A 72,089-nucleotide genomic window follows, 5' to 3' on the forward strand; every position below is an offset into this window, starting at 1 on the left:
CTTTTTGTTGGGCCGCTACCTTAAACGTAAAAAGAGGATTGTGAATTTGTCTAATTCGGGTCGATAAAAAATTTAAAAAACTGATTCAAAAATAATTATTTTTAAATTATATTTTTATTCAAATTAGAATGAAATAGAAGAGTGAGGGATTGGTACTATTCATAGCACGGATTGGTCGATACTGTTGATCAATATCTTTATATTTAAATCTAAACAGTCGATTTAAACCGTTCAATATGATTTTCATATGAACATGTACCTGTAAATCAAATATTATTTTTTCAAATAGGTAGAAAATTACTTGAATGATTCATATCATTTTTTATAAAAATTCTAGACTATTCAGGAGTTGTGATTTTTTACCGATCTACAAAAATAGTAAAAGAATATAAAAAATATAAAATTTACCCACGGTATGCATGGTACCACAATACTTTGTTTGGATGGAGAGTAGAGGAAGGGAAGAGAAGAGAGGTGATTAATAGAAGGGAATGGAATAGAAAAGAAAGGAAGATTAATATATTTAATCTTTCCATTTTATTTTTTGTTTGGTTGATTAAAATTTAGAAGGTTAATGAGAAATTTGGTGGTTGTTGTAGGTTTATGACAAAAAAATTGAATAAGAATTATATATGTAAAATATCGGATTGGACATTTGTATCATTTTTTCTAAAAATATTTGTAACAAAATGTTTTTCCATACGTTACATTCCAAATTGAGATGGAAATTAATTATATTGATAATAATCATGCAAGGTTAAACATTTCACCTCTTGTACTTTTCACTTCCGACATAATTTTGTCAACCAAACACAATTTGAGAAAAAAAAAAAAAAAATCTTTCCATTCCCTCCCTCTACTCTCCATCCAAACAAGGTGTAAGTCTCACGTAAAATATAATACTATTTGTAGAATTAATTCTCTAAGTGATCAATCAAATCGACACTAAGTAAGTTGATAATACAATTAGTTAAGAACTTTAAGTTTCCGAAAAAATATATAAATTTCGCATTGAATTTAACTTGTAAATAATTATGCAACCTAACTCGGTAAAAAAAAAAATCTTTTCTTTTTCCAAAATAGTGGCAACAGTGCCAGAGGCCAGCCGCATGTGAAATACACAAAATACAGAATTTTTTTTTTAAAATAGTATCAAATCTAAATATTTCAACGAAACAAGCACGTTGGATTTGATTTTTATGAAAAACAACTTTACCAATCATGTGGATCGGTGGAGGCAGAATTTTTTTTGCCCCATCGCACTTGCTACTGGTATATTAAATTGAATCAGTAAAGCTATTTTTCATAAAAATCAAATTTAGTATACTTATTTCATTGAAATATTTAAATTTGATTATATTCATGAAAACAAAAATCCAAAATATCATGAGATAAGCTAGCTTATCCCTTTCCCAACCCAACCCAACCCCAAGAAGGCCTAGATTCAAAACCCAATTGAGAAATAGCTAATCAATGCCCAGAACGGTACTAAATCCCCATCCATCTCTGGGAAACTTTACTGACAAAAAGAATTTGCAATTTCTACTTCAGCAACACTTTTCCAATGGAGTGTTCCAATAATTGGTACCAAGCAACAAAAAAAAAAAAAAAAAGTTGCATTGTTGCATGCAAACAAGTAAACATGTTACAAGACAGGTTGGTTCTGTGTATCTTTGGATCAACCCATTATACCTTTCTTCTTGGACATTTTTATACGATCAAACGTTCCTATAAATTTTACACCCTTGGAAGGAAGTGACCTGTTGCCCATGTTTTTCTACTTTCCTTTGCTTCTTTTTTCTCCATTAGGTATTGATACATCTTACCACAAGCAATCTATACCATATTTCTATTGTACTGAGAATCACACCCCTTGTTAAGGCAGGGAACTGAATACTGAGAATCACAAGTTCAAATTTACTTTTGAAAGTGAATGGATTTAAACCACATAAACAGAATTGAACCATATAGCACGTCTAACATGCTAACAAAATAATAGATCAGAAGCATAACAAGACAAGGAAATACATCAGATGCTGATGGAAGCACTAAAATTTTACATACAAAACATCAGAGACTACAATCAAACAAAAAGCACAAATTGTTAAGATTGCCAATCGCAATCAGTTTACAAGAGATAAAAATGATAGGTTAACTACTGCTAGTTAGTCATCTATCCCTCTATTACATGTCAAAACTACCTTCAATCAATAATCTGAAATATTAATAAACATACCTCACTAATTTAAATTATACAGCAAACTAGTTATAATGTACATGCACACTAGCAATCTTCAATCAACATCATATACTCCCTAAACTTGAGCAGAGTAATGTTATCCTGTCAATACGAAAAAGGTTTAAACTTGTCTTCACAAAAGATATATTTGTTATTGAGGAAAATATTTTTTTTCAAATGAAAAAAAATGATATGCGGAGGTACATACTATCAAGCATCATCATAGCATTAGATTACGTTGCAATGGGGATTCAGGTTCCGACCCACTAACCGAAGTAAAAGTCGAAACTGAATCATCCTTGGATATGGCAACAAAGTTCAAAGGGGCTGTTGACAGCCTTCTCATCTCCTTGTTGAAGCTGTTGTACCGGCCAGAGTGGGATCGAGGTGTCATCAACTCAGGTGTGGCCCCACCATAGAAGGATTGCCGCCGAGGGCTTGGGGTCATGAACCCGTTACCATTACCCTGATGGGGCCCACTAGCACGCCTGTTGAAGCTATTGCTCCTTTTGGGGTTCGGTTTGGAGCCAAACATGAGCTCCTTCTCTGTTTGCAGCATGCTTTGCAATTTCTTTTGATCCTGAAATGGTAAAGAATTAGCTTTATTTTACAAAGGCATAATTTTGTTGAATGAGAAGGGACAGTTAAAGTGCTGAGCTACTGGTTAGAAAAGGGATTTAGTACCCTGAAGCGGCGCTTTTCCTCCTCTTTTTCTTGTCGGCCAAGTTTGTATTCCTCCAAAAGACACACCAGTCGCACCTGGGAAATTGTTTATATGAAGTCTCAGTTAACTTTTCACATATTGTGTGAATAAAGATAACAGAAAGGCATACTGGCATAACAGAAAGGTGCACATACCCCATCATACATGAATGGCGTGTTCTTCTCATCCTCCCATGCAAATGTCCTGCCTATAAGGTTGTCCACCATGCCTGCTCAAATGTCATCAGATTCGTCATTACATTGATGAGACTTGGATAGCATATACCAGTACTGAAACCATACTGGTATGAAATTGGCAGTTTCAGCTGATATTTAAGGTAATTTAAAGGAATGTCCAGGTTGACCAGTGCTGTTGCGTAATTAGCAAGGGAGGCAGCATATAATGTGAATTTTATACCTGGAATTTTGGTGACGAGTATGCGTGCTTTCTCTGCCCGTCTTAGATTGAGGTGAGATCCTCTGCCTGCACTATATCGGTTGTCGTCCTAGAAGTAAAGAACATACGTTGAATCTTTCAATAGAAGCATAGTATTGAATTCAGACTTACATAGACTTTATATCAGGTTTCTGTTTTAGGTTACAGATCAGGTCGACTTTGATGTGTTCATGTCATCGGATCTGAAAGCCCAATTTAAGTAGTCTGTTTTAGTTTGTCAGGTCAAAGAGTTAAGTTACATAGTCAACTTATTATATTTCAAGCCAGGTGAGATTTTGGCAGGTTATTTGGGGCCGGATAGATGATATTTTGGCAGCTCCCCCAGTCCACTCTCCAGTATTTCATAGCAAGTGTTTCTAGGTCAATGGACCAGGTTTGAATTTTGATTTCTTAACCCACCTCTCAGGTCAGAGCAACAGAACAACATCCAGTTCTTGATTTATAGTTCTTTTCTTAAGAAAAGGCTTACAGATAATTGCCATATCTTTCTTAATATGTAAAATCAATAAAACAATAATGTAATGCTCATCCATTAAAGAGATGACCCGCCCCGATCCAAATATATAGGTTATCATGTTCAACGCAAATCCACTTCCCTTCCTTAGAAGACCAAAAAAAAAAAAAGTTGTTTACCTTGTTATACTCATCAAGCCAGGTTTCTTCGTCACAAGCCGCTAGCCATTTGTTGATCCGGTCCATTATATCTTTTCGGCTCATTGATTCCTCTTTTGCTTTCATTATATGTGCCTCAAGATTTGCTAACAGCTCTGATGGATCTACAAGGCCTGTTGCATGTCAACCAATAGTATTATCAATAACTAAACCAGAACAATTTGATATATCTGATATCCCCTGAAAAGGAGAAGATAAATTTTCCCAGCCTCAAAAGCAGTTGTGAGATTTCCTACATTAAATTATCAACCAAAATATCAAAATCACCACATTATGTTCTGTACTATTAGAACTCGGGTAGATTTTTAAAGACATTCTTTGCTGGTATACCCAGGCCCGGCATCTTCATAAAGTACTTCATATTATTTTCACTAGTATATTCCAAAATGCATCAGGTATTTGCTGATAACTTTTGCAGCTACTACTTAAAATATTCTTTTGAGAAGAATTCACTAAGTACCCTTTTTATTACTAAATTAATACCAATATACAACCCAAAAAGTCAAGGACTTGAATAGTAAAATTAAATTTGTAGGTATAACTGCATAACTACAGAAATACAAAAATAGTGCCCTTAAATTCAAAATCTGTCGTATACCTTAGACAACAGCCAAACATTGGAAACAACTAGCTGCTTTAGATCAAATTAGAACATATAAATCTGAAATAAATGGGTTGGAATCCACTGGCAATTCGGGTAACACTTTATCAAATTAAGGCAAAAAAATTCAAATATCGAAAATATTTATCAACATATTGTTAGCCTTATAGATTGGGTGTGTATCAACTTTCATGCAAGTTGAATGTCATTTGATATTATAAAATGCATTAAATATGAATTGTTGCAAGTTTCAAGTCATTTGATGAATGGTGAAACTTGCTTCAAAGTCATTATTTTTCATGTATATGATGTGAATAATGTATAGATTTCATTGCAGTGAATTTCAAAATTATAAATTATTTTTTTTACAGTCGTGGAGATTGCCAGGTTAATACATAGTCAATGGATCCTAACCCTAAAATGGGGCATGCTGATACAGTTCTACAACCGCAAATGCAAAATATTAAGTTCTCACAATGGCATGTTAATTGCCCTAAAGAAAAGGTGCTCAAAAGTCAAAACTAGAATTAAGATTACCAGAATCTATCAAGGCATTGGTTTTCTCAGGGGCTGTGCTGGAGTCAGGCTCTATATGCGCTGCCTTACAAATATCTTCCAATTCTACCCTTCGCTTCATCACAAGCTCTTTCATTCGACTTGCTTTTAGTTTTGTCAGCCTCTCCACCTCCACCTCAGCCTAAGTCCAAATTAACAGAACATCCATGTATACATTAATACTGGACCTACCAATGAGTAATTTTACCAGACATTCCTCCGATCTTTTCAGATCTTCTCATCTAGGTCCCCCATTGTTTCTTGCTGCTGTATAGCATTTCAATACTTGTCCCATGGTCCCAAAAACAAGAATGGGAAAGTATAGCATTCAATATTTTAATGAATTACGCTCATAATAAATTGCTTTTATAGTGGCACATATGACACGTTGAGATCTGTACCATTTACAAGGACAACAATCAAATTGCTCCTGCATAAAAGAAACCATTAAAGAAGGAAACCTGATCAAGTGTCTCCTGGGAAAGAGCCCCGCTGAAAGTTATAGCATCCTCTGACGACTGTGCAATGCTTGTTAGTTTTGCGTAACGGCCCCTCTCTTCTTGGGAGGTATCCATAAGCTTCCATAGTTTAAATAGCGCTTCTACCATTTCTCTCAGCTGCGCAAAGAAGATGCAATTTAAAATAATTATAGATTTGCAAACCAGAAAGCTCCACAGAAAAAGGTACATGCAGGATTCATTGCCTTTTAAATGATAAAGTTCAGGACATAGAAAACATCAAGGAGTGCAGATTGAATTGGTATCCCATAACAGTTTCCTTGATAACAACATAAATAACTAAAAATGGCATATACTCGGTCGTGCTTTTAGGAAAATCAAGTGTGCCCCTGTCATCTGACATGAATGCCGAGCAAAATGAAATAAAATGTTGTGCATCTTATACACAGTGAGAACTTCTACAAATAAATCCCTCCAGAACCTCCTTTCTGCAAAACTTGTATAAAGAAAGGCAGAAAGTGATCTGAACATCTCTCCAACAACAATTTGAGAAATAGCAACATAAAAAATATTGTTCATATTTTATGGTCGCACAAGTGAGGCTTCCAATTTTCAACAAGGTGTATGATAAGTTCAGGTTTGTAAAGGAAAACCCAAAAATTTCCAAAATAAAACAGTAATAAAATCAAGATAACCTTTTGAATTCTTTGTTTTCTTTCTTCTTTGAGCCTCAAAACCACATGAGAGAGGCCCTCAATAGTGCTATTGCTAATGTTTGTTGATTGGTTGGGACCACCACTTCGGTGTAAACTTGGGTGCACCTGATGCACCGTCTCCGTGAAGTCTACACTTAGAACTCCACAAAGGCAATGCACTTGGTTCACATACTCCAGCACCTTTTGAAGTCTATCTGACTGATTATACAAACAAAAAGTATGTAAGAAGCTGATGCTATATAGTAATAGCATATGATAATTTAGTTAAATAATGTTTCTGTACACGTGTGTACAGGCCAAAATTCCAGTCTGTAGTGGTGAAATATTGGTATATACCATGACACATATGATAACTATTTTTCCAATCCAAAAAATAAAGATACTAACAGGAAGCCAAGGAGTCAGAAAACCACAATGAACAAACGAAAATTCTAAAATCACTTTAACAGGCTGGTGCAATAGTAGGTGGGTAAGAGAAACATTACCTTCAAAGCCCACAAACCAATGGAAATACAGTAAGAAATACCAGACAAAAGGTACAATATATGAACAATGAAAGTATATCTCACTACCTTCTCCTTTTGAAGCGCCTTGAGCTCTGCTTGGTATTCATTAAGCCTCCGTACCGAGAAATCCTGTTCATCATTTACGGTGCTTCCACTTACTGTGACTTGCTGGGAATCCAAAAGCTCAGATCTGATAGTCTCAATCTGAGAGCGAATTTCAGAGAATTGTCGGACTCTCTCCTCCCGCCTCAGCCTTAGTGTCTCCAAAAGAGGTGTCACATTAGCAATTTGATCCCTTAGCGGCTTTGCCATGTTCTTCTCTTTCTAAAAATGAAAATGAAGGGGCAGTCTGAACTTTAATGCATTCTACAAGATTTGTTGTGAAGATTGGACATGTTGTAATTGTGATAGAGGGGATTTTTAAGGTCAACATGGTTGTGGTAGGCAAGTATGAAATGATAATCTTCTGATTTCCTTGCATATTTTATATTTACTTGCTTTTGCTTGTTTATTTGTGAATAACCTAATAAGACCTGGTCATTGCACCAACCAGATACTGCTGGTTATCATCTCTGCCAGAACATTTATTCTTCCCAACCTCAGAGTCATTACATTTCACATTCTCTTAAAGCTTTAAAATATATATAAGAATCCCTCTATTTTACCAAAATTAAAATGTGGTACCTTATAGAGGACTATGCAAACGATCTCTTCAACAAAAAATTACTTTCAACACTGTCTGGAGTAATAGGATCAGATGCCAGGAAAAAAAAAAATCCCAGCATAAATTTACAATAGATATTTTAACCTGACCAAATTTTGCCCCTCAAACACATGTGCAAACAATTAAAATCCATAAATTTCACCAAAAATATAATCAGACATTAGGAACGAGAACCATATCTACACAGGCCACTCCATAATTTTTACCAAAGTTTACCTTCAAGATCTTCCAAAGAAGAACTCAAATTTAATAAGAAAGTGAATTTGAGTTTGTCAGGAAGTGATATAATCAGTGAAAGCCTCAAGTTTACTAATATTAGCTGCGATCAATAGTAACAAAAATGTAACATTCAGATTGGCAAGAGGGAACTTGATTGCATGAATTGAAACAATAATACCTCCAGCGGCGTGTGTATGATTTAATTTTCTTCTTTTTTATTATGCCCTAAAGTTATTATATTCAGCTGCTAGAATTTGATATGCGCTATCGATACTTACTTTCATGGAGTAAAGTTGACTATCATTGACCAAAAACAATCAGTATTTCTGGGTGGCATTCATTGCAAAAAAATTGCCATTCTGGTTTAGAAAATTACCATAGAGTGAAGACTGAGTTCCCCCAGAGAGGCCATTATGGATGCTATCTCAGCCTCTTTGGCCACTAACGATTGATGCAATTGTGTTCTTGTTCGGCTCGCCTCATCAACCTTTCGCCGATACACCTCAAGACATTCTCTCTCTATCTCTGTTAGTTTACTCTCTCTCTCTGCATCACTCTCCCCTATATCAGCCCATATTTGCTGTTCAAATAAAACAAATTGCAAGTGTTAGATTAAAAAATTGAGGCAGTTGCAGGATCGCTACATGTCTTAGTAGGTATATAACAATTCCACACCCCCTCCAAAAAAAAAAAAAAAAGAATCCAAGCAAGCACAAAAATTAATGCAGATAACCCAAATTAAGGTCTAAAAACTCAATGAAAGCATAAACCAAACAAATAGCAAATAAAAGAGGTTTAATTACTAGTACAGGCTAAAGACCAAAATGATACTGTAACATAACTGAATGTATAGTACCCAATATGGAAATTAATATTCACAATTTCTCAAAAAAATGTGAACTAATTAAATATTAGTTCCAATTTTAGTAATATTTAATTAGTTCACGTGTAAATACAGAAATTCTTCTCACTATATATTTATTCCTTCAAAATTGAAAAAAAAAAAAAAAATCAAGTACTACAGAAGTAATGAATAGTATTTATTTGTTAAATAGCTAAGTTTAAATAACAATAAAGGCACATAGCTTGCTATCTGAAAAAAATTAGCATCCAATAGAACTTCCCTTGTACCTTTACCAAACAAATAACCTAATTAATACACCAATTAAATGTATCCTTAAATTGGTGAGAATAGAAAGAAAAGTGAGAACCATTGAAAATATCGAACAGTAAAGTTACTTTATCGAAGCCTTCTTAATTTTTTGTTGAAATTTTTTATTCAATTTTTAAAGCTGCTACGCTGCTAAGTCAGAAACCCTTTTCAGAAAATTCGAGAAAGTTATACGAGAGAAACCTCTTCTTCTCCGTTGAACTAGTAAAGAAATCTACTTATTTTAATCAACTAAGATAGAGAAAGAGAAAGAGAAAGACCTGAAGCTCTTTAAGCAAAGCACCACATCTAGCCTCCATTGCCACACAGTTTATTCCTCCAAACTCAACACCGACACTAACCATTCCAAACCAGAAAACCCAATAGAGAAATCAATCAAAGATGAGGAGTATTGGAGAGGAAGAGGAACAGAAGCAAGGAATCAGGTTTTATTCCTTTAGTACCAGCCACCAAAAACACGGTAAAATAGCCCGTGAAAGAGAGAAAGAAAGAGAATCAGGAGGTTATACAGCGGACAAGACGAAGAGAGAGAAAGGGGAAACGAAAAGCATTTCGCTTTTTTTTGGATTGAAGCGCAAAATTGCGAGATTTTAGAGAGATTTGGCGATATTGAAGGCTGTAATGTATTATTAGTACCAAAAAAGTACTGTTTTCCGAGTACAAGAGAGAAGAGAGGCAGAGAAAGAGCAGACGATGTCAGTGTATAGTAAGAGCAGAGAGAAATCTGCGATTTGGGGGACCGGAATAGATGGATTTAGAAAAACAACTAAATAAAAAAATTGATGGAATAATAATAACTGCTCCTTTATTTATGCGATATAGATTATAGACTATGTAACTACAGTATAGGGGCTAGGCAAAGTTTGGGTGGGCTGACTAAGAAAATTCGGTGAACACAACTCCAAAAGTATATCGGATCGGTTTCAAATGATAAATTCAAATTATTGAAAGTCATGTATTTCATTAGTTATGCATATACATGTAAAATTTAGAAAGTTTTGAATTCAATTGTTACAAGATCAAGCGGTCAAATAAATGAATCTTTTATAAAAGTTATTTTATAAGTTGTTTTATATATTCATTTTTTATCATTTATTTGACCACTTAACCTTGTATCAAATGAATTAGAAACTTTCTAAATTTTGTACGTACATGCATCACTCATGAAGTACATAGATTTTAACAGTTTGAATTCGTCATTTAAAGCCGATTCGATATACTTTTGAAGTTGTACTTATCAAATTTTTTTAGTGATTACATCACACCATAGCTTAGCTCAATGAATCCTTCAATTTTTTGCGAGCACTTTGAGTCGTCTATTGACTTTTTCATTTTTCTAATGCATTGATGAATCCTTGCAATCCAGAGTTGAGAAGCCGAGTGTGGATGTTAATATGTTATGGTATTATCTGTTTGCGAAATGAGATAATACACACCAGTGTGGTTCCAGCTTAAGGTCACGTTTGTTTTGGAAATATGTTATAACAAAATTAAAAAACAAGGTCTTCTTGTTTTACGAGTTAAAATTGAATAACTTTGTAATGAGAACACGGTAAAATTAATACATAAAACAATCAAAAAAATTACTTATAAAGTGTTCATTCTTTTGACCGCTTGATCATGTGTTAAATAAATTCAAAATTTTAAAAAAATTGCATGTACGTGAGTGATATCACTCACGAAGTATATAGATTTTAAGGTTTGAATTCGTAGTTCGAAATCAATCCGATAGCTTTTTAAATGTTATGCTCACAATCCCTCTTGATGAGCATATTACACCCTAGTTTTACTCAAACTACTATTACTGTAAGTTTGCTAGATCATTGAAAATTATTCCTTGGAATAGTTTTTGCAAAATGAGAAATAAAATTGTCCGCAGTGTTAATTACTATGAGTCATTACTGTAGTGTGTTTAATGACAATGATAGTAACAATAAAGATATTAATACAATTATACAACATTTCCATTATGAAAAAAAAAAAAACACACTACACTATAAATACTTCTGCAAATAAAAAAATTGAGATTTTTTCTTTGATTTCTAAAGATGGCCATTTTGTCAAGCAAAATTGTAGTCTGGCCTTGCAAATTGTCAAAGAATTGGTTCTGAAACTTTTTCAGTCACAGTAACGAACACTGACTCAAGAAAGTATTGATTTTTTATAGAAAAATATACAGAAGAAAATGTCGAAATTTTTATTAATACCACCATTAAAAAAAACCATAAATTATGGAGAATTCAAAAAAAATACCGCAGCCTCTAAGTCAATATGTGGCTCCATTTTTGGAGGGGCCACAGATTGACGTTGAGACCTCACAGAAACTCAAAAATGCACTGTCATGTATTGATATTTAGGTTTTTGAGGGGCCACATATTGATTTGAAGGTCCTCCAATAATGGAGTCGCAAATTGAATTGAAAGTTATGGTATTTTTCAAATTCCCAATTTCAATGGTGTTTTAATTTTTTTTGTTTGTTTGTTTTCAAATGGTATTAATACAAATTTCGGTAGAAAATATCCATCTCATTTAGTAGTTCATTGCAGTACACGTTTCAATGACCAACAACAAGCATAATCGCAGTACATGATAAACGAGACTCAAGACAAGTAACAACTTACCAAATACCATAATTGAAAATGAAGCATGATATACATTATTCAAGACAACCTACCAAATACCCTAACCGAAGAGTTTGAGTCATTGCTGTCCTCATTAATTGATGAAATTCTTAAAATTGGAATTGTTTAAGATTTCAAGTATAACAATATATAGAAACGAGCGTTGAAATTGATATTTCTCAAGAGAGATGAGGGTTTCAATACTTTCTGTTTTTCATTTCCGATTATGCATCATGTTGTATATTTTATTTTCAAAGTCTAAACTGTCAATTCAAACTGCTCAACATGATATATATACTAAAATATGTTTTGAGATCAAATTTTATAAATTTTGTAAAACATTTACTATTTTTTGAACGGTCCAAATTCAGTGATTTTGTACCTATCTTAAAAAATAGTAAATTTTTTTTAAAAAATTACAAAATTTCATCACATGCATATTTTAGTATGAATATTATGTTGAGCGGTTAGGATCAACAATTTAAACTTTAAAAATAAAGATATAAAAATAAAATATAAAATACATGAGGTATTGAAATATACTGAGCCATATACTGAGCACGCTCCGTAGCAATCTTTTATTTTAATTGCCGACCACGGGATTGTACCAGAAATAAAAGGTAACGTTTCTTTTCAAGCTTCAACCTAAATCAACTTTAATTTTTTTTCAGTTGCAAGCGAAGTAGGACATTCGAATGTGACATGTAACATGTAATGTAGAACATTCTATTTCCTTGTGTACCTTCATTTTTTTTTTTAATACACAACATATATACATTGGCGAATCCATGTACTCTTGAATTTTTTATTTGGATTCATATTAATTGTTAAATGTGTTTATTTTTGATTTGATGTAGTGTCAATCTTGATTTGAATTAGTCCGACTTTTGAACCGATTATGAGTTTTGATTGATTGTGTTTGTTTTTTTTCGGATATGCGATACTCTATTTCGTAAATAAAATAAAAGATAATAAGAGAATAACAAAGATATGTCAGTGTACCTATTATTACAATTTTAAGAAATTGTATCTTTTATTATTCAACACTTATATTTCAGCTAAATTTGTATCTAAATTTTGACTTTAATTTTCTAATTGGCTAAGAACAGTCCCACTTTGAATTGTGCCAAATGAAATTTTAATTAGCTTACTAAAAATATTTCAATGTTGTGTTAGTCGATTTTATAATAAACATAGTTATAGAGATTAAGTTGTAATTATGTACCCGATAGGTTAATTGGTTTGAACTTCATGAGCTATTTGAATTCGATTAGTGCCTTACTCTAACATAAATCCTGAATCTGCCCCTGTATATATATATGGCATTTTATCATACTACTTTTTAAACATAGTTTATATTTTTTATACGCTTACTAATATACAAAAATCATATTTAGCTTAGTAGTTTTGACTTTGAAACCAATAATCGCTTTAGTTTATGTAAAACGGAAGGACTTTATTGCTTTCTAAAAAAAAATTGTAAGACAATATTATTTATTGTAGCGAAAAATAAATGTCATGCTACTAGAAATTACAAATATTAATTTTTACATAAAGTTTTTCGCTCTAACATCTCTTTTGAATAGTGGGAACGAGAAAAAAAAAATCTCGTGACTAATTTTTGTTTGGTTGGATATTTAATTTAATCTCATAAACTTTTTTATTTTGTTAATCTCCATATTAGAGTGTAACGAAGGTAAACAAAATAAACCAAACAAGAGAATGTAAAATATAGTAACTTTGTTCTTCATCTCCTTCCCTTTCACGTGGTGTGAATCAAGCCCGATTTTTTTAAAAATACCCATTTAATAAATAAATTAAATTAAAATATCCAAGTTTCAACAAAATTTATAAAAATATCCCAACCGCGGATTTTATCCGCGCTCCGGAATTTTTATTCCGGGGCGCGGATAAAATTCGCGCCCCGAAAAAAAAAAAAAAAAAAAAAAAATATTTTTTTGGTCCCGAGCGCGGATAATATCCGCGGGCCGAATTTTAAAATAATTTTTTTTTTTTTTTTTTTTTTTTTTTTTTTTTTAGTGTCTGGAGAAAAAAAAATTATTTTTTTGGTCCAACTTTGCACCTCTGATTAACATACCAAAACACCTTCAAAAATCATGAAAATTTACCGACATGCATTCTTGACTTCATAGAATAAGACTGTAAAGTTTCATACAAAATCTCAAAACAGATCGTGAGATATCGGCTCTCAAAAATTGCCCGAACTGCTGAAGGAGTGCTTCTGACCCCAACTTTGCACCTCTGATTAACATACCAAAACACCTTCAAAAATCATGAAAATTTACCGACATGCATTCTTGACTTCATAGAATAAGACTGTAAATTTTCATACAAAATCTCAAAACAGATCGTGAGATATCGGCTCTCAAAAATTGTCCGAACTGCTGAAGGAGTGCTTCTGACCCCAACTTTGCACCTCTGATTAACATACCAAAACACCTTCAAAAATCATGAAAATTTACCGACATGCATTCTTGACTTCATAAAATAAGACTGTAAAGTTTCATACAAAATCTCAAAACAGATCGTGAGATATCGGCTCTCAAAAATTGCCCGAAGATGTAACGGTGCTTTGATATTTTGTATGTAACGGCTCTCAAAAACTTTGAGATTTTGTATGAAATTTCACAATCTTGTTCTATGAAATCAAGAATACATGTTGGTAAATTTTCATGATTTTTGAAGGTGCTTTGATATGTTAATCAGGGGTGCAAAGTTGGGGTCAGAAGCACTCCTTCAGCAGTTCGGGCAATTTTTGAGAGCCGATATCTCACGATCTGTTTTGAGATTTTGTATGAAACTTTACAGTCTTATTCTATGAAGTCAAGAATGCATGTCGGTAAATTTTCATGATTTTTGAAGGTGTTTTGGTATGTTAATCAGAGGTGCAAAGTTGGGGTCAGAAGCACTCCTTCAGCAGTTCGGGCAATTTTTGAGAGCCGATATCTCACGATCTGTTTTGAGATTTTGTATGAAACTTTACAGTCTTATTCTATGAAGTCAAGAATGCATGTCGGTAAATTTTCATGATTTTTGAAGGTGTTTTGATATGTTAACCAGAGCTACAAAGTTGGACCAAAAAAATAATTTTTTTTTCTCCAGACTCGAAAAAAAAAAAAAAAAAAAAAAAATTATTTTAAAATTCGGCCCGCGGATATTATCCGCGCTCGGGACCAAAAAAAATTTTTTTTTTTTTTTTTTTTTTCGGGGCGCGAATTTTATCCGCGTCCCGGAATAAAAATTCCGGAGCGCGGATAAAATCCGCGGTTGGAGTATTTTTATAAATTTTGTTGAAACTTGGATATTTTAATTTAATTTATTTATTAAATGGGTATTTTTAAAAAAATCGGGAATCAAGCATAGTGTAAATGTTGGATCCGTATCCTTCCAGGTACCTGACTGAAACGGACGGACCAGAATTAAAACTCAGCCTAGATTTTTTTTAATTGGCACGAATCTCAAAGCACAAATAATACTGCCCTTGTGCCATCCCGAAGAGTCACTGGCTGAGAGTAAATCTGGATCGTCCATTTCAGTCAGGTTAAATCAGATATCTGGGAGGATACGGATCCGTAAATGCCACAGTGCACAGATAACAGGAGTATTTTTCTAATTAAGTCATAAAATCTAAAAGAAAGAAAAAATTAAGTTGTCATTAATGAAGTTCATAGTAGTACAACTTTCAAATATCCTATAATTCGTATATTATTTGATAATAATAATAATAATAATAATATACTTTAATGACCATCAACTTTAAATTGTTCAATGAACAACAAACTGAATAATAAACCTCAAGGTTCCCTTTTCATGAATTAAATAAACAGATTTACAAAACTAAAATAAAGTTGGATTACATACTTAAATGAGGAGGGTTCAAATGCCTCCGTGTTTTTGTGCCTCCATCTCTCTCAATCATTTTCAAAGTTCAAACAGTCGATCCGAACCGCTCAACCTAAACTCTATACTAAAATATGTTTGGAGACCAAATTTTATATTTTGAGAAAAAATTTTAGATAGGTACAAAAATACTGTTTTTAGATGGTTCAGATGTACTGATTTTGTACCTATCTAAAAAAATAGTACAAAAATTCCTAAAAATATAAAATTTGGTCTCCAAACATATTTTAGTATGCAGGTTAGGTTGAGCGGTTCGGATCGACTGTTTGAACTTTGAAAATGATGGAGGGAGATGGAGGCATAATGGAGGCACAAAAACATGGAGGCATTTGAACCTCCTCTACTTAAATTATATCTATAAAATTTGTCACAACTGTTCAGCTAAAGAATGATTGAAATAGTTTCACCTTATTCAAGTTTGGAAGAAGAAACTGTTGTTTTCCTTGGGCTTTCTCAGAAAGATTTTATTCTGTTTTAAACACACAAAGTCAACCTATCAATGAAATGGGAGCATGACTCATATTTTTTCTCAAAAAAAAAAAACACACACAGTCAACAACACATCACTGTTTATTAATTGGTTATGTAGCTCTCGTAATCTTAATTAATAGCTTGTTTTTTGACAGAAAATTTATAAATTATTAAAATTTGGCTCAAACATTTTTAATTTGTTATCAAATGTTATCAAATATTCACCTCTAGAGCCTTCAAACTCTTTTGAACCAGAGATTAAAAAAAAGGTCTATATATATTTTGTGCATTTCTGGTAAATTAATTATGTATATTTTTCAAGACTGTTAAAGATGCATCTCATAATTATGTGCTCATTCACTAATTAATTAATATAAACTATCAATATATATTTATTTGTAGAGTAAAACTAGGGTGCTCTTAAGCTCATCAATGTTTTGGTGAGCTTAACTCTAAAACTCATCAAATCGATTTTAAATGACGAATCCGAACCGTTGAAACCCGCCTATCTTACGTGTGATGCATCTACATGTGAAATTTTTAAACATTCGAATTAATTTAGTATAAAGTCAAGTGGTCAAAAAACGTTCAAAAAATGAATGCACTAAAATTAATTTATTAACCTTCTAATTTTGACCCTCTTGACTTTATACTAAATTAATTCGAATGTTTAAAAATTTCACATGTAGATGCATCACACGTAAGGTAGGCAGGTTTCAACGGTTCAGATTCGTCATTTAAAATCGATTTGATGAGTTTTAGAGTTAAGCTCATCAAAATTTTGGTGAGCTTAAAAGCACCCTAGTTCTACTCTTATTTGTAAGTAACCACATACATCTCATGCCATACAACGTATAGGTTTTCATATTCAAATAAAATCATTAATTATAATTAAAATATACATGATCTCAATTTGAATTTGTTTTTAATAATTAGAACTGGATCAAAATTAATCGAAAACGTAACAAAACATACATGATCACAATTTTAGGTTCAAGGTAAGAGGTGGTCGAGTCAGACTCAGATCTAGAACTTCGTACAAACACGACTATATAGAATTCATTGAGTGAGTCTATGGTACTATGCATACTACGGCTCAATATTCGAATTTTCAAAATCCTAATGGTTGATTTGAACCGTTCATCTTGTTCTCCATATTAATATGTGTTTGGTGACCAAATTTTACATTTTTAAAAAAAAATTTACTATTTTTTTAGATATTTAAAAAATCACTTGATTTGAAAATTCTGGACCATAAAAAAACAGTGATTTTCAATAAATCTAAAAAAATAGTAAAATTTTTTCAAAAAATGTAAAATTTGGTCTCCAAACACATATTAATATGGAGAACAAGATGAACGGTTCGAATCGACCGTTAAAATTTTGAAAAGTAAAATATTGAACTGTATTATGCATAGTACCATAGACTCACTCGAATTCATTTCTATCTCCGTCTTGAACGAATTTTCACATTCCCTCAGGTTACCTGACTGGGTATAATTGTTCTTTTAACTTGGCACAAATTTCAAAGCACAAATAATACTGCCTCTCTGCGGCTGAGCCATTCCGAATAGGCACCGACTGAGAGTAAATCCGGACCGTCCGTTTCAATTGTGCTGAATCAGGTATATGTTATTAGTTTATTACCGTTGAATCGAATGGTTCGATGATAATTATTCAAATAAATTGAATCATAAAACCATTAAACTAACAATATTACTGAATCGTAATATTTGGTTCAGTTAGAACCGATTCAGAACTCCTTACTACTAAATTTTTTTTTTATTTCGATTTATTTAGTAAGGGTCAAATCCCGAAAATCAGCACTAATTTCTTGAGTCTGTTTTCAGTTTTAGTGGACCGCATGAAATAAAGTTTCAACAAATTTGACTCGAAATTTTGTTTGACGTGTTTCCATTTTTTTTTTGTTTCGGACTGATTAATAAAATCCGACTTTAAAATTTTGGAATGTTAGTTTGAGAGAGAAGCTACCATAGACTTGTATTAACCTTTTAATTTGTGTGCATTCTCTTCTCAATTATTATATGTTTATTTGTAAAATTTAGGGTAGGTTGTCGCCTACTTTCCTACAATAAATTTACTTTAGTATATGAAGATAAATTCACAAAAAATATGATAGGTTTCTCAGATATATCTTGAAAATGTACAAAAAAAGAGAGAGCAAAACTAGGAGATATTATTTTTTAAATTCAAAAAATTACAGCATGTAACAACTTTTATTTCGTTATTACGTTACACCTTATAATTTTATCAAATCTATTATACTGACTTAATGCTATTATAATGTAATTAACAGTAGGGACCTTCTTTTTATTTCATCGGCAATGTGCTTTAATATGAATTTATCGTATTGCATTTTTGTATTTTTTTTTGGATAAAGATGTTAACAATAAAATATTTTATTTAAGGCAACGCACAGACAATAGATTTAAAATTTCAAAATAAAAAAAAACATGTAATTTGTGCATTACGTAGAGTTAAAACAACAATGTTAATATCTTTATCTTATTTTTTCAACCGTCTTAGATAATAAAATAAAATAAATGAATGTAGTATTGCAGTCAAAAGGAGAAGCAGCACAATTATCTAAAAAAAAAAGTTATAAGATTGTTGATTATTCAAAGGTCGAGATTTTAATTTCTCTTCACAATTTGGTAGTTTTTGTGAAAGTTAAAAAAAAAAAAATGTAGTATTGTAGTGTCACATCTTGAAACTTGGAAGTAGCGATTAGGTAATGTTTCATCCGGAATTTATGTAACAGTTATGATGCATATATTTCCGGTCAGTGCTTCCAACTTCATTTATGTCGACAATATTAATTAAGTCGTGCCTGTTTCTTTAAATAAATATGTGGTAGTTAAGACCCCTTTTTTGTCGGGAGTAAGAAAAATAAAAAATTATAGAACCGGAAACAGAATTTAAAAAGTTTGTTAAGCAAAAAAAAAAAAAAAAGGTCCTTTTAGGACAAATATTTTGACCTAGCATTTTTTAATTCATGCAGCCCACAAATTATATACAGTGTTATTTACACATTATATTATTGTCCATGTGTTTTATGAATTAAAAGATGAGTATAAAAATTAAAGGAAAATGTTTTATTCTGATTTCTCTATTTTTAATTAAAAGAAGAAGTCTGAACTCGGAAATTATGATATTCTTTTAGTTAATTTTTTTTATAATTTAGTATTTAATTTATTTTTTTTATTTTTCCAATAAAAAAAAAGACCTGGTGGTTAAGGCATGGTGGTCATGGCGTCAGGTCAAGGGTCCCTTCTAATAGACCACTCAACTTATTCTCAATAACTTTATGTACTTCATTTATTTATTGTTTTAGTCTTCTTAGAATTTTAGTGCTTATCCATCTCCTGCTTTAAATCCTGAAATATTCTATACATCAAGAAATTATTCCAGATGGTTGATTGATGTTGATCTTGAGGATTCAAATCCGCTGTTATTCCTTTTCTGTGAATAGTAACTCGGTTATCTTTGTTTTTCTGAATTCAACTTTTTAATTTTTTTTGGAACGAATTTCAAAGCAACTTTTTTCAGAACTTTTTTGTGCACGTATCTTGAAATAATTCGATGACTGGATTTTAAAAAGTAGGGATAGCAGAGTTGCTGTTTATATACGAGAATAACAGTAGATTTAGATCCGATCTTGAGAACCAACTTTTTTTTTTTTAAAATATAAATTGAAGATCAAGCTACCCAATACATTTTAAACGCATATCTTGAGAACCAACTTAAAAATCAACTTTTGTTTTTTCTTAAAAGAAGAAAAGAACTTTGATGAACTCTCATTTGATTTGGAGATACTTAACTGTTGTCTATCTTTTTTTAGTACATATTTTTTTTATTTTTTGCCTGTAAAATCCATATATAATTCACATTTTAGTTTTTAAATACACAAAATTCACTTTTAAGCAACAAAAATAAATCCTGTACTAAATGAAATTTGAATAAAAATTTTCGAGTTAGAGAAATGCTCGACCTTTGAATAATGAAATTTCATGCAGTTATGTTGATTGTACATGGTTATATTGCAATATGCAAGATATGTTTAAATAAATTGCATTAATTTAAAGTTTATTCTTTTCTTCAATAAATGTTATTCGTTATGAAACCTGAAAAGTAGCTTTAGTGGTTTTAATATGTGAATTTTTATTTATTACTTTCCTCGTTTTTCATTATAATTCAGTCGGTCCCATTTGGAATAGTCAGGCCAAATCTGGAACACTGATGTCTTAAGAAATTAATATGAGTTATTTATGAAACTTTGATACAAATCATTTGAAAAAGAAAAATTTAGTTTATTTCTTCTTCCTTTTTTTTGAAAAAAAATATGAAGTCGCACCCATATTTGATATTTTATAGATTATTTATTTCTGCTATCTAGAGGCGAAGTTTGTAATAGAGAATACGAGAAGTGATCTTTGTTTATTTTTACAAACTTAATTTTTGTAATTACAATACTTTTTATATAATTTAAGATAAAATGCTATTGATAATATACAATTGATTCTCATACTAAGTATAATATCATGTTCACTTTTAGTTCTCATAGTTTGAAAATCTGATTCTTTTCATACTGCTATCCAGAGGCGGAGTTACATTGAAGGAATGTGGTCAATTGACTCTATTTATTTTGAAATTTTTTGTACTTGTATACGATTTTTTATATAGTATAAGGTAAAATGCTATAGATACAGTAATATTGACTCCCATTCACAGCATATATATTATTTTTATATAGTACAAGATAAAATGCTATAGATACGGTAATATTGATTCTCATTCGGAGCATAAAAATTTTATATGACTGATCTCCGTTCATAATATTTGACCCTAATAACTTAAAAGTCTGACTTCTCTCCTACTGCTATCTCTGCTATTTACAACAAAAAAACAACATAAACCTTTTGAGGAAGAGGCTGCCTAATTGGTTTACCCAACAATATATGAGCTCGCTCTTAATAATGTAGCATCGTAGAGTAGAACTAGGGTGTTCTTAAGTTTATCAAGTTTTTTGCTGAACTCAAGTCTAAAATCCGTCAAATCGGTTTCAAATGACGAATTCGAACCGTTAAGACCCGTCTATCTTACGAGTGATGTGTATACATGTAAAAAAAAAAAATTAATTTTGTGTAGAGTCAAAAAACGTTCAAAAAATGAATGCATTAAAATTAATTTATTAACCTTCTAATTTTGACCGCTTGACTTTATACTAAATTAATTTGAATGTTTAAAATTTTTATGTGTAGATGCATCACTCGTAAGGTAAGCAGGTATCAACTATTCGAATTCGTTATTTGAAACTAATTTAATGAGTTTAGACTTGAGTTCACCAAAAAACTCGGTGAACTCAAGAACACCCTAGTTCTACTCTAGCAGGGTATATTATAATGTTAAGTGCGTGTCAAGCTCGTTTTAACCACTTGTACTGTTAGGCTTGTCCCTTTCTTAGATGATATTTGCCTATTTCCCTACACAAAACGGATCAAGCAGTCTATATATATATATTTTTAATCAAGTCTATATGATCCAGAGACAGAGTACCGCTTCAGATTTGAGAGTACTGGCTATGATGCTATGATCACATCAAAGACACTTGGGCTTCAGAAAGTACAGATTTACTTATTTAATAAAAAAAAGTACAGATTTATTATATGTGAGAATCAAATGTGAGCATACTAGCATGGAAATTTTTTATTCATAAAAATTAATAAAAATGTAGAGCGAGAAACAAAAAGAGTGCATAATTTATAATATTGATAGAAACATCGGTACAAATTATACCAATCAAAACAATAAAAAAAGTTAGGATAGGTAGAAATTCTACATATCGAAACTATCAAACAGTTAGGATAGGTAAAAATTATACCAATCCTAATCTGTTTTTATTTCGTTCATCTGTTCGCAACAAATTGCTACAGTTTTATTTGAAATGGAGTTTAGATAGGTAGAATTTCTATCTATCCTAACTGTTTGATAGTTTAGATCGGTAAAATCTATACCGATCTTTCTACTAATATTACAAATTATGTCCTCTTTCTGTTTCTCTCTCTACCTTTTTCATAATTTCTATGAATAAAAAATTTCCTACTAGCATAACCTTTGACTAATATTTATTTCAATTTACTTTTGAAGAAATTTAATTTTGTCCTTCCGAAGCATACAATAAATTCTGCTTGGCACGAATCTCAAAGCATAACCCCTACAGTTTTAATAGACACTGGATTGGGTTCGGTCCGACTGGAATTAATCTAATCCGTCTATTTTTTTAAAATTGTACCTCAGGTACTTCACTGGACACGGACTCATGAAACAATGTACTCATGCTAGCAGGTTCTGATTTTTTTATTAATAGAAAAAGAAAAAAAATATTAAAAAATGAGTACAAAATCAGAAAATTTTGAAATATAAGAACAACGTTACCAAGGCACTGTAGCTGAACGTTATAATCTATAACATTTAGTTAATTTGGTCGCTAATTGATTCAAAAAATAAACTGTAGCTAAATATGATAGTCTATAACGTTCAGCTATAATGTCTTTTTATAAACCTAATATTATTTCACTGTTCCTAGGTATATTTTGAACTATAATATTTAAGTTTTGACAATAGTGAAATTCTGATACTTTGCAGTGTGCAGATAGAACAGTGTTACAGATTTTCATTTTTATTTTTAAAATTAAGACGGAGAATGCTTACTCGGCAGCTACTGCGAGGTTTAAAAAAAAAAGGAAAAAAGATTAGGAGCGTTGAATAAATAAATATCATGTAATTTTATTTTGAGAAAGGCTAATAGTATCTCTTTTTGTAAAAAATTAAATGCTTAAAGGTTGAAATTGAAAAAAAAAAATGAAATTATAGGAGAAACGTAGTGCCCCCTTCCTATACCGAAATCACATCCTCTCCAATACCTGATAAGGGAATCTTTTACAATTACTAGATCTGGACCATTCTTTTTTAACTTGGCACGAATCTCAAAGCACAAAAGTACTGCCTCCTATTGTGACTTGAATTCCAAACCGGTTGAAATTTAATCTCAAACCGGAAAGTGAGAGTGATCCTCTGCAGTCCCGGAGAGGATACAAATTCACCCTGGGGATAAAAAAAATCATAGATAAATGTTATGATTAAACAGTGTTCTTAAGCTCACCAAGTTTGTTTGTGAACTTAATTAAAAAACTCATTAAATTGGCTTTAAACGATATATCCAAACCATTGAAACCGATCTATTTCACGAGATTAATTTTAATGTGTTCATTTTTCATTATTTTTTGACCGCTTGACTTTATATTAAATTAATTTGAAAATTTATAAATTTGACATGTAAACTCATCACTCGTAAAGTAGATCAATTTCAACGGTTTGGATGTGTCACTTGAAACCAATTCAATGGATTTTTTAGTTAAGCTCGCAAAGAGGCTTGGCGAGCTTAAGAACACCTAGTTCTACTCTGTTATGGTTCTTAACTGTTCAATGATAAAAGCAGTAGAGAAAAATAGAGAAAAAAAATAAAGGATACATGTTAGAAACACTATTGGAATACTAGGGGGAGTTTCACGTATACCCCTCAAAACCTTCAAAATTACGTAATTCTTAAATGCTTCCTAGAATTTTTTTTTTTAGAAACCATAAATAGAAAAATAAATTTTACCAAACCAACTCGATTGCTTTGTATTTTTTACAAAAATCATAAGAACCGAGATGCCATGTTGGTGGTCCCATTTTTTCTTTTGGGGGGGACCGAATCGTTTTGAAAATTTGTGAAAATCTGAAAAAAAAAATCCAGACCGAAATGACATTTCATTCTTATACTTTTTGCAAAAAAAAATAAAAAATTTAATCACGTTGGTTTCATAAAATATATATATTTTTTATTTATGATTTCTAAAAAAAATTCGGCTTCCTGGGGTGTCTCGGCTACCTGGCTTCCTGCGATGACACCTGCATTTCAAGCAATTAATTAATCCAATATGAGTTGAAATGGGTCATACTCCAAGTTCTAAGTAAGCATTAATTGGTTGTTTGGGGAATATGCAATATATATATATATAGAAATGCAACCAATTATAGTTGGTACAACAATAGCATTCCTGCTTATACAATTCATAGATAGGTATACTTCTGTCCAAGCAATTCAATTAACTACTTTCTGGTGGCAACCGTGCCTTTCTCGCAGTTATATCTCTTAATTTCTTTCATTTTTATTTATATATGAATTAAAATGAGGCTGCTATATTAAATCTCTCATTTGTAGAAAAATAATTGAAACATGAAGACGAACATTTAACCACTTTAACGTCAAATTTATTATATTTTACTATAATCCAAACGTAAAAAAAAAAAAAAATGTTGGTAGTGTATATATATTTGTTAGTTCGTAACTCAAAATTTTTATTTATAACATACAAAAAACAAATCACCTTGGTTTTGAGGAAATTCGGAAAATACCCGGGCCGAACAGGCCATCCGCCACCCCAAATTCTTAGGTCCACGCGCACAGACGTTCTGCAACCCCAACTTTTCCTTTTTTTTTTGGTTTTGATTATGTAGAAATCGAACCAATCCAATGTGCCACATAAATCAATATTTTTGTTTCTTATTAATTGATTTTCTTAAAAAGAGAAAAAAAAAGTTGGAGCCACAAAGGTGATTTGTGGACCTCAATCTGAGGCCTCAGAATGCATGTACGGACACCAGTATTTGAAGCCGGCGATCGCCTGTGCGGTCTAGGTATTTTCCGAATTCTGATCAAACGGAGGTAATTTGGTTTATTTTTTTTTATGCTATAAATACTAATTTCGGGTTCTTAACTATAATAACTGTCATTGTGCCATAAAAATATAATTACAAAATTACAAAAAAGGCGATCAAGTTGATCGACGATATCTAAAATATTATGATTAGAGGTGCTACTTTTACCCGATTACCCAGATCCGATCCGGAACCGAACCGGATCCGACCCGGATCCGTTTAATTTGGATAGGGTATGGTTTAAAAAATATAACCGATTAAATTATGGGTATGGGTACAAAATTAATAATTTAATATCCGACCCGGATCCGAACCGGAACCGATACTGTAATGGGTAAGATATGGGTATCATTTAATTATCCGACCCATAACCGGACCCGACCCGATACCCGTATAAATACCCGATAAAATATATATTAATAATTCTGCATCAAGTTTTTGTGTTAGATAATATATTTCAGCTGAGCTATAATTTGATAAAACTTAACCAAATTTATGCTACTGTTTTACACTACCCTTTAATTACATCCTTAACTATCCCTTTAATTACGCCCTTTAATTTTTGTTCTATATTATACACATGTGACACATGACACATGATTGTCAAATTTATTCTTCCATAACCAGCTTATTTTATACCTTTTTTCTTCTATTACATTCAATTCATAGATTTTTTTTTAATTATAAAAAAGGAAATCATCATCTCTAATATTTTACTTTCTAAAAATTATATCTCCTCCATCCTCCTGAATTCAAAAGCTATTAACAAAAAACTGAATTCAATATTTTTTGTTACACCACGAGTACTCCAAACAACCAACAACAAACTAATAATTTAGAGTTATTATTTTTATTTTGCTATGTAGCATGATATATTTTATTATTTATAAATATGATTAATAGTATAATTTTTATTTTGCATTAGTTTTTAATTTATATTGTAATGATTTATTATATGAGATGTTTAAGAAATTATAATTATATTTAAATGTAAATAATTTCTCGAATACTTTGGAGTTGTGACCTATACCCGCTCTGGATCCGGAACCGCCCCGTATCCGAACCGGACCCGATAATCCACAAACAAGTTACGGGTATCTATCTACTCAGAACCGAAAGACTGGACCCGAAATATCTACGGGTAGATAGGTATCCGGATCCGGACCCGACCCGATTTGAAACAAATAAGTATATGGATTGAAATTTGGACCCGAACACTTTTAGGGTCCGGGTCCAAATATAATAGTACCCGGACCCGACCCGACCCGATAGCACCTCTAAATTTATGATTCATAACTTTAACATGAGCTTTATAGGTTTTTTTTTTTTTTTTTGAGGAAAGAGCTTTTTAGGTCACCGGTGACCCCCCTAAAGCAACTATATATGGAAAGAAATAAAAATATACTAGCTTTACATGTGATAGTCACGTATACAAGTTACGCAAGATGCAAGAGAAGATCATGCAATTATAGAAAATTAGGAATAATATTTAGATTTTAATTAATGTTTAATATTCTTAATCGATTGAGAAAATCAACTAGTAAAATTATAAAATATGTTTAAGATTGAAGAAGGGTGTCGAGAAGTATAAAATTATGTTCTAGAAGAAAAAAAAGGTGATCCATGCAACATGATTGAAATTCAATTGAATTTCTTTTTTTGAATATTTAAAGTTGAAATGCTTAATTCTCATTTTTATTTTGGAAAAACACAATTTTTTAACTTACTAAAAAATGGCTATTCTCAACACTGAGAAATGCATTAGAGGAGGGGTTCAAATGCCTTATATACCTTTCATGCTTTATTGTACATAACATCCTTTATTTTCTTTTTTCAAAGTTCAGATAGTTGATTCGAATTGCTCAAAATAATCTCCATATTAAAATATATTTAGAGACCAAATTTATATTTTTGAATTTTTTTAATATTATTTTTAGATAGGTACAAAAACAATGTTTTTAGATAGTCAAGAAATATTTATATTGTACCTGTTTAAAAACAAATTTTAAAAATATAAAATTTGATCTCTGAACACATTTTAATATATATAAAATATTGGAGTTTAAAAATAAAAACAAAAATGAGGCGCGATGAAATATAAAAGACACAAGGTATTATAATAATCTCAGTGTATTATGCCATTTATTTTAGTAGCAAGTTAGCACCCGAGCATAACTAGCCGAAATTTTTATTTATACTCTATTCCAAAAAAAAATATCATATTTTTTGTGGAATTTCAAAAATATCAGGCCCGCCAATTTAATCTGTGGCTCGTTTTTGGGGAGCCACAGATTAAATTGGAACCCTCCCAGAAATAAAAAAAAAATACACTGTAATATACTAATATTTAAGTTTTTGGAGCCTCCAATTCAATCTGTGTCCCCCCCTCTCCCCCTTTCTTAAATAATGAAACTGCAAATTGAATTGAAGAATGATATTTTTCGAATTCTCAAATTTAAGAGATTTTTTTTTTTTTTGAAACGGTATTAATAAAAATGTCGGCATAACTAGTCATCGATTAGAAACTTCTTTTTTAAAAAGTTCATATGATGGAAAAATGAATCTAAAAAAAGATGAGAGTGACTGGATGATTAGAAACTTCTTTTTTAAAAGTTCATATGAGGAAAAAAATGAGAGCGACTCGGGTCCTTATCCAGTCATCCTTCACAGTCTCTTTAGAATAATTAAACATATTAATGATGATTTTGATGCTTCTCTCAATCCCAATTTGAACATAACTTTACACGTCGGATTAGAATAATTAAACATATTAATGATGATTTTGATGCTTCTCTCAATCCCAATTTGAACATAACTTTACACCTCGATTAGAATAATTAAACATATTAATGATGATTTTGATGCTATTTTTGTAGCTTGATACTATCTACATTTAGTCGAGGTGTTCCCTGTTTGAGAGTACACTAAGACTAATTTTGTAATTATCTAATTTCAGTAATATAAAATAGGTTTCTGCCTTTCTTAAAAAAAAAAAAAAACTTTACACGTCGGATTCGCTATACATTATTTATTAATTAACACCAATAATAGCTTAGCAGCCGCTGTGGCATCTCCTGATATATCTCACCCATAAAGAAAGAGATCATATATGATGAAGGATCCACTTATACTGTTATACTGTTTTTTAAGTCACATCAAATTACATCTTATATTTTTAAAGTTTAAATAAACGATCTAAACCGTTCAATATAAATGATATATTAAAATGTGCATTTAGATCAAATTTTACATTTGTTTTAATTTTTTTTACTATCTATTATGATGGGTACAAAAATTCAATGGTATAAAAACAACTGTTTTGTAAAAAACTTAATAAATAATAAAAAAAGTTCAAAAAAATGTAAAATTTGAACTGCAAGTAGATTTTAATATATCCATCGTGTTAAACGATTTTAATCGACTATTTAGACTTTAAAAATATAAGATGTAATTGGATTTTACAGAAAAACAGTGTAAGCAAATCCCTCCTCATCATATATACCCGCTGTAAATTCAAAGGACAAATTTAGAGGATATATATGAACATGTGCACAATTGTCACACAATAGTGAAGCAACCAATGATTAATGATTTGATTATTTCACACTTCTTTGAAGTATCTGACTCAAGCGAACATAGTTCTAAATTTCTACCTATTTATTTGAACTTTACTTGACAGTTTATTGTCTGTGCCTAATAGAGCATAGTGCAGTACAAGTTGGCTCTACGAGTTGTTGGTTGCTATATCTATGGGGCATTCTTTTAATGCTCTTAATCTTGTTCTAATCTTGACCGTTATTCAATACCTAGAGTTATTTGCACAATTTTAACAAGTGTTGTAAAAAAAACGTATGTTTAGGTCGATTAGTTGTTGGTGGTGATTAAATCATCGTAGATTTTTTCGATTAATCGGCTGATTATTTTCAATTATGATCGCTAATTTTCTATTATTTCCTATTAATTGCTTGATAGGAGCTCACACTTGATTTTTTTTAAAAAAAACCATAAATAAAAAATAATATTTTACTAAACCAACTTGATTGCTCTGGTTTTTACAAACACTATAAGAACCGAAATGTTATTTCGGTCCGATTTTTTTTTTCCTTTCGGGACCGAAATGCCAATTCGATCAGAGCCATTTTCACATATTTCGATAAAAATGATGGTAAAACTTGTGAAAACACTTCGGACCGAAATGACATTGCGGTCCCGAAAAAAAAAATTCGGACCAAAATTGCATTTTGATTCTTATGATTTATGTAAAAATCAAAGCAATCAAGTTGGTTTGGTAGAATATTATTTTTTATTTATGTTTTTTTAAAAAAAATTCCTCTCACTTGCACTCTGAATGGTGATTTTTGCAACAACACCCATCATTTTAAATTCAAATCCATCCTCTAATTTAAGAAAAATTAAATGCTTTTCTTAGCACAACTCACCATAACAGAATCAGCCCTTATAATGCTTGACTAGAGAGATATTTCATATTTGTTCTATTGTTATGAAAGATAGACCTTATCCTATATTCCTATATCACTTATGTATACTGGCGTTTTAGAAGCTCAATTATTAGGCTCTAATGATTGGAAGACCCACGGTCCCACACTGTCCTAAACAATTAGATAAGATTGGGGCAACTCAACAGAAAATTCAATAAAAAAAAATGCTCTTGTGGGGTTGGCTCTCCATCTAGTAATTTTTTTCTATAGAAATTAATAAAAAAAAGAGAGAGAAATAGAAAGAGTATATTAGATTTTTTATTCATAAAAAAAATCGGTAGAATTTATATTGATTCAAACTTTCAGTTATATATATTTTTTAATTTGATGTATAGATGGAGGGAATTTTTCTATTAAACCTCTAATAAAATATATTTTTTTTTCAAAAAATAGATGAAATATTTCTATTATATCTAATTTAAGATACTCTATCTATTTTCATAAAATCTTTTTATATTTTACTAAATAAAATTAAAAGCAAACAAAAACATTGATTTGAATCGATAAAATTTCCACTTATCCAATTTTTAAATTTTTTAGAATTAGTACAAATTATGTTGATCTTTTACATCAATCAAAATCTGATATAATCTTTATGTTTCTCTCTCTCTCTCTTTATTAATTTCTACTAGAAAAAAAATCTCCTCCTCCCTTTCCACATTTTCACATTGGAAATTTTTTATATATATTTTTCCAAAACAGAAAGAAAAAGAAAGCACAGTTTCTTACACTCTTACCTGATTCGCACGTACACAGTTGACCGTCTCTTGTGCCTAACTCTCGTCACTTTGTCCCCACGCCAGTACAGAGCTAGCTGTAAGCCTGTAATGCTCTTCTGTTTTTTTATTACATGTCTTTTCGGTTGCTATGCGATCTCCTTTTGCAATCTCTCTTCTCTTCTCTTCTGGCCTATGATTTGTTTAATGAGCATATATAATTTATTCAGTGGTGGCGGCTTTGTGTCGGCAACTTCTAATCAATAAACCCCACTAATCCAAATTCACAGCATTGCCATTGCTAGAGACAAAATATGTGTTCATCTTCTTATAGTGGGATATGACAATTCAAAGATCTGTAGTTAGTTATGTGTGATCTCATTCCAGTGTTAGTGCGGTAAAGATTTTAACAGACCAGTCTTGGCTTCATGCAGCTCACTGATTATAGAATCAAAACAGTGGTGCATATGGGTTGTGCGCTGCATGAAGCCAAAACTACTCTGCCATTGCCAGAGACAAAATATGTGTTCTCCTTTTTTATAGTGGGTATGACAATTAAAAGATCGGTAGTTAGTTATAAATGTGTCATCTCATTCCCGTGTTAGTGGGGTAAAGATTTTAACAGCGCAGTTTTGGCTTCATGCAAGCTCACTGACTATAGAATCAAAACAGAGGTGCATATGGGCTGTGCGCTGCATGAAGCCAAACTACTCTGTTAAAATATTAACCCGTGTTAGTGCGCTATTCGGTGAAGAACGGATTTCACTCTATAATTATCTCACAATACTTTCTTTTTCGGGCCAGGCCCATTTCGAGGTTTAGTTGTTCAAGGCCTTACCAATACAGGCCCAACATGACATGGCCTTGAAAAACTTAAATTCCAATTTCTCGTCTGTGTGGATCATTCGAGTTCGTATAATTTTGTTGTCGGATATTCAAGTTTAGATTTATTCAAGATTGAACAATGAGGGGTTTGATCATCAAATTATTGAATAAATTATTTAGATCTGACGATTCCTTTAATATTTATGTCAGAACATATCTGATGCCTTGGTTCGGATACAAACTCAAAATTTATTAGGTGATATAAATTCCCACTAGTGTCTAGTGCCTGTTATTTTCTTCACCAAACAAACTGGATTTTGCTTTGTACAACGACATAGATCTTGTAATTGATATGTTGAGAAAAGTGAATGTGATTCGTAATTACGACCGATTCTAGAGAAAAAAAAAAATGAGAATAATACATTAGGGATCATAAGCGACCTCGCGCTATGGAAATGGAACAAAGCAGAATGTGATACCGTGGTCCGAAGGGATGATTTAAGTGTAACCAAAATTTTGAAATGTCTATTCGGAATTTTGTGACTGGTGACTTGTGAGTGACAAAAATATCTCTGTTTCTGAAGAATAACAAATTTGGATTTAAAACCATGCAGTCGTATAATTAACCTTAGAACAAAACTATAAATATTTGTCTAAAAATCTGAACCTACAACTTTTAATTCATATTTTTAACATAATGGTTCTAATTTCTTTACATAATGTTCTTCTTTTACAAAACATAAAACAAAATACCCTACATTCAAACTTTTTAGTCGGATAAAGATATTGATAAGCAAAAAAGGAGCGTTTTTCGCTCTTTCGTCCAGAGAGAAAAAGAAAAAGAAAAAGAAAAAGAAAGGTCAGTTAACCTAGCCGCCCCACCCCCATCTCTCTCCAATTTTCTCCTTTCATATTCTTTTAGATCTCAATTTGATACACGGGTATACTCCCCTCTCTCGTCTCTATCTCTTTGAGTAAATAAGAGAATGAGAGAGGGGAGAGAGCCGAAAGTGCGGTATCGTCGGAGCGTATAATCTCTACTCATCTTGATTGGAGCGAGGCGGTGAGTTGATTCGGCTATCGAAGCACCGTGGTGAGTAGATCCGGCCGTCGGAGCGCCGCGGCAAGTAGATCGGACTTTCAGAGTGCGGTGGTGAGTAGATAGGACCATCGAAGTGCGGCGACTATCGGACAAAAATAAATTCAATCGTGAAAAAGGTTAAAGAATGATGTATTAGGGTGTTAAGAGTGTAAATAAGTAGGAGAGTAATTTATATAGATTAATGAGAATGAACGAGTTTAAATTTAGGAATTATTTGGCTCGTTATAAATACATTTTTTTATCAATAAATTTTATTAGTTGGCATTTAAAGTCACTGACTTTTAATTTTTTTTTTTTTTTTTTTTAACAAAATGCTCTTGTGGACTCCACATTTCTCTCTTTTTCCCTCATCCCTGAATTTGTATCCTCTAAGATATCTCAAACTTTACGTGACTTTACGAAAAATTTTAACCGTTTAAATAAGTTCTGCACAAGTGCACGACTCTCAAATCACAAATAATACATGCCCCCTACGCTATCACTGAATAGACACCGGACATGTCGGTCACACAAAAGTTGAGATATCTCAGAGGATACGCACTCCTCATCCCTCCCTCCCTCTCATTCCTCCCTATTTGCTCTCCTTATTTCCGATTACCATTACTTTGTAGGTTCATGAGTGGATCCCATTATTTTTAGAAGTTTTTCGTGTAGCGGATTAAAGTAGGCTGAAAGCCTGAAAATATAAGGAATCAAAGAGACAGTTCGCTGCATGGATAAATAAGGCACAATAAATACAGTTCGTTTAGCTCGGAAGCGTCCTGATTATTTATGACAAATGAATTATTCAGGTTCGGTTCAATGAGGTTAAAAATTCCTGATTCGGAAATGCTTCGAGTATAATTTGAGAATGATTCGGAATTATTCGGATCAGAGATCTCAGTTTTGCAAGAGAGCAAAATAAAAATGTTATGAAAAAATTCGGAAAAAGTTCGTAAATAATTCGTAAAATTCGAGAAAAATTTGTTAAATTCACAAATTATTCGATTTTAATTTGATCAAAATTTAGTCAACTGAATAATTAGATGTTTAATTCGGCATCACAAAAAAACGAATTATTCACGAATAATTCGCATCTGTCCGTGTATGAACGGTTATACTTGTAAGGCTACGGGTGTTCATCTAAAAGAAAAAAGAAAAAGAAAAAAAAAGGAACGGTTAAATTTTTTAGATTTTTTTTGAGATTGGAGCTGTGCGAATATTTTTACTTTGACCCCTTAATTAATAACGAATAAATATATACATTTATAAATTTTAAATATGAATTGATGATCAGTATTTTGGAGATACGAAATTGTGTTTGGATTATACTCCTTTTGCTTTCAAATTTATTATCATTAATACCCAAAGAAAGTTTTGTTGGAAGCGCACAACCAATCAATGTAGTACTTAGGGTGTTGAATCACAAGGAATACGTTTAGATACTAGGCTTAAACTTTAATAATTAATTTCAGAAAATGAAATAAAGTAAAGGAAAATTGGGGGGGGGGGGGGGGTTGTTCTATCAATCCTAATTTTGAGTTCAATACCCGAAAGAAAGGAATTTAAAAAAAAATGAAAATAAAACAAAAAAAAGAAAGATTGGTTTGCTTTCAAGTTAAGGAGATCTAGGGGTATCCAGTCTACAATCCCTTGCTAATTCTATCTATTCGGTATTGTTTAAATTCATGTATGATTTGATGAGGCTTCTAACCTAAAGTGTTAAAAAGGGTCACGGTTGTGAATTAATAACGTGCATAGATAGTTTCAGACTTCACGGTCGTTCTTCACCCTGGCTATCTAGTCCCATTAAGTTCTTGTTAGCCTATTTCAACTAATTATTGATACAAGTATTTTGGTGCGATGGGTTAATGTTCCTCGAATTTTAGGTGTTGTCACCATCCTAAAGGGATATTTAACAATCTTTTGTACACAAAACATATACCAATACTTAGTCAATCTAGGTGTCCTAAGTAAGGGTTTGACTTCACAGTCATTCTTCACCAACCCTAACATTTAATTTCTATAGTTTCGGATATGGATATCAAAGTATGGTTGCTTCTAATTCAAATCCTAAGGTATATGTGTTCATAATTTGGTACTCTCCTCTCATCCTAACTTCTTTGGATTCTTTATATTACAAATAAATTTCAAAGCGGGACTACTTCGATTATAAGTACTAAACTATGTAATAAACACAAATGATAAATCACAAAAATTATAAATCAAATCCCATAAAACAATCATAATAAAAAAAAATCCGAATAAAATAGAATTAAACAAGTTCATTCATTGACCTAGACCCCTAGAGAGAGATCTACTCCCTCTTGGAGAGATCCATTACAAAAAATTGACAAAAATAAGAAGAAATATAATAAAGAAATGATTACACCCTTTGTTAAATTAAAAATCTCAATTTTGCCGAAATCTTGGGATGATCTTCTCTTTCTCCTTCCTAGAAAAGCCTCTGGAACTTCGAAAATTGCTACAGATTTATCGCTGTATTTTATGAAAATGAACATGCACCAAGGGAAAAATAGAGAGATAAGAGTTGTGTCTTGAATGGGAATGAACCTCCTCTTATATAGCCAAGAGCTATGCCCAATTAAGAGGCTAGAAAATGGGGTTAGTGGGTACTATCTTTGGATTGTTTCTCAGATTGTCTTATCCACATTTGACTGTCAAAACACGTCCTTGGTGCGCTAGAAATAGAAAAATTATCAAACCATGTAATTCTGGCTGTCCGCGGGTCCAGTGCGTCCGCACTGGTGGTGAGTGCGGATGGGTGACCTGCACTGGTTCCAACTTTCCTTATTTAACTTTCTGAATTTTTGCATAAATAACCTGAGTGCATTCGCACTGGATGTGAGTGCGGATGGATGACCCGCACTCGTGAATTTCCTGTGCTATTCTAAAGTTTCTAAGATCGGCTAAGTATTGAGTGCGAATGGATGACCCGCACTGGCTGATGAATACGGATGCATTACGCTCGGACTTTTTCTTCTGCAGGTCCGAGATGCTGGAAATTCGGCTAAGTACTGAGTGCGTTCGCACTGACTGTGAGTGCATCAGCACTGGGGGTTATTTTCTTCAGTTTTCATCTTTTCCTGCATTTTAAAGCCAAACAACCGCAGTAACTTGATTCTATGTGTATTTTATTCAATTTATATTCAAAATACATGATATTTGATGTTATTTTATGATAAAAACTAGATCGAATGTGTATATAATTTATGCTTATTATGAATGTATTATGTTTTTAATAAAATTAATTTACACGTTAAGATTCCTAATTTAAAATCATACAATAAAATATACATTAAAATTTACCAATCACCTTAACAGGCTTAAATACATACTGACATCGTCTCATCAAAGCCTCTACAAAGTTATATTTGTCAGTTTCAAATTATATATAATAAAAGAAAGCGAAAGAATTTGACAAGCAACAAACAAAAGGGTCAAAATGAAATAAAAAAGAATACCTCATTCTATTTCATTGTCCCTCTTTTATAACCTCTATCATTTTGATATCCAAACAAAATGTTAAATGTAATGTGTTGTAAATAATATGTGCTTGTTAGACAGACAGAGTATTGTCAAACAATTAATCGGAAATAATTAATCATAATTGAAAATAATCAGCAAATTAATCAAGAAATTTTGTGATGATTTGATCCCGTCAATAAGTAATTGGTCGATTAATTGGCTTTAGCGGACGTTTTTTATAACACTGATTATGCCTCTTCGCTGTTTGGATATATCAAGGTTTTAAATAGCTATTATAGCGCTATAGCTTTTAAAGTCCGAAAAAGCTATAGCGCAACCATAGCCTATTTAGAAACATTATAGAAGAAAGAGGTTAATAACGTTATAGATTTTGAGGTCCAAAAAAGCTATAACGCAGCTATTGCGTAATTATAACTAGCTATTTAGACCCTGGGATATATGAGGTTTGAAATAGTTCCTATTGTTTTTTCAATTTGTAAGTTTGACATTGCTAGGGGTGTAAACGGAGCGGATAATGTTAATACCATATCCGTATCCGCCTTTCAATGAGCGAATACAGATACGGATATGGATAGTAAACGGATATCAAAACTCAAAACTATATCCACCTTAAACGGATACAGATACGGATACGGATACAGAGTGGATAATCTCTGAATACATATTTAAATACGGATACGGAACGGATAATTGTCACAAATACCAGGAATAAAAATCATTTAAAGTCTAGTAGTTTCGTAGTTAACATAATAAGAAAATGAACTATATTATTTTGCATTAGAAAGCGAAATACCTAAGTTTCTTTGTTGCAAGCTCAGTTTAGCAGCTGCTGCCACTTCGCTTGAGGAGGGTATTAGGCAGTCGAATATAATTGTGCTATCATAGTACGAAAGTATCAGTACTATTGGTTTTATAAATTAGTCTTAGCTTAACAAATTATATTATGTTCTATTAGAGAGTTAGAGCCAGCCCATAGTACAGATTGTAATTTGACCATAGATTGTAAGTGATATGGACCAATGAAATTACAATTAATAAAACACTAATTATGTTATGGAACTAACTGGCTGATAATTGGTACTTTTTCCCTTTCATACTTAACTAGAATTGTTAACTACCATAAAATTTAGGATAAATACTTTTAGAAAACTTATTTCATACTATCTCTACACTTTTAAACAATAATTAAAAAATAAATAGTTATTTATCAAGAAATTATATAACATACTTACTGGGCTACTGGCATCATACATCAAATATTCATAAGTCAGAATTAATTATATAATTGTATAACAAAATATCTTGGTATTGATTGGTTTCATTGATTAGTTCAATTTGTATGAGAATTGAAAGTGTGCCAAATTAGTTCAATTTTTAGGAATGAAAGGGGTGCCTAACTGTCAAGCCCTCACAAAGAAGTAAATAGAATCCTAGTTGAGTCATAGAGAGTTTTGATTTACCTAGAATTTGCTCCAAATCGTCACTCAAGCCCTCACAAGGAGATCGGCTACTTAAGCTCCTTGGTTGGAGGATACGGCGGGTAGGGTTTAGGACATGGAAATCAGTCACTTAGCTCTGCAAGGGAGAGGAGAAGAGTAGATGCTGTAGGCCGGCGGCGGGGTGATCGTTAAGCGTGTGCAAAATGGGAGAGAGAGATGGTGATGGGACAATGCGAAGAGAGAGAGGTGAGAAAGAGCGGCAAAGGGAAATGAAAATGAAAGGGAACGTGTAGAGATGAAGGTCCGGATCTCTGCTAAAAATATAAAGGTTAGTCCCACTAGTGAAAAAGATATAAACATGAGACATGATATATAGAAATTGCTTTGCTGTTGAAGTAGAACGGGTTAAGGAGGGATGAATATTGGATACGAATATATGAGGATATCTGCTTCGTTTAGAGATGTTGAAACTCATCCATTTCTGTATCCGTGTATTTTGACTACTTTCAATATTTATTTGGATCCGAATCCGTCAAGTATCCACGGATACGGATATTAACCGGATACAGAGCGGATTCAGACTGAATAATTCGGATTCGTTTACACCTCTAGACATTGCCCCTTTAGTTCCAATTATTCATTCCAACTGTTAGCTAGTGTAACCTAACCCCTTAAAGTTTGGAAGTAACTGCATTAATTAATTTCAAAACACACCATTGCATAGAGAGAACAAATGGTTATGGGTGAGCGAAGCAGAATGTCACTCAGAATTTGCTCTTTTTGCTTTGGAAGACGTAGCAATTACACCGGTGCCACCTTTCTAAAAAGCAGTGCCACGTGTCTCCTGGTAGCGTAAGGTGGGCCAGCAAACCTGAGACCGAGGAGACCTTGTAATGCAAACTTTTCTATAATTATATATTAGTCTCGTACTAAATACTAATACTATACTTAATCACTAAGTCAGGTTCTTGATCAAATATTTTAAGCACAGGCGCCAGACGGTGCCACCTCGTACACTGTAGCAAGGAACAGTCAAACCTTCGGTTCGGTCTAAACCGAACCAAACCCAACCGAATGAATTTTGAACCGAATAAAGACAAATTAAATAAACCGAATGAATTTTGAACCAAACCCAACCCAATGAATTTTGAACCAAACCCAACCGAATGAATTTTGAACCAAACTTGGGATTTGATTAAATAAATCAAATTAAACAGTACAACAACAAAAATAGCATTTAGTCAGACAATTTTTGTTTACTGTAGAAATAAATCGTCTTTTTAAATATTTAAAAAGATCTAATTGCTTGTTAAAATGAGACCTATGCATTGTAAAGGCTGTTATTATGTCCTACACCAGGTGCAATTATTTTGATCGGTTCGGTTTATATAAATTGACAAAAATCAAACCCAGCCAATAAGACAAAACCGGATCGAACCATCCAAGTCGAAAACCGAATCCCGTAATCCAAAATTTGAGTTCGATTCAAATTCAAAATCAAATAAACCGATCATCTAGACCCTCCTAAACGGAATCCGTATCACCCCAGGTAGCTGAGGTGCAAGTCACAATTATGAACCGTTCTTTTCATGTGGCACGAATCTCAAAGCAGAGCTCTACAGTCCCAACTGGCTCCGGATTGAGTTTGGCTCAGCTGGAATTAATCTGAGCCGTCCATCCTTTTTAATTGTACCTCAGGTACCTGAGGGGACACGAATTCCCCTAACGTGGATGCTTAGCCTAGGACACCACGGCCAAGGAACGAATCCGATCCTTCCCTCAGATCTTGCCACGTTACCTCTCTCTCCTCTTCTCTTTTTAATTCATACTTTGTGTATATATCTCGAGCCTTCTCTTCACAAATGATAACGACACAGCTTAATTTCTCCAAGGCAACGCTTCTTGCTTCCATTTTTTGGTGTCTCAAAGTATAAATTTGGAGGAGAAAAAATGACTAAAACTTGGACTTTGCTTACAAACCTCAATTCTGTTGCTGGGTAAGTGTGCATGTGGGTTTTAATTCTTACAAATTTCTTCCAAGAATTGAACTTTTCATTTTTGTAAACTAGACTAATGAACTTCTTTGATCTTTTTTTTTTTACGAGAAGGCCGACGCTTATGCTCCTTTATCCTTTGTAAGTGCATGGTTTACCTACTTTGTTATATATTTTTCTTGAATTTGTTTTGCGGTATTTTATGAGAAATATATGAAAAAAGTTGATAATTTGTACTAGGTACGCTTCGATCTGTGCAATTGAGAGTACAACAAAGGTTGACGATGAACAATGGTTGGCTTATTGGATCTTATACTCCTTTATTACTCTAATGGAGATGGTTTCTGAGCCCGTCTTGACTTGGTAAAAAATTGTACCTTAATTAATTTGTTAGCTGTAAAAAAAAGATATTCATAAATAAAAGAGTAAGGCTTAGGGTGCTATGGATAATATGAGGTCTTCCGTGCTACGGCCTCAAAAATCAATTGTATAAACTTTAAACTTCGATTTAAGTAGCTCAGTAAATTTGTAAATTTGTTATATAATGAAGTTGTAGAACACCAATTTTTACTATTTTTGAAACTTTTTTAATTTTTTTATGATTTATAAAAGATGGCAAAAAAATGATTTGAAAATAAAAGAAAATTGTCAATATTTTATGCCATTTTTTATCATCTTTCATAAATCATAAAAAAATAGTAAAAATTGGTATTCTACAAGTTCAGTTCATTAAATGACAAATTTACTGAGCTACTTATGTCGGAAGTTTATACGATTACTTTTCGAGACCGTAGTACGGAAGACCTTATTCTATCATGTTTGTTTTTAGCTTAAGGTTTAATTAATTAAGTTGGTTGACAATTGACATGCAATGGTATATTGGATTTTGGAACAAATTGAGCTCTTTAATTAATCTGCTTGATTGGTGGTTAATATATGAATTTTATAAACTATGGATTATTTGCCTTTTGTTGTAGGATTCCGATATGGTATCCTATGAAACTGGCATTTGTAGCATGGCTAGTGCTACCTCAGTTCAGGGGAGCTTCTTTCATATACGAAAGGTTTGTGAGGCAGCAAATAAGGAAATACGGGCTCCGGTTGGGCAACGATGAGGCACACTCCCACACTACATAGGTAATGCATTATGTATGTATTGATCAATCATAATGTATATATATATGATTGATTAATTACGGTGGTCTGATATAATTTGTTTTCTTCTTGCATGTAATTGCTCTGCGTAGTAAGAATAAAATTCTGCAATTCTAACATGTTTTAGCATGATATATCTTTCACCACCTTTTGTTCATACTTGATGAATATGAAATTATGTATAAATAATATAAGCTTCTCTGAATGAAATATTATTTATAAAAAGATACATGTTGACAGCTTGATGTCTTTTGAAATATTTCATCTAATTTTGTGAGCATTAATAATCCAACTGTGAATTATTAATAATTTAATAATGGAGAATGCTCAAGTCTTTTACCGTACATGTGCCTTTTGGACCACCTAGAAATTAACATATTTGGGCTCAAATTTGTGAATTATTGATCTTAAATGAAAGCATTAAATTTGGTTTTACTGGGTTGCTTGTGAATTTAATTGATTCTGCTTGGATGGACTCATTTTTATTTCGGTAATATGATTTTTTTTTTTTGACCTTTTTGCCATGACAGGCTGAAGCTTTGATGCATCATGAGGAGAAGTGATTGTTCAGAAACTATTTCGCTCTTTTGTGCATGTTTGTTAAATATCTCACTCAGTAAAGCTTTACAAAGTTATTGTATGGTAGTTATGTTCTTATTTTGTATTAAGGGATGTTTAATTGTCTGTTGTTTCTAACAAAATAAAAGAGAAGATAAGAAGAGAATGTTGGTGGTGTTGACTGTTAAGAATGGAGCTATATTTATTGGCAGCATGTCCATAATTTGAGGCCTTTTTTTTTTTCTGAAATGGTTGGGCCTTAGATGTACCTCTGTGAATAGGCCTTCCAATCATGGTTGGGCCTTTTCTTTTCTTTTTGTGTTTGTCTTGTTTTTTTTTTTTTGGATACCATATTAGGCCTTGATAACGTGATTGAAATCTCCTGATTGAACGCATAATGGCACGATTTAAAATAAATTAATCTTCCCATTTAATATCAAGTAAATCTTGTTACTTAAAAGAAAAAAGAAAAAACTTTATATAAAAAAATTGGTTACAAGAAAAAATGGGAAGGTGTTGCTTGGTGAAGTTTTTTTTAATAAAGATGAGGTTGAATCTTTTAATTTAAATACTGAAGAGTGATTTTCCAACTGAATTTTAAACATGATTTGTTTGTTCGTGTGGAAGCAAATTGTTTTTGTCACTGAATTGAGGTTGGTTTTCGTTAGGTGTTGTAATGGCGCAATGTGTAAATAAAGAGGTGGAGGTGGACAAAAGTAGAAGATAAAGGTGGTAAGAAAAGGATGAAGAGTTTGTTGAGGGTCATGCCATAAATTCCAATACCTAATTAATTAGATAGCTCAAAGACCTAATTAATTAGACGCTATCGCTAAGCTTTAGCCAATTTTTGTCAAAATGATTTGGATGCAATTAAAGTTTTTGTCTGTTTACGTCATTCTCTCTCTCTCTCTCTTGGGGGTGGAAATGTGATGTTTTCTGAAATTCAATAGTTAGTTTTTTTTTTTTTTGAAAATTTGGTAGTAGCTATCAAGGTTCGTGAGGGGGAATAGAACTCTCGATCTTTGGATATAACAACTGTAGGACATTTTTCTAGCCAATTGTGCTACCTCCCCTTTCTCAATTCAATTAGTTAGTTACGGCGGAGTTTGAAGGTTTATGTGATGTATATTGAAACCCATTTTATAAATGATTTTTTTATCAAAAAAACTTATAAATTTTTAGGATCCTGATAACATTTCATGCATTTAAGTCTCCATACTTTTCTTGCACTATAACTACCATAACTGCACTTAATTTTTTCTCTTCTAAAGTATTAATACTTACGCACGAAAGTATTTATATCTATGAGATGAACCATTCTTACGTGAATAATTATCTCTCTAATAAAATTTTCAAATGTTCTCGCACTATAAGTACCTATGCGGGACCACTTAATCTAAAGGGGAGGGGAGGGGGGGGGGGGGGGGGGGGGGGGGTTCTCACACATGTTTCTAAAAATATTAATATTGTCATAACTACTTGCGGAGCGCAAAACTTGATATTTTTTACATATAGTGTTGGATGACGTCTAAAAGTATTAATATTATGTATTGCAAATGTTTATACATATGCACTTAAAATATTGATATGTATATATAATGTACGAAGTTTAATTTCAAGCGTTCGATCATATGATCAAATTACAAATCAAGTATTAATATCTTATTGTGCAAGTATTTATACCTATGCTTTGAAGTATTTATTCTTATGAGGGTGTCTGTCTTTGTTAGAGGAAGGTTGACACGGGGGCCACTGGAGGTCTGAAAAAAGGATCATCATAACAAGTTACGCATCAAAGTATTAATATCTTATTTTTTAAGTATTAATATCTTATCTTCAAAGTATTTATATCTGTGAAGGTTGATGCGGAGACGAGTGCGAGACTGAGAAAGGGGACCATAAAATTAGTGGAGATTACAATACAACCTTCCTATAATGTTACTGTGGGGATAGAGAAGGGACTTCAATGAGGGAATTAATATAGTTATTCTAAATCTTAATCATGAAAAAAATTGTGATCAATTAATTGGAAGTTGATTTTTTTTTTAGTTAATTCAATTTGATGCGTATCATATTTAAATAATAAAAATACATTTGTAATGTTATCTTTCTAGTTTGAAAAGTATTCGTCAAATTGTGAAATCTATACTAAAACAACGGTTATTTGATTATATAAAACTATTCTATTAGGACGTTATCCGGTCAAATTGATCATGATTTATTTTAGTTGTTTCTGAATATCGATGGGAACTTGGGAAGTCTTCTTTCAAAATTTCAATATCAATCGCTTTTCTCCAGTATGTTATTTCTAAATAGAAAAAAAAAATAGAGTAGAACTATGGTGTTCTGAAGTTCACCAAGTTCATTGGTGAACTCAAGTTTAAAACCCATCAAATTGACTTTAATCCCATATTTAGTTATGGTCTAAAGCTAAGGAGGCCTAAATTGGTTATTCCAACTTAAGCCGGTCTATATTATTTATGTTTGGTTGAGGCCTAAAGTTAAATCATAGCTTAAACTATTTCTTGTTTGGTTAGAATTGGTGGAGGACTAAAGTTTTGAAAGCCTAAATTGATTAATTATTTATAATAAGATACTAATTTATAATATTAATATATTAATAATAACTGTAATATATTATATATTATTATAAATTTTATTTAATATATTAATAATATAAAATATTAATTATAAATTAATAATAATTATTAATAACAAAATACTAATTATATAATTATAAATTAATAATAATTATTAATACAAAGATACAAAATATATAATCTTATTAAAATAATTATCTAATACATTAACAATATAAAATATTAATTATGTAATTATATATTAATAATAATTATTAATAATAAGATACTAATTATATAATATTAATATATCAATAACAACTATAATATATTATAATATTATTATAATAATGATTTACTATATTAACAATATTAATTATTAATTATATAATTATAAATTAATAATAAGATACTAATTATATAATATTAATATATCAATAACAACTATGATATATTATAATATTATTATAATAATGATTTACTATATTAACAATATTAATTATTAATTATATAATTAATAATTAATAATAATTATTAATAATAAGATACTAATTATATAATATTAATATATTAATAACAACTAAAATATATTGTAATATTATTATAATAATTATTTAATATATTAACAATATAACATATTAATTATATAATTACATTAATAATAATTATGAATAAAAAAAATTAATTATATAATATTAATATATTATAATAATTATTTAATATATTAACAATATATGATATTAATTATATAATTATATATTAATAATAATTATTAATAATAAGATACTAATTATATAATATTAATATATTAATAATAACTATAAAATATTACAATATTATTATAATAATTATTTAATATATTAACAATATAACATAATAATAATATAATTATTTATTAATAATAATTATTAATAAAAGGATATTAATAATAATTATTAATAAAAGGATATTAATTATATAATATTATTTAATATATTAACAATATAAGATATTAATTATATAATTATATACTAATAATAATTATTAATAATAATATACTAATTATATACAAATAAAATATTATTATAATAATTCAAGTTAGGCCACGAGGTGGAAAAAAAATTAAATCACTATGTGAGGTGGTTTAATTTAGGCCGGTTTAAAAATTGGTTTATGTCATCTTAGTCCGGCTCAATTAAGGCGCGTTTGGTGGAATAACGAGGCCTAAACTCCTTATTCCACCCTTTAGGCCACAACCAAACATGGTGTAAATGACTAATCTAAACCATTGGAACCCGCCTACCTTACAAGTGATGCGTCTACATGTGAAAATTTTAAACATTTGAATTAATTTAGTATAAAGTTGGTCAAAAAATATTCAAAAAATGAATGTATTAAAATTAATTTATTAACCTTCTAATTTTGACCGATTGACTTTATACTAAATTAATTCGAATGTTTAAAATTTTCACATGTAGATGCATCACTCGTAAGGTAAGCGAGTTTCAACGGTTCAGATTCGTCATTTGAAGCGGATTTGGCAAGTTTTAAACTTGAGTTCACCATAGTACTTGGTGAACTTAAGAACACCCTAGTTCTACTTAAAAAAATATTACATTTGATTAGCTGTTCGATGAACTAAGAAGAAAAACAAGGAAAAAAAGCAAACTGGAATGCCAATAGCAAAGATGACTGTTCACACAAAAGCATATGCTACAAAGTTTCAGTACAGCAAGCTGTACCTTTTAACCTTGATTACACTTTCGACTCAGATTGCAAGTGTACAATCCTAACCGCGTAGTATTATCAGGTATCGATCCACATTGACGGTTGAAACTTAACTGGACTTTACTTAAATTAAATAAACTCTAGAAGTTGCAAATGTGATTTTGGTGTTTTAAAAAGATAAATAATAATATTCAAAACAATAAATATTTTTGGGGTTTTGTTTAATAAGAATAAAAAGGCGTTTCCAGGGTTTCAGACTTATCTCAGTTCTGCCTCTCAGTCCCTGACACGGGTCGTACAGCTTCCTGTACGGGTCGTATCAGGTAATACGGGTCGTACAGCTTCCTGTCCGACCCATATTGACTTCGAGTTAATGCACCAGTTACTGTTTCTTTGTGCTGTTCCTTTGTGTAGGGTTCAACTGACCAGACCTAATGTTTCTAAACCTCAACTGTCGTATATTAGTTTATTGACTTGGTATGGAATTGCAATATTTACCCTCTTAGGGTTCCAAACCTCAACTTTCGTATGTTGGTCCGAGTTGCCTAGTTGCTTGTTTGGTATACTAAAGGTAACCTCTTATCTGTCGATAAGAGAAAATGTTCACCTTTCGGCTATTATTTGGTTTTACCTTTCGGATCACTAAACCTACCTCATGTACTTAGCTTTGGTTGAGAGATTTTAAAGGGGAGAATGCGCTTTAGATTTGATCATGCATCTAGTGACAAACCAATAAAAATCAAACAACTTAATCAAGCAATTAAAATCAAACACAATCAAACAAACACAAATTCTAACACAAGAATCAAATAACTATCATGCAAAACAAAACATTCGATTATATCTTAATCCTAGAAACTAAAAGAAAAGAAAGCAAATAAAACAAGTAAAGATAAAGATAAGGGAGCTCATGACAAAACTCGAGGAACGAAGAAGATCCGTCGCAAAACTCTCGTTTTTCGCCTCTCTACTTGTTCTCCAAGCCAAGCCCTTACTCCCAAACCTTAGGTTGATCCAGCATGCCCAGATACCCTCCCTGGTGCAGGGAATTACGTTTTTAAAGACCCAAGACCGACTTTCCTTCATTCAAACTTCTTTCCCAATTTCTAGATTTCCTGCCAGATTTGTCTGACAAGACCCGTGTCAAAACTTGTCTGACCCGTGTCAGGTTTAACTCTAGTCTGACCCGTGTCAAAACTTGTCCGACCCGTATCAAAACTTGTCCAACCCGTGTAGAAAAGTCAGAAAACAGATGTCTGACAAGGGCCGTGTCAAGGCTTGTCCGACCCGTGTAGAAAAGTCAGAAAACAGATTTTCTTCTCATTTTCGCCCGTTTCCTGCAAGATAAGAATAAAAGCATAGCAATACCATATTCTATAGATATTTAATGGAATAAACATGGTTTTACTGTTTTGGGCATAGGTTTTGGTACAAAATTCGGTCGGAAATATAGATATAATAACGTGATATCAATGACCCTGTTGAGATTTTAAACTTTTAAATTTTGTCCAGACCACATTTTCAGATTCTTTTCTTAAAAAAAAATGACACTTCATCAGTATCTGGGGCGATCGATGTCTTGAGTCAGAATTCATAGAAGTTGGTAGCATTACGTGTGCGTTGATATTTTCTGTTTCAAAATTCAGTTGATGCTGATCGATCGATGCTTATTTGATTAATTTGACTTCTTCAATTTGGTTTGATCGTGACTTTTAAGTGCGATGTCTATAATGAAAAGAACATAAATTAAGCAACACAATTTTATTAATCAAATTTACATTTTACCAGAAAAATAAATAAATAAAAGAATAAAAGAAGAAAAAAGAATTTCCAGATGAACATTACAAGCAAGCAAGGAAAAAAAAATGAAAGAGTATGTGCCAAGCCAAGTAGCTTATGATTCAGATAATAATAAAATAACAATTAGTACAAAATCATTTGGGGAATCGACTAGGTTTAATTAAAGCAGAAGGAATAAAATAGTACAAGATCATCACAAAGGTCTCTTATGATGAATTTGCCTATTTGCATAGGCGGTAGGAGAAACAAACAAAAAGGCCAGTTGGGCACATGCACACAGCATGGGCTTCCCACCTTGATGCTCACGCTAATTTTCATGCTCTTAGTAACTGTAGGTCGTCACCCTGTTTTTTTTTTTTTTTTATACACACACCATAGACTTGTGTGACATTTGACATTTCATCCATGACGATTTCAAATTCTTCACAATGCATGTAGCGTTTAAAAATAAAATGAATCTTATTGGAAAGCTAAAAATTAATTAGTTAAGAAGGTCTAGAAGATATGATAAAAGAAAATGAGTGAGTCTATGGTAATAAGTACGATTTGATTCGTAATATATACGAATTAATATTTTCGTTTCAAAACTCTAATGGTCGATCCGAACCGTTCAACATTATGTTCATATGAATATGTGCTTGCCGACTGAATTTTATATTTTTTTATTATTTTTAAAGATAGGTATATAATCACTATTTTTGAATGGTCTAGAATTTCCGAATTAAGTAATTTTCTATCTATTTTAAAAAAATAGTAAAAATAATCTATAAAATATATTCGGTCTGCAAATACATATTCATATAAGGATTACGTTGAACGGTTCAGATCAACCATTAGTATTTTAAAAATAAAAATATTAATCTGTATTACGAACCAACACGTAATATGCATAATAACTTACTCAAATTATATATCTAAGTTCATTATGCAATTTGTGGTGAAAGTAAAGTCCTATAGTCTCTTCCGTTTTTGCTCATTTTTTCCAGCTATTTTCTTTCCTTTTTTTCAACCTTTTTAAATGAAGTTGTATTGTAAATAAAGGAATGAAATCTGCTGCGATCCGAATTTGATGAACAGTACCTTGAAATCCCTGCTTTTCCAAATCCAACCATTCAATTTTTTCTGTGCACGCATCTCCAAACAACTAGTTTTTCTATGCACGCATCTCAAAATAAATCAACAGTTGGATTTGAAAAAGTAGGGATTTCAGGGTACTGTTCATTCAATTCGGACCGCAGCAGATTTGTTTCCGTAAATAAAAGGGTCTTGTACTGTTAACACCGTTATTTTTCTATAGGTAACAAATTCAAATTATGTAAAACACAAAGACTGCTTGAAAAATGTACAAAATTTTAAGAGATAAAAGTAGTAGGCTGAGAGCTTGAATGTAAAAAAATGTGAGAGGGATCACCTGACAATAATAATTATTTTTAATAATTTTGACAAAAATATTTTTTTAAAATTAAATAAATTTGAAAATTAAAAAAGTAATTTTATAAGTGTATGTTATTGGACATATAGATAATTTAATAATTAATAAATGAAAAATTATATTCCCCATGTTGTGTTATCGGAAATAATCATATCTTTTAAAGCAAATTGCAGTTATAAATCTACGAGTTGTAAATATAAGCGAATAAAATCTTCTAAAAAATTGGGTGGGTTTGCAAAATAAAAGAATCCGTCCCCACCGAAAATAAGCGGAACACTTTATACACGCCCCCGCCGTTTCGTCTGTTATAGACAAGTTGATATAGCCTATTTGTGGTGATACACCAAACAGCTCTCCGGGCACCATTAGATGGAATCCACGTAGGACAATTTTCGTGGAAATGACACGTGTTATGAAGAGGGAGGTAGAAGCTCCTGTCGTCGGAGGCTATACGCGCATCCGATCCTCTAGATTAATACATTCGAAGTCTCCATTTCAGCAATAATTAGACGTTGCTCTGTGAAAAGATATTTGGACATGGTCTTAGATCTAGTTTTTGAACCTAGAACACAGTCCGTACCTGACTATGGACCCCACACTGAGTTATAGTGAATTTTGGTTCAATCGGTTAGCTAAAGTGGGTTAGAACAGTAATTTAGTTTATTCTTGATCCTTTTCGCTACAAAGCAACTCCAACATGATCCCAGGTACCTTGGGGGCACATGCTAGATGTACACGTCGTCCCCTTAGTAGAAGAAAACAATCTTGACAAAAATAAAAATAAAAAATTGCACTTGAAGCAATTCAACAAAAAATTATCCCCTCAGAAAATAACTCTTTTTGAATATGATTTTTCTTATAATTGTAAGTATATTTAGAAATTAGAATACATACTTAAGTAAAAATTCAAAGAAATAAATAGATTTTTCTAAGAAGCACATTGGTCAGCGTTTTAGCTGTGATAAAAAAAATAAATTTCAACATACAATTTTCAATTGAGCTATATTAAGAAAATATTCAAGTGCAAAAGTAAGTATAATGTTCCAATGGTAGGAATTAAAGTATAATTTGTTTTATTTATGAATTGAATTCTATATAATTTTATAATGTATATACATATTAGAATTGACAATGCAAAGCTATATTTTAATTTGCATTGGATTGAACATATATATTACATGGGGGACAAATTCGAAACATATAGACTAATTTGAAAGTACTTGGAGCACTCTAGAAGTGCCTCTATATAGTAAGATAATAGGGCATTTACAACCCTAATACAACACTCCAATTGAAAATGTTTGGAGCAATCTCGTAGTGCCTCTATATGACAAGATAATATGACATTTATAGTCCTAATACAACACTCCAATTGAAAGTGTTTGGAGCACTCTAGTAGTGTCTCCAGATAGCAAGATAATAGAGCATTTACAACCCTAATAATACAACACTCCAATTGAAGGTGTATAGAGCACTCTTGTAGTGTCTCTATATGGTAAGATAATAGGGCATTTACAACCCTAATACAACACTCCAATTGAAGGTGTTTGGAGCACTCTAGTAATGTCTCAATATAGCAAGATAATAGGGCAATTACAATCCTAATACAACACTCCAATTGAAGGGGCTTGGAGCACTCTAGAAGTGCCTCTATATGGCAAAATAATAGGGCATTTATAGCCCTAATACAACACTCCAATTGAAGGTGTTTAGAGCACTCTAGTTGTTGATAAGCACAAAATATGTACACTTTTGCTTAGGGTTTTGTATTGATAACTTGACCAATTTCCATGCATTTAGGTTAATTTAGCGTAATTTAGCTTAGAAATACATCAAGAACCAAGTTATTGTCGTTTGCTCATTTTATTTGTAGTTTTGGAGCATTTGCAAGCTTTGGAACGGTCTCTGGGGCACTTGGTGCGACCGTATCCACATTAGAAGAAACCTCGATCGAAAAGGAATAAAAACAGCCAATTCAGAGAGGTTGTGCGGCCTAGCCGACCCGCACACCTCTCAGAACTTCAAAGCATGAATCACAGCACATTGCACGCCTACCATGCGGCCACCCCTGCTCGCACTCCTAGCCGCACACCTCGGCAGAACAACACCCTAAAAGACAGTGAGCTTTTGTGGATGAAGGTGCGGCCACCCCTGCCCGCACACCCTCCATCTCTCTTCACAATGCAGCACACTGTGCGGCTTGACCAGGCCGCACCCTAGGCCACACCAGCCAGATCTTTGGCAATTTTTTTGCATTTATTGTGCAATCTTCATCCAATTCACTTTCAGATTGCGCCTGATTTTTCTCCAAGTCATGAATTTGGTTATAAAAAGCAGTAGGCAGCCATCTGGAGAATTAACTTTCGATACGACAATTCTCTCCAAAAAGACCCTAATCACCTTCTCCATTCATCTGATCTCTCAAGTGAATCAAAGGTGCGAAGGATTGAAGAACTTGGCGGATCTCGAGGAGCTTGCAAGGAAGAACTGAGGCGTAACTTGGGAATTGGTGTACTATATTTCTCTTGTTACTATCTTGTTTTTCTTCTATTAGTTTACTTGTTTTCTATCATGGATGTTATTGTTTTTGTGATTGCACCCATGAGAGGCTAATTTTCTCTCTAATGGCTTAGGTTGTATCATGAACTTGTGTTAGTTTATTTACTTGGATGTTCTTTTTATTATGATTGTTTTGGCTTGATGCTTGGTTCTATTTTATATTTGTGAGTCATGCATGATTGTGTTTTTGATAACTTGACCTTGCGGGGGTAGTGACAGTACCTACTGTCTCTATGGAGCATTAGATTAAACCCTTTCATTGTACACAAATCACCTTAGGGATAATAGGTTAGATGGAAAGCTTTGGGAAACCAAATGTTCAATTACATACGTTAATCGGGAATTTACCAAATTCTATACCAAGTAGTAGTAGTAGATGACTTCAATTAAAGAACCCAAATAAGTAGTGACAGACCTAGGCTGGAGGTATATTAATGTGAAGACATGAATTACTTTTGGTCGATGCTAGGAGGTAGATAAACTAATCCCCATCAAGACAATAACATGAATTTAGAGAACTCCAAAAGTAATAGAATGACCACGTGATTGTTGACCAAAAGCCCTTATACCTTGTTATCTTGATTTACAAAACCCTTTTACTATACATTTAATTTAGTTCTTGTTACAACCAACTGCTTTGGGTATTGAACCCAAAACTAGTTTACATGCAACAAACTCCCCCATTTACTTATTTGCATTTATTTAGATTTAATTTAGTTTAAATAGAAATACAATTGCCTTAGTCTTTGGATCGATACATCATTTACTACAAAGATAGACTGTGCGCTTCAATTCAAACTTCATTGCGTATTTAGGTTTTATAAATTTAAAGCAAAAAATTTACCGATTTGACCCAAAATAATCACACCTAAAATACACAACAGTCGTGTCTCAAGATAGTAAGATAATAAGGCATTTACGACCCTAATACAACACTCCAATTGAAGGTGTTTGGGGCACTCTAGAAGTGCCTCTATATGGCAAGATAATACGACATTTACAACCCTAATACAACACTCCAATTGAAGGGTTTTGGAGCACTCTAGTAGCGTCTCCAGATGGCAAGATAATAGGGAATTTACAACCTAATGTAACACTCCAATTGAAGGGGCTTGGAGCACTTTAGTAGTGTCTCCAAATGGGAACATAAGATGGTAGTTGTAACCCTAATTAAACACTCCAATTGAAGGTGTTTGGAGTACTCTAGTAGTGTCTCCAGATGCCAACATAATAGCGCAATTACAACCGTAATACAACGCTCCAATTAAAGGGGTTTGGAGCACTCTATAAGTGCCTCTATATGACAAGATAATAAGGCATTTACAACCCGAAAACAACAATTCAATTCAAGTTGTTTGGAGCACTCTAGTAATCTCTCTCCATGACAAGAGAAGAGGGTAGTTGCAACCCTAATACAAGACTCCAATTGAAAGTATTTACAGCACTCTAGTAGTGTCTCTAAATGACAACATAAGAGGGTAGTTGCAACCCTAATAAAACACTACAATAGAAGGTGTTTGGAGCACTTTAGTAGTGTCTCTATATAGCAAGATAATAGGGCAATTCCAATCCTAATACAACACTCCAATTGAAGGGGCCTGGAACATTCTAGAAGTGTCTCTATATGGCAAGATAATAGAGCATTTACAACCCCTAATACAACACTCCAATTGAAGGAGTTTGGACCACTCAAGTAGTGTCTCCAGATGACAAGATAATAAGGCATTTACAACCCTAATACTACACTCCAATTGAAGTATTTGGAGCACTCTAGTAGTGTCTCTATATGGCAAGATAATAGAGCATTTACAACCCTAATACAACACTCCAATTGAAGTATTTGGAGCACTCTAGTAGTGTCTCTATATGGCAAGATAATAGGGCATTTACAACCCTAATACAACACTCCAATTCAAGGGATTTCGAGCACTCTAGAAGTGCCTCTATATGGCAAGATAATAGGGCATTTACAACCCTAATACAATACTCCAATTTAATGGGTTTAGAGCACTCTAGTAGTGTCTCTAGATGGCAAGATAATAGGGGATTTACAACTATAATTAAACACTGCAACTGAAGGTGTTTGGAGCACTTTAGTAGTGTCTCCACATTGCAAGATAATAGGGCAATTACAACCTTAATACAATACTCTAATTGAAGGTGTTTGGAGCACTTTAGTAGTGTCTCTATATAACAATATAATAGGGCAATTCCAACCCTAATAGAACACTCCAATTGAAGTGGCCTGGAGCATTCTAGAAGTGCCTCTATATGGCAAGATAATAGAGCATTTACAACCCCTAATACAACACTCCAATTGAAGGAGTTTAGACCACTGAAGTAGTGTCTCTAGATGGCAAGATAATAAGGCAATAAGACATTTACAACCCTAATACTACACTCCAATTGAAGGACTTTAGAGTACTCTAGTAGTGTACCTATATAGCCAGATAATAGGGCATTTACAACCCTAATACAACACTCCAATTGAAGTATTTGGAGCACTCTAGTAGTGTCTCTATATGGCAAGATAATAGGGCATTTACAACCCTAATACAACACTCCAATTCAAGGGATTTCGAGCACTCTAGAAGTGTCTCTATATGGCAAGATAATAGGGCATTTACAACCCTAATACAATACTCCAGTTTAATGGGTTTGGAGCACTCTAGTAGTGTCTCTAGATGGCAAGATAATAGGGCATTTACAACCCTAATTAAACACTGCAATTGAAGGTGTTTGGAGCACTCTAGTAGTGCCTCCAGATGGCAACATAATAGGGCAATTGCAACCCTAATACAACACTCCAATTGAAGGGATTTGGAGCACTCTAGAAGTGCTTCTAGATGGCAAAATAATAGGGCATTTACAACCCTAATACAACACTCCAATTGAAAGGGTTTGGAGCACTCTAGTAGTGCCTCTATATGGCAAGAGAATATGGCAGTTACAACCCTAATACAACACTTCAATTAGAGGAGTTTGGAGCACTATAGAAGTGCCTATATATGACAAGATAATAGGCCATTTACAACCCAAATACAACACCCCAATTGAAAGGGTTTCGACCACTCTAGTAGTGTCTCCATATGGCAAGATAATAGGGCATTTACAACCCTAATACAACACTCCAATTGATGGAGTTTGGAGCACTCTAGTTGCGTCTCCAGATGGCAAGATAATATGACATTTACAACCCTAATACAACATTCCGATTGAAGGTGTTTAGAGTACTCTAGTAGTGTACCTATATGACAAGATAATAGGGCATTTACAACTCTAATGCAACACACTAATTGAAGGTCTTTAGAGGACTCTAGTAGTGTCTTTTATGACAGGATAATAGGGCATTTACAACCCTAATACAACACTCCAGCTGAAGGGGTTTGGAGCACTCTAGAAGTGCCTATATATAATACAACACCCCAATTAGAGGGCTTTGGAGAACTCTAGTAGTGTCTCTATATGGTAAGAACTATGACATTTACAACCCTAATACAACAATCCAATTAAAGGAGTTTGGAGCACTTTAGTAGAGCTTCTAGATGGCAAGATGATATGTCATTTACAACCCTAATACAACAATCCAATTGAAGGGGTTTCGAGCACTCTAGAAGTGCCTCTATATGGGAAGATAATAAGGGATATATAACCCTAATACAAAACTCTAGTTGAAGGGGTTTGGAGCACTCTTGTAGTCTCTCTATACGGCAACATAATAGGACATTTACAACCCTAACACAATGCATTGAAGGTGTTTAGAGTACACTAGTACTGTACTGATATGGCGAGAAAATGGGGGATTTAGAACCATAATACAACACTCTAATTGAAGGTATTTGGAGCAATAGTAGTCTCTATATTGCAAGATAATTGGGCATATACAACACTAATACAACACTCCAATTGAAGGAGTTTGGAGCACTCTAGTAGTCTCTCCAGATGGCAAGATAATAAGGTATTTATAACCCTAATACAACACTCTAATTGAAAGTGTTAAGTGTACTATAGTAGTGTACCTATATGGCAAGATATTAGGCCATTTACAACCCTAATACAACACTCTAATTGAAGGTATTTGGAGCACTCTAGTACTCTATATGGCAACATAATAGGGCATTTACAACCCTAATGCAACACTTCAATTGAAGGTGCTTGGAGCACTCTAGTTGTATCTCCTAATGGGAACATAAGAGGGTAGTTGTAAACCTAATTAAACACTCCAATTGAAGGTGTTTGGAGCAATCTAGTAGTGTCTCCAGATGACAACATACTAGCGCAATTACAACCCTAATACAACACTCCAATTGAAGAGGTTTGGAAAATTCTAGTAGTGTCTCTATATGACAAGATAACAGGGCATTTACAACACTAATAAAACACTCCAATTCAAGGAGTTTGGAGCACTCTAGTAGTCTCTCCAGATAGCAAGATAATAAGGTATTTACAACCCTAGTACAACACTCTAATTGAAAGTGTTTAGTGTACTTTAGTAGTGTACCAATATGGCAAGAGAATAGGGCATTTACAACCCTAATATAACACTCTAATTGAAGATAATTGGAGCACTCTAGTAGTGTCTCTATATAGCAACATAATAGGGCATTTGCAACCCTAATACAATACTTCAATTGAAGGTGCTTGGAGCACTCTAGTAGTGTCTCCAAATGGGAACATATGAGGTTAGTTGTAACCCTAATTAAACACTCCAGTTGAAGGAGTTTGGAGCACTCTAGTAGTGTCTCTACATTGCAAGATAATAGGGTAATTACAAGCCTAATACAACACTCTAATTGATGGTGTTTGGAGCACTTTAGTAGTGTCTCTATATGACAAGATAATAGGGCAATTACAACCCTAATACAACACTCCAATTGAAGGGGCCTGGAGCACTCTAGAAGTGCAGAGTATATGGCAATATAACAGAGAATTTACAACCCTAATAGAACACTCCAATTGAACGGGTTTGGTCCACTCTAGTAGTGTCTCCAGATGGCAATATAATAGGGTATTTACAACCCTAATACAACATTCCAATTGAAGGTACTTAGAGTACTCTAGTAGTGTACCGATATGGCAAGATAATATGGCATTTACAAGCATAATACAACACTCAAAATGAAGGTATTTGGAGCACTCTAGAAGTGTCTTTATACGGCAAAATAATAAGGCATTTACAACCCTATTACAATAGTCCAGTTGAAGGGGTTTGGACCACTCTAGTAGTGTCTCCAGATGATAAGATAATAGGGCATTTACAACCCTAATACAACACCCCAGTTGAAGGGGTTTAGAGCACTCTAGTATGGCAACATGATTGGGCATTTACAACCCGAATATAACACTCTAGAGTTTGGAGCACTCTAGAAGTGCCTTTATATGACAAGATAATAAGGCATTTATAACCCAAATACAACACTCCAATTGAAGGGGTTTGGAGCACTCTAGTAGTGTCTCCATATGGCAATATAATAGGGCATTTACAACCCAAATACAACAATCCAATTGATGGAGTTTGGAGCACTCTAGTTGTGTCTCCAGATGGCAAGATAATATGGCATTTACAACCCTAATACAACACTCCGATTGAAGGTGTTTAGAGTACTCTAGTAGTGTACCTATATGGAAAGATAATAGGGCATTTATAACTCTAATACAACACACTAATTGAAGGTATTTGGAGCACTCTAGTGGTTTCTCTGTATGGCAGGATAATAAGGGATTTACAACCATAATACAACACTCCAACTGAAGGGGCTGGTAGCACTCTAGAAGTGTCGCTATATAACAAGATAATAGAGCATTTACAACCCTAATACAACACTCCAATTGAAGGGGTTTAGAGCACTCTGGTAGTGTCTCTATATGGTAAGATACTAGGGCGTCAACAACCCTAATACAACAATCTAATTAAAGGTGTTTGGAGCACTCTAGTAGTGTCTCCAGATGGCAAGATGATAGGGCATTTACAACCCTAATACAACACTCCAATTGAAGGTGTTTATAGTTTTCTAGTAGTATACCTATATGGCAAGATAATAGGGCATTTACAACCCGGATTGAAGGGGATTCGAGCACTCCAGAAGTGCCTCTATATGGGAAGATAATAGGGTATTTACAACCCAAATACAAAACTCCAGTTGAAGGGGTTTGGAGCACTCTAGTAGTGTCACTATATGGCAACATAATACGACATTTACAACCCCAACATAACGCTCCAATTGAAGGTGTTTAGAGTACTCTGGTGGTGCACCGATATGGCAAGAAAATAGGGCATATAAAACCATAAAACAACACTCCAATTGACGGTATTTGGAGCACTCTAGTAGTGTCTCTATATGGCAATATAATAATAGGGCATTTACAACCCTAATACAACACTCTAACTGAATGGGTTTCGAGCACTCTAGTAGTGCCTCTATATGGCAAGATAATAGGGCATTTACAACCCTAATACAACACTCCAATTGAAGGGGTTTGGAGCACTCTAGTAGTGTCTCTATATGGCAAGATTATAGGGCATTTACAACCCTAATACAACACTCCAATTAAAGGGGTTTGGAGCACTCAAGAAGTGCCTATACGGCAAGATAATAGGGTATTTACAACCCAAATACAACACTCCAATTGAAGGTACTTAGAGTACTCTAGTAGTGTACCTATATGGCATGATAATAGGGCATTTACAACCATAATACAACACTCGAATTGGAGGGGTTTGGAGCACTATAGTTGTGTCAAGATAATAGGGCATTTACAACTCAAATACAACACTCCAATTGAAGGAGTTTAGAGTACTCTAGTAGTCTACCAATATGGCAAGATAATAGGGCATTTACAACCCTAATACAACACTCCAATTGATGGTATTTGGAGCACTCTAGTAGTGTCTTTATATGACAAGATAATAGGGAATTTACAACCCTAACACAACAATCCAATTGAAAGGGGTTTGGAGCACTCTAGAAGTGCCACTATATGGCAAGATAATAAGGCATTTACAACCCTAATACAACACTCCAGTTGAAAGGGTTTGGAGCACTCTAGTTGTGTCTCTATATGGCAAGATAATAGGGCATTTACAAGCCTAATACAGCACTCCAATTGAAGGTGCTTAGAGTACTCTAGTAGTGTACCGATATTGCAAGATAATAGGGCATTTACAAGTATAATAGAACACTCCAATTGAAGGTATTTAGAGCACTCCAGTAGTGTCTCTTAATGGCAAGATAAGGGCATTTACAACCCGAATACAACACTCTAATTCAAGGGGTTTGGAGCACTCTAGAAGTGCCTCTATATGACAAGATATAGGGCATTTACAACCCTTATACAACACTCCAATTGAAGGGGTTTGGAGCATTTCACTACTGTACCTATATGACATGATAATAGGGCATATACAACCAGAATACAACACTCGAATTGGAGGGGTTTGGAGCACTATAGTTTTGTCAAGATAATATGGCATTTACAACTCAAATACAACACTCTAATTGAAGGAGTTTAGAGTACTCTAGTAGTCTACCAATATGGCAAGATAATAGGGCATTTACAACCCTAATACAACACTCCAATTGATGGTATTTGGAGCAATCTAGTAGTGTCTTTATATGACAAGATAATAGGGCATTTACAAACCTAACACAACAATCCAATTGAAAGGGGTTGGAGCACTCTACAAGTGCCTCTATACGACAAGATAATATGGCATTTACATCCCAAATACAACACTCTAATTGAAGGGGTTCGGACCACTCTAATAGTGCCTCCATATGGCATGATGATATGGCATTTACAACCCTAATACAACACTCCAATTGATGGAGCTTGGAGCACTCTAGTAGTGTCTTTATATGACAAGATAATAGGGCATTTACAACCCTAATACAACACTCCAATTGAAGGTATTTGGAGCACTCTTGTAGTGTCTTTATATGACAATATAATAGGGCATTTACAACCCTAACACTACAATCCAATTGAAGTGGTTTGGAGTATTCTAGAAGTGCCTCTATATGGCAAGATAATAGGGCATTTACAACCCTTATGCAACACTCCAATTGGAGGGGTTTGGAGCACTATAGTAGTGGCAAGATAATAGGGCATTTACAAATCAAATACAACACTCCAATTGAAGGTGGTTAGAGTACTCTAGTAGTATACCGATATGGCAAGATAATTGGGCATTTACAACCCTAATACAACACTCTAGTTGTGTCTCTATATGGCTAGATAATAGGGCATTTAGAACCCTAATACAACACTCCAATTGAAGGTATTTGGAGCACTCTTGTAGTGTCTTTATATGACAAGATAATAGGGCATTTACAACCCTGGTACAACACTCCAATTGATGGTATTTCGAGCACTATAGTAGTGTCTTTATATGGCAAGATAATAGGGCATTTACAACACTAATTCAACACTCCAATTGAGGGGGTTTGAAGCACTCTAGAAGTGCCTCAATATGGCAAGATAATATGGCAGTTACAACTCTAATACAACACTTCAATTGGAGGAGTTTGGAGCACTCTACAAGTGCCTCTACACGACAAGATAATAGGGCATTTAGAACCCAAATACAACACTCCAATTGAAGGGGTTTGGACCAGTCTAGTAGTGCCTCCATATGGCAAGATGATAGGGCATATACAACCCTAATACATCACTCCAATTGATGTTATTTGGAGCACTCTAATAGTATCTCTATATGCCAATATAATAATAGGGCATTTACAACCCTAATACAACACTCTAATTGAATGGGTTTGGAGCACTCTAGTAGACTCTATATGGCAAGATAATAGGGCATTTGAAACCCAAATACAACACTCCAATTGAAGGGGTTTGGAGCACTCTAGTAGTGTCTCTATATGGCAAGATTATAGGTCGTTTACAACGCTAATACAACACTCCAATTGAAGGGGTTTGGAGCACTCTAGAAGTGCCTCTATATGGCAAGATAATAGGGTATTTACAACCCAAATACAACACTCCAATTGAAGGTACTTAGAGTACTCTAGTAGTGTACCTATATGGCATGATAATAGGGCATTTACAACCATAATACAAAACTCGAATTGGAGGGGTTTGGAGCACAAAAGTTGTGTCAAGATAATAGGGCATTTACAACTCAAATACAACACTACAATTGAAGGAGTTTAGAGTACTCTAGTAGTCTACCAATATGGTAAGATAATAGGGCATTGACAACCCTAATACAACACTCCAATTAAAGGTATTTGGAGCACTCTTGTAGTGTCTTTATATGATAATATAATACGGCATTTACAACCCTAACACTACAATCCAATTGAATGGGTTTGGAGTATTCTAGAAGTGCCTCTATATGGCAAGATAATAGGGCATTTACAACCCTTATGCAACACTCCAATTGGAGGGGTTTGGAGCACTATAGTAGTGTCAAGATAATAAGGCATTTACAAATCAAATACAACACTCCAATTGGAGGTGGTTAGAGTACTCTAGTAGTATATCGATATGGCAAGAGAATAGGGCATTTACAACCCTAATACAACACTCTAGTTGAAAGGGTTTGGAGCACTCTAGTTGTGTCTCTATATGGCTAGATAATAGGGCATTTAGAACCCTAATACAACACTCCAATTGAAGGTATTTGGAGCGCTCTTGTAGTGTCTTTATATGACAAGATAATAGGACATTTACAACCCTGGTACAACACTCCAATTGATGGTATTTGGAGCATTATAGTAGTGTCTTTATATGGCAAGATAATAGGGCATTTACAACACTAATTCAACACTCTAATTGAGTGGGTTTGAAGCACTCTAGAAGTGCCCCAATATGGCAAGATAATATGACAGTTACAACTCTAATACAACACTTCAATTGGAGGAGTTTGGAGGACTCTACAACTGCCTCTACACGACAAGATAATAGGGCATTTAGAACCCAAATACAACACTCCAATTGAAGGGGTTTGGACCAGTCTAGTAGTGCCTCCATATGGCAAGATGATAGGACATATACAACCCTAATACATCACTCCAATTGATGGTATTTGGAGCACTCTAATAGTATCTCTATATGCCAATATAATAATAGGGCATTTACAACCCTAATACAACACTCTAATTGAATGGGTTTCGAGCACTCTAGTAGCCTCTTTATGGCAAGATAATAGGGCATTTACCACCCAAATACAACACCCCAATTGAAGGGGTTTGGAGCACTCTAGTAGTGTCTCTATATGGCAAGATTATAGGTCGTTTACAACGCTAATACAACACTCCAATTGAAGGGGTTTGGAGCAATCTAGAAGTGCCTCTATATGGCAAGATAATAGGGTATTTACAACCCAAATACAACACTCCAATTGAAGGTACTTAGAGTACTCTAGTAGTGTACCTATATGGCATGATAATAGGGCATTTACAACCATAATACAAAACTCGAATTGGAGGGGTTTGGTGCACAACAGTTGTGTCAAGATAACAGGGCATTTACAACTCAAATACAACACTCCAATTGAAGGAGTTTAGAGTACTCTAGTAGTCTACCAATATGGTAAGATAATAGGGCATTGACAACCCTAATACAACACTCCAATTAAAGGTATTTGGAGCACTCTTGTAGGGTCTTTATATGACAAGATAATAGGGCATTTACAACCCTGACACTACAATCCATATGAAGGGGTTTGGAGTATTCTAGAAGTGCCTCTATATGGCAAGATAATAGGACATTTACAACCCTTATGCAACACTCCAATTGGTGGGGTTTGGAGCACTATAGTAGTGTTCAAGATAATAGGGCATTTACAACTCAAATACAACACTCCAATTGAAGGTGGTTAGAGTACTCTAGTAGTATACCGATATGGCAATATAATAGGGCATTTACAACCCTAATACAACACTCCAGTTGAAAGGGTTTGGAGCACTCAAGTTGTGTCTCTATATGGCTAGATAATAGGGCATTTAGAACCCTAATACAACACTCCAATTGAAGGTATTTGGAGCACTCTTGTAGTGTCTTTATATGACAAGATAATAGGGCATTTACAACCCTAGTACAACACTCCAATTGATGGTATTTGGATCACTATAGTAGTGTCTTTATATGGCAAGATAATAGGGCATTTACAACACTAATTCAACACTCCATTTGAGGGGGTTTGGAGCACTCTAGAAGTGCCTCAATATGGCAAGATAATATGGCAGTTACAACTCTAATACAACACTTCAATTGGAGGAGTTTGGAGCACTCTACAAGTGCCTCTACACGACAAGATAATAGGGCATTTAGAACCCAAATACAACACTCCAATTGAAGGGGTTTGGACCAGTCTAGTAGTGCCTCCATATGGCAAGATGATAGGGCATATACAACCCTAATACATCACTCCAATTGATGTTATTTGGAGCACTCTAATAGTATCTCTATATGCCAATATAATAATAGGGCATTTACAACCCTAATACAACACTCTAATTGAATGGGTTTGGAGCACTCTAGTAGTGCCTCTATATTGCAAGATAATAGGGCATTTACAACCCTAATACAACACTCCATTGAAGGGGTTTGGAGCACTCTAGTAGTGTCTCTATATGGCAAGATTATAGGTCGTTTACAACCCTAATACAACACTCCAATTGAAGGGGTTTGGAGCACTCTAGAAGTGCCTCTATATGGCAAGATAATAGGGTATTTACAACCCAAATACAACACACCAATTGAAGGTACTTAGAGTACTCGAGTAGTGTACCTATATGCCATGATAATAGGGCATTTACAACCATAATACAAAACTCGAATTGGAGGGGTTTGGAGCACTATAGTTGTGTCAACATAATAGGGTATTTACAACTCAAATACAACACTCCAATTGAAGGAGTTTAGAGTACTCTAGTAGTCTACCAATATGGCAAGATAATAGGGCATTTACAACCCTAATACAACACGCTAATTGATGATATTTGGAGCACTCTAGTAGTGTCTTTATATGACAAGATAATAGGGCATTTACAACCCTAACACAACAATCCAATTGAAAGGGGTTGGAGCACTCTACAAGTGCCTCTATACGACAAGATAATATGGCATTTACATCCCAAATACAACACTCTAATGGAAGGGGTTCGGACCACTCTAGTAGTGCCTCCATATGGCAAGATGATATGGCATTTACAACCCTAATACAACACTCCAATTGATGGAGCTTGGAGCACTCTAGTAGTGTCTCTATATGGCAAGATAATAGGGCATTTACAACCCTAATACAACACTCCAATTGAAGGTATTTGGAGAACTCTTGTAGTGTCTCTATATGACAAGATAATATGGCATTTACAACCCTAACACAAGAATCCAATTGAAGGGGTTTGTTTCATTCTAGAAGTGTCTCTATATGACAAAATAATAGGGCATTTACAACCCTAATACAACACTCCAATTGAAAGGGTTTGGAGCACTTCAGACTAGTACCTATATGGCATGATAATAGGGCATTTACAACCATAATACAACAATCGAATTGGAGGGGTTTGGAGCACTATAGTAGTGTCAAGATAATAGGGCATTTACAACTCAAATACAACACTCCAATTGAAGTTGTTTAGAGTACTCTAGTAGTCTACTAATATGGCAAGATAATAGGGCATTTACAACCCTAATACAACACTCCAGTTGAAAGGGTTTGGAGCACTCTAGTTGTGTCTCTATATGGCAAGATAATAGGGCATTTACAACCCTAGTACAACAGTCCAATTGATGGTATTTGGAGCACTATAGTAGTGTCTCTATATGGAAGATAATAGGGAATTTACAACACTAATTCAACACTCCAATTAAGGGGGTTTGGAGCACTCTAGAAGTGCCTCAATATGGCAAGATAATAAGGCGGTTACAACTCTAATACAACACTTCAATTGGAGGAGTTTGGAGCACTCTACAAGTGCCTCTATACGACAAGATAATAGGGCATTTACAACCCAAATACAACACTCCCATTGAAGGGGTTTGGACCACTCTAGTACTGACTCCATATGGCAAGATGATAGGGCATATAACCCTAATACATCACTCTAATTGATGGTATTTGTTGCACTCTAATAGTGTCTCTATATGCCAATATAATAATAGGGCATTTACAATCCTAATACAACACTCGAATTGGACGGGTTTGGAGCACTCTAGTAGTGTCTCTATATGGCAAGATTATAGGGCGTTTACAACCCTAATACAACACTCCAATTGAAGTGGTTTGGAGCACTCTAGAGGTGCCTCTATATGGCAAGATAATAGGGTATTTACAACCCAAATACAACACTCCAATTGGAGGTACTTAGAGTACTCTAGTAGTGTACATATATGGCATGATAATAGGGCATTTACAACCCTAACACAACAATGCAATTGAAGGGGTTTGTAGCATTCGAGTAGTGCCTCTATATGACAAGATAATAGGGCATTTACAACCCTAATACAACACTCCAATTGATGGTATTTGGAGCACTCTAGTAATGTCCTTATATGGCAATATAATAGGGCATCTACAACCCTAATACAACACTTCAATTGAAGGTGCTTAGAGTACTCTAGTAGCATACCGATATGGCAAGATAATAGGGAATTTACAACCCTAATACAACACTCCAGTTGAAAGGGTTTCGAGCACTCTTGTAGTGTCCCTATACGACAATATAATAGGGCATTTACAACCCTAAGACAAACATTCCAGTTGAAGGGATTTGGAGCACTCTAGTAGTGTCTCTATATGGCAACATAATTGGGCATTTACAGCCCTAATACAACGCTCCGATTGATGGTGTTTAGTCTAGTAGTGTACCGATAAGACAAGAAAATAGGGCGTTTACAATCCTAATACAATACTCCAATTGAAGGGGTTTGGAGCACTCTAGAAGTGCCACTATATGGCAAGATAATAGGGCATATACAACTGTTATACAACACTCCAGTTGAAGGGATTTGGAGCAGTCAAGACGTGCCTCTATATAGCAACATGATAGGGCATTTACAACCCTAATACAACACTCCAATTGAAGGGTTTGGAGCACTCTAGAAATGCCACTATATGACAAGATAATAGGGCATTTACATCCCTAATACAACACTCCAATTGAAGGGGTTTGGAGCACTCTAGTAGTGTCTCTATATGGCAAGATAATAGGTCATTTACAACCCTAATACAACACTCGAATTGAATGGGTTTGGAGCACTCTAGAAGTGCCTCTATATGGCAAAATAACTGGGCATTTACAACCCTAATACAACACTCCAATTGAAGGGGTTTGGAGCACTTCAGTAGTGTACCTGTATGACAAGATAATAGGGCATTTACAACCATAATACAACACTCGAAATGAAGGGGTTTAGAGTACTCTAGTAGTCTACCAATATGACAAGATAATAGGGCACTAACAACCCTAATACAACACTCCAATTGATGGTATATGGGGCACTCTAGTAGTGTCCCTATATGGCAATATAATAGGGCATCTACAACCCTAATACAACACTCCAATTGAAGGTGCTTAGAGTACTCTAGTAGTATACCGATATAGCAAGATAATGGGGGCATTTACAACCCTAATACAACACTCCAGTTGAAAGGGTTTGGAGCACTCTTGTAGTGTCTCTATATGGCAATATAATAGGGCATTTATGACCCTAATACAACACTCCAATTGACGGGATTTGGAGCACTCTTGAAGTGCCACTTTTTGGGAAGATAATAGGGCATTTACAACCCAAATACAAAACTCGAGTTAAAGGGGTTTGGAGCACTCTAGTAGTGTCTCTATATGGCAACATAATAGGGCATTTACAACCCTAATACAACACACCAATTGAAGGGGTTTGGAGCACACTAGTAGTGTCTCTATATGGCAAGATAATAGGGCATTTACAACCCTAATACAACACCCCAGTTGAAGGGGTTTGGAGCACTCTAGTAGTGTCTCTATCTGGCAACATGATAGGGCATTTACAACCCTAATACAACACTCCAATTGAAGGAGTTTGGAGCACTCTAGTAGTGTCTTTATATGGTAAGATAATGGGGCATTTACAACCCTAATACAACACACCAATTGAAGGGTTTGGAGCACTCTAGAAATGCCTCTATATGGCAAGATAATAGGGCATTTACAATCTCAAAACAACACTCCAATTGAAGGGGTTTGGAGCACTTCAGTAGTGCACCTCCATGGCATGATAATAGGGCACTTACAACCACAATACAACACTCGAATTGGAGGGGTTTGGAGCACTATAGTAGTGTCAAGATAATAGGGCATTTACAACCCTAATACAACACTCCAATTGATGGTATTTGGAGCACTTTAGAAGTGTCTCCATATGGCAAGATAATAGAACATATACAACTCTTATACAACACTCCATTGAAGGGATTTGGAGCAGTCAAGAAGTGTCTCTATATGGCAAGATAATAGGGAATTTACAACCCTAATACAACACTTCAATTTAAGGGTTTGGAGTACTCTAGAAGTGCCTCTATATAGCAAGATAATTGGGCATTTACAGCCCTAATACAAAACTCCAGTGGAAGGGGTTTGGAGCACTCTAGTAGTGTTATGGCAACATAATAGGGCATTTATAACCCTAATACAACGCTCTGATTGAAGGTGTTTAGACTACTCTAGTAGTGTACCGATATGAGAAGAAAATAGGGGATTTACAACCATAATACAATACTCTAATTGAAAGTATTTGGAACACTATAGTAGTTTCTCTATATGGCAAACTCTTATACAACACTCCAATTGAAGGGATTTGAATCAGTCAAGAAGTGCCTCTATATGGCAAGATAATAGGGTATTTACAACCCTAATACAACACTCCAGTTGAAGGGGTTTGGAGCACTCTAGTAGTGTCTCTATATGGCAACATGATAGGGCATTTACAACCCTAATACAACACTTCAATTAAAGGAGTTTGGAGCACTCTAGTAGTGTCTCTATATGGCAAGATATTGTGGCATTTCCAACCCTAATACAACACTCCAATTGATGGTATTTGGAGCACTCTAGTAGTGTCTCTATATGGCAATATAATAGGGAATTTACAACCCTAATACAACACTCCAATTGAAGGGATTTGGAGCACTCTAGAAGTGTACCGATATGACAAGAAAATAGGGGATTTCGAACCATAATACAACACTCTAATTGACGGTATTTGGAACACTCTAGTAGTCTCTTTATATGGCAAGATAATAGGGCATATACAACTCTTATACAACACTCCAATTGAAGGAATTTGGAGCAGTCTAGAAGTGCCTCTATATGGCAATATAATAGGGCATTTACAACCCTAATACAACACCCCAGTTGAAAAGGTTTGGAGTACTCTACTAGTGTCTCTATATGGCAACATGATAGGGCATTTACAACCCTAATAAAAAACTCTAGTTGAAAGGGTTTGGAGCACTCTAGTAGTGTCTCTATATGGCAACATAATATGGCATTTACAACCCCAATACAACGCTCCAATTGAAGGTGTTTAGAGTACTCTAGTAGTGTACCGATATGACAAGAAAATAAGGGATTTACAACCATAATACAACACTCTAATTGAAGGATAATAGGGCATATACAACCCTTGTACAACACTCCAATTGAAGGGGTTTGGAGCACTATAGTAGTGTCTCTATATGTGAAGATAATAGGGCATTTACAACCCCAATACAACACTCCAATTGAAGGGGTTTGGTGCACTCTAGAAGTGCCTCTATATGGCAAGATAATAAGACATTTACAACCCTAATACAACACTCCAATTGAAGGGGTTTGGAGCACTCCAGTAGTGTACCTATATGACAAGATAATAGGGCATTTACAACCATAATACAACACTCGAATTGGAGGGGTTTGGAGCACTATAGTACTGACAGGACAATAGGGCATTTACAACTCAAATACAACACTCCAATTGAAGGAGTTTAGAGTACTCTAGTACTCTACCAATATGGCAAGATAATAGGGCATTTGCAACCCTAATACAACACTCCAATTGATGGTATTTGGAGCACTCTAGTAGTGTCTCTATATGGCAATATAATAGGTCATTTACAACCCTAATACAACACTCCAATTGAAGGTGCTTAGAGTTCCCTAGTAGTGTACCTATATGGGAAGATAATAGGGCATTTACAACCCTAATACAATACTCCAGTTGATGGTATTTGGAGCACTCTAGTAGTGTCTCTATATGGCAATACAATAGGGCATTTACTGTTAGTGTAATAATCTAGAAGTCAATAATACGATAATTTATCATAAAGCTTTGTTCATGAATTGGATGATTAATATCATTTTGTTGCCTTGAGTATTATTGAATTTATGGATCATTTCGAGTTCATGACTGAAATTGTGAAACTCCATAATATAGATAATATATACTCTTAAATAGTCACTGACCAAGGTAATTAGCAGGAACACTAATTACCGCGATAAGGTTAGTATGTGGATTAAAAGATGGTTAAGTTTTACAAACCACCTGACACGAGATGTCATTTTAATCACATAGATACATGTTCTAGGAACATGGTATTTGACAGACCCCGAATGAAACATTAAATAGAATTGTGTTCATGAATTGGATGATTAATATCATTTTGTTGCCTTGAGTATTATTGAATTTATGGATCATTTCGAGTTCATGACTGAAATTGTGAAACTCCATAATATAGATAATATATACTCTTAAAAAGTCACTGACCAAGGTAATTAGCAGGAACACTAATTACCGCGATAAGGTTAGTATGTGGATTAAAAGATGGTTAAGTTTTACAAACCACCTGACACGAGATGTCATTTTAATCACATAGATACATGTTCTAGGAACATGGTATTTGACAGACCCCGAATGAAACATTAAATAGAATTGTGTTCGTGTCATTTATGTTTTCATTCAGTGTCAAGTTCTACAGTATGAGGTATTCATCTTTCCTACTAAGAAATGTATATGTGTGATTGTTATCAAACGCTGTCGGTAAAATGCAGTTATAACGGTAGCTCTTCGGTATACATGGCTTAGCTGAGGTAGTGATGGTTTACCAAGAATACTATTTGTCCCTCGTATCTCTATACGAGCTATAGCATCATTGGGCCCCTTGATAGAGTAAGATTATCTGCTAGCGGTATAATTACAAGAGTAATTATATTTGATAATCTGCTCAAGATCAAGAAAAGATTCAGTTAGCAAGGATGACACACATCTACCTTGAAACTAATCTGATAGCTATGAGACAGAAGAACAGACACAAGTAAATTGTTTACTGGATCGTGATATTGTACTGTACAGCATCATCTGTGTAATTGGATGGTCATGATGTGTTGCCAGATGCCGCTCATGATTATAGAAGTTAAAACAGTTTTAACTCTGTTTACCAACATAACACAGATCCTATTGGGTCACACCATATAGGAGTTAATCGGAGAATCTTATTGTGATTGATTATAAATTGGTTATGATCAATAGTAAGATAGTTATAATTAATTATACGTGTTATAATTAAATTATAAATGCTATGTAAAAATAACAAGCAAAAACATTGGTTAATTTATAAACGTGTGTGACACGTTGTATAAAAGTTAACCGGTTAATTTATAAATGTGCAGGACACATTGTATAAATTACCGAAACAACAACCGCAAGAAAAATATATATAATTGTTCAGAATAATTATACGGATATTATTTGTATTCGGGCCGAGGGCATTCGGGTCTTTTCAGATTCGTTCTTATCCGCATGACATGTCATCGATCCTATCCAGAGACACGTCATCGATACCGAAACGAACAACCGAAGAAAAATATATATAATTGTTCAGAATAATTATACGAATATTATTTGTATTCGGGCCGAGGGCATTCGGGTCTTTTCAGATTCGTGCTTATCCGCATGACATGTCATCGATCCTATCCAGATGACACGTCATCGATCTGGCAAAATAAAAGGACATGTACAACTCTAATTCAACCCTCCAATAAAAGGTGTTTGGAGTTCTCTATTAGTGACTATATATAGCAAGATAATAGGGCATTTACAACTCTACTACAACACTCTAATTAAAGGTGCTTGGAGCACTCTAGGAGTGTCTCCAGATTGTAAGATAGTATGGCATTTACTACCCTAATGCAACACTCCAATTGAAGGTGTTTGGAGCACTCTTGCAGGGTCTGTATTGCAAGATAATAGAGCTTTTACAACCCAAATACAAAACTCCAGTTAAAGGGGTTTGGAGCACTCTAGTAGTGTCTCTATATGGCAACATAATAGGGCATTTACAACCCTAATGCAACACTAGAATTGAAGGTGTTTGGAGCACTCTAGTAGTGTCTCTATATGGCAAGATAATAGGGCATTTGCAACCCTAATAGAACACTCCAATTGAAGGTGTTTGGAGCATTCTATTAGTGTCTTCAGATGGCAGGATAATAGGGCAATTACAATCCTAATTCAACACTCAAATTTAAAGGGTTTGAAGCACTCTAGAAATGTCTCTATATAACAAAATAATATGGCATTTACAACCCTAATACAAACACTTCAATTGAAGGTGTTTGCAGTGACCGTTGCAATGGTAGGTCTTACTTAGATAAATCTCAAGCTTATTTTACTAATTTTACATATATTGATTCCTAATTTTAAGATAATGTTTATGTTGTGCAATGTTCAGTGGTTCATGACTACATCCTTGATGAGTATTGAAGTTATTCATTTATACTTGACGAATGTATCATATTCTTTATAGTCATGAACCTGCACAATATCTCAAGGTAAGAAAAATGTAAAATTCAATTAATATATACTTTGCAAATCTAGTCAAACAGACAAGTAGAGTATAGTCCAATCCAACCGTAACTTACAAATGTTGTAAGTGAATCTCTGCTTTATATATATATATATATGTGTGTGTGTGTGTGTGTGTGTGTGTGTGTGTGATGAAAAATGAATGGGTGGAAATTTGAATATTAGTATTCGTATATGTAATGTACATATTATATTTTTTTTGTATTCAAATCATTATCTAATTTATTCACATCAATTATGTTATCTATGTTCATTTCTGCATAACTGCCTATATCTTCATCCATATAGCTACAAATATAGATATGAATAATATAATATTTGCTAAATTTGTGTTTAGAAATTATAAATTATGATCATACGTTATAACAACTTACTATTCAAAAGAAAATATTAGCAAAAAAATAAACACTTGTATATATTTTCCAGTTCTCAATATTGCCATGCGCATCAGGGTAATAATGTGGACGACTTCTGGGGCGGCAAAACAGAGCTATTAGCCCACCAAACTACTAATTAAAGTAATCAAATTAGTTAAAATTTAAAAACCAAAACAAACTTCGTTGTCTTAAAACCAAATCAACTACCGCTGACATCCCCCCTCTCTCTCTCTCTCTCCCGCTAAAAACTGTGTATGGTTTCTTAATGGCGACCATTTCTCTCTCCATTCAATAAATTCAATAAAGAAGCAAATCCACTCTGCCCATAAATTCGCGCTTCTATATGGATAAACCCACGTCATCCCTCGAGTCGCATTTCTCTCGTTCTAATCGAGGCCCATTAATTGCTAGATAAGCGAGTGAAAAGCCAGGAGCTTCATTGAATGTTTGCTCCTCGATTTGTCCCAAATTTCTTGTGATTTAGGTTAGAATTATGATCTCTGATTTTGCTTTTATTCAACTCTGGAAATTTCTAATGGATGGTATTCTAATTGGAGTGCTGATTTCTCTTTTCAGGTTCTGATTTTTGGTTAATGGCAGAAGGATTGGGATGGGGACGAGAGAAGAAAGACACTTTTTCTCTCTTACGAGTTTGCAAATCGGGTATGCATTTTGTTTTATTTATATGAAATCGAGTTTGCAAATCGGGTATGCATTTTTGGTATATGAAATTTGATTCAATTATCAGTTAGGATCCGTAGATGATACAGTGAGCAAAAAAATTGTGATACTTCATTGTTAAAATCTGGAATAAATTTGAATACAGTAAACTTAATTAATATTCTATCCATGTTAAGGAGCAACCTTATACAAGCATGCAACCTTTGTATTTTTGTAGAATTGTTGATGGTGATATTGATGTAGAATATGTTATTAGTGTTTCTTTTTTAGTTTATTTTTAACTACCTTTGCTTCAGGAACAAAAAAAAAACACGTGTCTTTCATTGACACTTTTTCTAGAATTTGATGCTGCAGCTCTTATTTCACTATTAGATATTTGAAAAAGCAAGTTAAGACTATTCTAGATGAATTGATGGTCTATCTTCTATAATTTAGCGTTAATTTACATATGAAAAACTCGTTGGGTATAGAATTTATACAATTGATATCTGGCAGCTGGGATACCATATAAATTG

At 33.5% G+C, this 72,089-nt stretch overlaps 3 protein-coding genes across 5 annotated transcripts in view; 2 read left to right on the forward strand and 1 right to left on the reverse strand.

Annotated features, from left to right (window-relative positions):
* Positions 1-2,083: 2,083 nt before the first annotated feature.
* Positions 2,084-9,746, reverse strand: LOC144574444 (65-kDa microtubule-associated protein 7-like). Its single transcript, XM_078324415.1, has 12 exons — positions 9,281-9,746; positions 8,226-8,429; positions 6,973-7,230; positions 6,380-6,598; positions 5,688-5,843; positions 5,209-5,368; positions 4,032-4,183; positions 3,360-3,447; positions 3,098-3,171; positions 2,924-2,998; positions 2,448-2,819; positions 2,084-2,341 (listed from the first exon to the last, which is right to left on the reverse strand). Exons 1-11 carry the CDS (start codon positions 9,362-9,364, stop codon positions 2,460-2,462), a joined length of 1,830 nt encoding a protein of 609 aa, XP_078180541.1. The 5' UTR covers positions 9,365-9,746; the 3' UTR covers positions 2,084-2,341; positions 2,448-2,459.
* A 28,865-nt stretch (positions 9,747-38,611) lies between these two features.
* Positions 38,612-40,859, forward strand: HVA22E (HVA22 homolog E). Its single transcript, XM_078323849.1, has 5 exons — positions 38,612-38,884; positions 38,996-39,022; positions 39,122-39,244; positions 39,859-40,018; positions 40,567-40,859. The coding sequence occupies exons 1-4, from the start codon at positions 38,838-38,840 to the stop codon at positions 40,016-40,018; spliced, it is 357 nt and encodes a 118-aa protein (XP_078179975.1). The 5' UTR covers positions 38,612-38,837; the 3' UTR covers positions 40,567-40,859.
* Positions 40,860-71,322: 30,463 nt separating this feature from the next.
* Positions 71,323-72,089, forward strand: part of LOC144573800 (uncharacterized) — an 8,079-nt gene continuing 7,312 nt past the window's right edge. Inside the window, exons 1-2 of one of the 3 annotated variants that reach the window (XR_013518088.1) lie at positions 71,323-71,354; positions 71,451-71,556. Coding sequence is in view for 2 of the 3 variants with exons in the window: in XM_078323549.1 (XP_078179675.1) it covers positions 71,504-71,556 (53 nt within the window). In the remaining variant the exon portion in view is untranslated. Of the gene's footprint in view, positions 71,355-71,421; positions 71,557-72,089 lie in introns of those variants that run through there. The other 2 variants (XM_078323549.1, XM_078323550.1) reach the window with 2 other exon arrangements.

This window comes from Carex rostrata, chromosome 22 (assembly GCF_964058835.1).
Source record: "Carex rostrata chromosome 22, lpCarRost1.2, whole genome shotgun sequence".
NCBI classification, from domain to species: domain Eukaryota; kingdom Viridiplantae; phylum Streptophyta; class Magnoliopsida; order Poales; family Cyperaceae; genus Carex; species Carex rostrata.

What these genes read in the sequence shown, in the direction of transcription:
- LOC144574444 (XM_078324415.1), bottom strand. Translation starts at nt 9,364, where the DNA reads ATGGTTAGTGTCGGTGTTGAGTTTGGAGGAATAAACTGTGTGGCAATG. An exon ending in CTTTGCTTAAAGAGCTTCAG is followed by an intron (nt 8,430 to 9,280) that starts GTCTTTCTCTTT and finishes TTATTTGAACAG; the next exon opens with CAAATATGGGCTGATATAGG. An exon ending in AGGCGCTTCAAAAGGAGAAG is followed by an intron (nt 6,599 to 6,972) that starts GTAGTGAGATAT and finishes TTGTATAATCAG; the next exon opens with TCAGATAGACTTCAAAAGGT.
- HVA22E (XM_078323849.1), top strand. Translation starts at nt 38,838, where the DNA reads ATGACTAAAACTTGGACTTTGCTTACAAACCTCAATTCTGTTGCTGG. An exon ending in CTTATGCTCCTTTATCCTTT is followed by an intron (nt 39,023 to 39,121) that starts GTAAGTGCATGG and finishes AATTTGTACTAG; the next exon opens with GTACGCTTCGATCTGTGCAA. An exon ending in TCTGAGCCCGTCTTGACTTG is followed by an intron (nt 39,245 to 39,858) that starts GTAAAAAATTGT and finishes CTTTTGTTGTAG; the next exon opens with GATTCCGATATGGTATCCTA.